Here is a 72,089-nt window from a genome sequence, read left to right on the forward strand (position 1 = left end):
TACTAATCTGATTTCTATCACCATTGTCTAGTTTTGACTATTCCAGAATCTTATGTAAATGGGACCATACTGAATAATCTTTTCATTTTTGTCCTCTTTCAGACAGCATAGTATTTTTGAGATTCATCCACATCGTTGCGTGTCTCAGTAGATAATTCATTTTTTTATTGTAAAAATATATGTAACACATTTGCCAATTTGATGTTTTTCATGGGTATAATTGAGAGACATCAATTATGTTAATCATGTTGGGCAACTATTACTAATATCCATTGCCAAATTTCCCATCACCATGAACAGAAATTCAATGCTTCCTTAAAAATGACTCTCCTTTTCCCCTGTCCCTCCAGCCCCTGGTAATCACTAGTAGGCTTTGGCCTCTGTACATTTGCCTAGTCTAGATATTTCCTCTGAGTGAGATCATATAATATTTGTCCTTTTGTGATTGACCTACTTCACTCAGCATAATTTTTCTAAGTTTCCTCCACGTTGTAGCACGTATCAGGATTTCACTTCTCTTTACGGCTGGGTAGTATTCCATTGTATGCATGTACCGCATTTTGTTCATCTGTTCATCTGTTTCTACCTTTTGGCTATTGTGAATAGTGCTGCAATAAACATTAGTGTGTTAGAATATTCATTTTTGTCTTAATTTTATAAGCAGTATTCCTCGTATGAATATAGTGCAATTTATGTATCTATTCATTAGTAACTGGTATCTTGGTTGTTCCCAGTTTTTTGTTATAATAAATAAAGCTACTATGAACATTCTTGAATGAGACTCTGCGTTTTCACATGCTCTCGTTTCTCCCAGGTAAGTACCTATGAGTAGGATTGCTAGGTCCTGGGGTAGGTGGTGTGTCGGAGCAGGCTGGTACTGGTTACCAAGAGCCAGTAGTGACCATTTCTTTCAGCTCTGCTTTTAGGGACATCATACTGGTGGCTTGAAATCAATCATGGTGGAAATATTTACACCATGGAAATAACCAAACGCTACAAACCAGGGATTTTTTTTTTTTTCCCCAGGTAGGTGGTTGTTAAACATTTACCGGTAAATCGCTGTACAGTTATATGTTTAACTTAAAAAAAAAAACAAAAAACTCTCATATGGTTTCTCAAAGTGGCTGCATCCATTTAACATTCCTTCCAGGGATGTCTGAGAACTGTGATGCCCAGCATCTGGTGTTGTCAGTCTCTAATTTCCTTCATTCTGGTGGGTGTGCGGTGGTACCTCATTGTGGCTTTTATTTGCATTTCTCTGGTGACTGACGATGTTGAGTGCTTTAGCGTGTGTTTCTGTATTGTGGTCATTTGTATTTTTTTTTTTTAATTGTTTAAGACTTTGGCCATTTTTTTAAAAAAAATTGTGTTGTCTTTTTATTATTGAGTGGTAGGAGTTCTTTATGTATTTTGTATATCAATCATGTCAGAAGATGTATTATAAATATTTTCTCCCGGTTTGTGATTTGCCTGTTTATTTTCTTGATGGCGTTTTTTTTGCTCAGCCACCATTTTGAATTTTAATGTCATCCAATCTATCGATTTTTGATTTATGGTTCATGTTTTTGGTGCCCTGTCTAAGAGATCATTGCCTACCCCGTGGTTGCGAGGATACTCTTCTGTGTTTTCTTCTAGTAGCTTTATAGTTTAAGCTTTTATGCGAAGATGCATGATGTATCTCCAGGAGATTTATATGTATGGTGTGTAATAGGGGTCAAAATTATTATTTTTTTCTCAAATAGATATCCAGTACATTTGTTGAGACTTTCCTTTACCCTCTCAAGCCACACTGGCACCTTTGTGAAAAATTATTTGACTGTCTTTGTGTGGGAATATTTGTGGGCTCTCTATTCTGTTCCATTGATCTCTGTTTAGCAAGTGTAGCTTTATAGTATGTCTTGAAGTGTGATGTCTTTTTCAGGTGTGTTCCAGACTCAGCAGAATTAGGAAATGAGTAAACTTTCTAGGAAGAGACAGATAAATTTCTTTAGAAAAGTGTGTGTTTGTGTGGGTATACATATCTATAGCTGCTTGTGAGTGCGTATGTGTGCATGAGTGGGAAATACCCACTCACTGATTAAAAGAAATGGAGAACAAATCTGAATCTGGGATTGGACACCCAGGGCCGCAACATATGGCCAATGCTGCACAACACCAGGGCCACCATCTATGATAGACTACAGTGTGGATGGTGCACAACCTGCTCAACCATACAAGGGATCCTGTGGCCATCATGCTTCCATCCCCGCAATTACTCTGCTAAACAATAATAATAAATAGAAAATAAACCTCATGTCACTACCCTGTCTAAAGTCTTTCAGTGTCTCATTTGCCAGTCAGGTAAAGACTAAACTCCTTAGTTTAGCACCCAGGTCCTTCTAATTATGGCCTCTGATTCCCACTGCAGCCTAATGCGCCTTCAATAATACCCACCCTGTGCTGGAGTACCCTAACATCTCCTGACCGCTCTCCAACAGGCCATGAACTTTCATTCTTTCAGGTCTTACTTCCTCCACGTACGATGGCCTTCCCCATTGCCTCTGGAGAATCACTCATTCTTCAAGGCCCAGCACAAATGCTACCGCATTAGGGAATCCTTCCTGGAATTCCACCAGCAGCATTCTTGCGTCTGTACCCCCACATAGTTCCTACCTGTCTTATGCTCTCATGTAATTATCTCTTTGTGGGTTTTTCTAACCCACCTGACTAGAACCCCCAAGGTGGGGACTGTGGGCTTTCTAGATTGCATACTCCTTTGGGCCTGCACTCTTTCTCCTCCCCTATTCCTAGTGCCCTCTCTCATCTTCATCAGCAACCTGCTAGGTGTCTGGCCTCTAGGAGGTTTACAGGGAATGCTAATGGACTGAGTGAATGAACTTGAATGTAACCAGGACCTCTTGAATCTCCATGGTGACCTCTTTGTCCTTTGTTTATGCTACCATGATTGAGAATATGTTGATTGTGGAGTCAGAGATGGGGATAGTTTATTTCAGGGAACAAAAGCAGGTTTGAAAAATCCTACCAGGTTCTACAAAAATCAGTCATTGACAATGCGAATGTGATTCTGCTTGGAGAAGGTAAAAGTTGGGCAGCTCTGTGTGTGTGTATGTGTGTTTGTGTGTGTGTAATGTAATCTGAACTGTACCTAAACGTTGAGACCTAGTTGACAAAGCGCTGAGCTGGTGGTCAGGAAAACCTGGCACCTTAGGCAAGTGATCTAAACGCTGTTGGCACAGTGGTTAAGAGCTATGCTGCTAACCAAAAGGTTGGCAGTTCGAATCTGCCAGACACTACTTGGAAACTGTATGGGGCAGCTCTACTCTGTTCGTCAGGGTCCTTATGAGTCAGTATTGACTCCGCGGCAACGGATAGCCTCTGTAGCTGTAAACCAGGGGCAATATTACTACCTGCCTCACTGGGCTGTTGAGAGAATTAAAGGCAATGCAACCAACACAAGGCAACTTTGTCCCCTAGGATCTAGGCAGCTCCTGCGCAGGTTGCTTGGTGGGTTCCTTGCTCTGCGAGGTTTTATGTAAGTGAAGAGACTCCCTGCGACCTCCAGCTTCAGTTTGGTCTCTGCCTGGGCCAGTTAAGGCAGTTCTAGGGGTAACACAGAGCTGGAGGTGGAGTGGAAAGTCCACACATAAGCCCCAGGGGAGCAGAATACAGGAGTGCTGATCACTCACTGAAACCCCTGGTGGCAGTGTAGTGGTTAAGAGCTATGACTGCTAACCAAAGGGCCGGCAGTTCGAATCCACCAGGTGCTCCTTGGAAACTCTATGGGGCAGTTCCACTCTGTCCTATAGGGTCGCTATGAGTTGGAATCGATTTGATGGCAATGGGCTTTTTTTTTTTTTTTTTTAAATCATCTCATAACTCTATGGAGCAGTTCTACTCTGTCCTATAGGGTCACTATGAGTTGGAATCGACTCAGAGGCAATGGGTTTTAATCGTCTCATAGGAAGGAATGCCTCCCCACAGCAGAATCTGAGGGTCCGTTTTTTGAGCTCTTTTGTAATTGTCTATTTTTCTGTCAAACGGTTCCTGGGCTGTGATCAAGGCTTCCATCTCTCCCTCAAGAGTTGTGGGAGTGGGTCCTGGCTAGAGGTGAGGGGAGGAGGTGACGGAGAGCGCCCTCCACCACACGCCTCTTTGGCAGTTTCCAACTGAAACTAAAGGCAGGCATGACCTTGCCCCTAGCAAGTCACTTTGCTGCCCTGAGCCCAGTTTTCCCTGTTGTAAGCTGGGGGTGCCAACACGGGTTGCCCCACCCCTCGGGGTCCTTTTCAAGAATGTACAGAGAGAATGGGAGTCAGGCGATTTGGAAACTGAAAATCACTTTACAGGCCAGCTGTGTGTGCACGCCAGGAAGGGCCTCTGTTAGCATTCATTCATTTATTCAACATTTATTCAGCGCCTATGTGAACCACACGCGGGATTCAGAAAACGTCTGCCTAGAAGTTGTGTCTAGACGTCCAAGGGTTAAGCAGGCCGACGCTGCCCGGGAGCAGGCGTCGGTGCTGCGCCCCCGCCCGCGTGGAGGAAGGCGACCGCGGCCGGTGCCAAAGTCGGAACCTGCTCGTCGGCAGCTCCCGGCTCTGCCTTGACTCGCGGCCAGGGCTGGCGCGGCCGCCGGCTGTGGAATGTGTGAGCGCCATGTGTCACCGCCCCAGACTGTGGGAAAACGCTGCTCCGCTCACCTCCCAGCAGCTGCCCCGCGCCCGCCCGGGAGGGAGCCGGGAAACAGGAGCCGCCCGCCGCGCAGGCCGCCCCGGGGGCACTTCCGAGCGCGCGCCGCGCCCTCCCGGCCCGCACCCACTGCGTCCCACCCCGGGGACCCAGGAGCGCCTCCCCCCGCCTGGGAGGGAGCCGCGGGGAAACAGGAGCCGCCCGCCGCGCAGGCGGCCCCGGGGGCACTTCCTAGCGCCCGGCTCGCGCCCTCTTGTCCCCCGCCTGCGCCTGCGCCCGCGCCCTCCCAGCCCCCGCCCGCGCCCTGCTGTCCCCCGCCCGCTCCCGCCCCGCCGGGCCCCGCCTGCGCCCTCCCGGCCCGCCTGCTCCCGCTCCCACCCGCGACCGCACCCTCCCGGCCCGGTCCCCGCCCGCGCCCTCTCGGTCCCAGCCCGCACCCTCCCGGCCAGGTCCCCGCCCGCGCCCTCTCGGTCCCCGCCCGCGCTCTCCTGCTCCAGCTCGCGCTCGCACCCTCTTGGCCCGGTCCCCACTGGCGCTCTCTCGGCCCCCAGCCCGCGCCCTCCCGGCCCGCGCCCACTCCATCCAGCCCCGGGGGCCCAGGAGCGCCTCCCCTCTCCCGGGGCGCGAGCGGCAGCTCGCGGCAGCGTGAGGGTCAGCACAGCGGGGCCCTCTCTCTCGCCCTTCACCGTCCTGCAGAGTATTCCGGTCACCTTTTATTTAATAGACTACATCCGAAGAGATAAGGCCCCACGAACCAGGCAGCCTTCTGAGCTGACCTGACTCAGACAAGGGCCTGGGGAACGAAGGGCTGGGAGGGGCTGTGGTTTGAGAGGCAGTAGAAGAGGCCTTCCCTGTGGGGAGTGCCCCGGGGTTGTCTGGGGTGAGCACCTTCCAGGCACCCAAAGTCCAGCTCTGTGTTCAGAGAGCTCTGAGCAGAAAACCCCACAGTACTGGCTTCCCTCAAACCAGGAACAGCGTCTCCTGGGGTCATGCCTCCACTCTCTGGTGGACCCCTGAGGCCAGCCCAGGACCTGGGGCGAGTGGATATCACTTGGTGCTCAGAAGTCACCACCAGGTCATCGCCTTCGAAGCCCAGCGATGTGCAGGAGACATCGAAGGTCACACTGCTGGTGGCAGCAGAGCTATGCTGGAATCCAAGTCCAGAGCTCCTCTGCCTAACCCTGACTCTGCTCCCCTGGGCATGGTGTCCCCTGTCTGCAGCCTAGTGCCCCTCACTGAGTCCCCTGCCTTCACTGGACAAGTTGGGAGTGGGGCAGATCAGGACTAGGCAAGCCGTGTGCCCTGAAAAGTCAGCGTCCTGCTGCCAGAGGCCCTGCCCCTGGAACCTGAGTTCCAGTCTGCCTTTCTGGGGTTGCACCAACCACAGGCACTCCATATTGGTTGGTGAAACCTCCCCCACCCAGCACCTCTCTATTTCTGCCCCTTGCTCCTGCCTGCCCTTCAATGCCCTGCTCCATCACCTCCTCTGTGGAAGCCTTTCCAGATTTCCTGAATCAGTGTGCAAACACCCCCCTTCGGAGCTCTTGAAGCACTCGACCCCGCTCCTTCTTATGGCACCTGTGGCCACCTACTCCCGATCTATCTGTCCTCTCTGCCCTGTGATGACAGCTTTAAGGACAGGAACTGGGTGGCCATCCTCCTATCTCCGACCAACAATAGTCTGTGGGCTTTGCTTACAGGATCTGCTCTGAGTTCGCTGGCTGAGTGAATCAGGAAATGAATGCTTTTTCAACACATTTGATCACTAGCTCAGAATCTTACAAGATGTCTGAGGATGGGCAAGTTACTTAACCTCAAAGTCTCAGTATCCTTGCTTGCAAAACGAAGATATGTTCAACTGATACTGGGTCTAAAGTGACTTTAATAGTAAATGTGTCAGAGAGGGTGAGCGTGTGCCTCTAGACGCATTCCACAGCCCCATTGGCAAGACTCCTGTCCTTTCAAAACCACTGTTCCCCCTCCATCCGACTGCCAGCCTACTGTGTGCAGTGCTCAGTGCTGAGCCTGTGGGTGAGACAGACCCTATAACTTTATCTGCAAACAGCTTCTCTCCTTACTGGAGAAGCAAAATAGGCACACATAGGGGAAATGACTGAGCCAGTAAGATAGGGTGTCACTCATTTAATGCTATCTCCTGGGGCAGATGACAAGTGATACAGGGTTCAGAGTAGCGGTTGGCGGGAGTGGGGGAGATGGTGTGACTCAGTCCAGGAAGGCTCTGTAGAGAGAGGGCTTGGTTAGCACTGCAGAGGACTTGCCTGCTGAAGGGAGCAGCTTAGGCCCAAGGGCAGAGGCAGGGATGAGAGAGCAGGGAGGAGCCTGGCGTGGCTGGTACCAAAAGCACGTGGGGATGTGAAATGAGTTTGGGAAACTTGGGCTGTGGCCGGATGATGGAGCGCGTGAATGCTGGCTGTTCGGAGGGTTTGGAATGCTGAGTCTGTGCTTGATGGGCCTTGCGAAGAGGAGCTGAGAAGTTTTGAGAGCGGAAAAGGAAACGCTTCTTAAACGACATGGTGACAAAAAGCCTTTTGAAAATGCTTCCCATGGGCACACACACACACAAAAAAAATTCCAGCTTTCAGATGAGGGCACTGAGTCAGGTCAAGTGACCAGCCTAAGGTCACACAGGATCAGGCCTGGGACTTGTCTGGCTCCATAGTGGACACCTGCCATTGCCCGCCTTGGCCCCTGAGTCCAAGGAAGGTCCACGTGCTGGGCTTGTGGCACGTGGCTTGGAGGGAGGTGAGAGCAGAGGAAAAGGCAGTTGGAGCCTGCAGTGGTGAGCCAGGCAGGACACCCCACCCGGCTGGGGCAGGACTAGCCCACTTGAAATGAAACCGTCAGGACTGGATTTGAGTTGAGTCTTGAAGAATGGGGGGGATTTGGAATGGATGGGCAGGGAGAGAGGTGATCATTTTCTTTCTAGTTAGATATTTTAGTTACTGTTGTCATGGCTGTTGAAGATGGCACCCTGAACCATGCATTTAAGTTAATGCTTTAGATAGTAACATACTAGATTTGACCAAAATCTGACAGGTGCTCCAAACAATATCAGAGCCCACGCAGAATAACAGAAGCATCTGGAAAATATTAAGTATCTGTGAGCAATGGGTTTTCTAATAAGTCAAAAGCCGTGGGCCTGACTTACCAGGAAACTAACCGTTTTGTGAACGAAGAAGCTGAGGTTCAGAAAATTAAAAGCTGCCAAAATCCACACAGATAGTAAGGGCAGAGCTGGTTGACCTAAGATCCATCTGGCTCCAATATCTGTACCCTTTCTACTCTAAGATGCTGAGACTGGGTCTGTTTGACACTTGGCTATTGGGTATCCACGTGGTAACTATATTTTTCCAAACTCCAAACAGGGACACATGGTCTGACAAGTGTGAGGGGACTTATGGGGACAAGAAGCTACAATGTTTTAAATTAGGACCATCCCAGCAAATCCAGGACATCTGGTCATCATAGACATCTAGGGGCTGCCTCCAGCCCTGGCACGAGGCTGGCTTTTGCAGTTTAATACTCCCTCGCATCCGGAATGCCCGAGGCCTATTTTTTAGTTGGAGCGCATGCCACGGACAAGTGAGAGACATTTAAAAAGATCAAACAGCTGGAGAGAGATTGCAAGGAACATTCTTTTTTAGGGAAGCTTAAGAAAGGGAGAGGACAGGAGAGGTCAGGGAAGTGGCCGAGGGGCAGAAGTCTAGCCCACAGGTTCTAAATCCTAGGAGGTGTAAGTCACCAAAGGCTGGAGGACTTTCTATCAGCATCAGGAATGTAGCTATCCCTTCTCCTCTGTTCCTCTTTCCTGGTCTATTTTGCCTGCTCCTCCCCTCCTGCCATTATAAACTCCAACCACTCCCCTCCTGCCTCCCACTCAGAGCAGAAGGATCTGCAGCTGTGCCTGGGACCCTCAAGGAGAGACAGCTGGTTTCTGTGGCGAGGCAGCTCACTAGCTGCTACATGAGTACACTGAGCTCAGAACTGCTTCTGTAAAATGGGCCCAACAGTAATAGTGAGGGGATATTGGGAAAATCACACGTGATCACATGGGAACGTACCCTCTAAACTGTGAAGAAATGGATACATATGGTACTGAGTTTTGTATTCAGTGGGAGATGGGGTCAATTCCATGCTCATATTGTTAGGATAAATGCCAGTCTAAGGCGCATTCGTCGCGAGAGGCGTAACAGCAGTAATTAGAGGTTGTGTGTTTGTCATTGTCCATACTTTACAGATGGGATAGGTGCCAGCTAACTCATAAGTACAGGCAAAAGGAAGGAGAAGTGAGGTGGGAGGTGGTAAATGTGTGTGAAAGCAGAGAAAGGGCGTGAGAGAATGAATATTTGACATTCACTAGAAATGATGGAATCATGGTCTTAGGGATGGACAGGGCCTCATAGCACGGAAAACCCATTCTCTTGACTTTACAGATGGGGATCTTGAAGTCCAGACCCGAAAAGTTCATTTTCCAAGGTTACATAGCAATAGCAAGTTGGTGGTCACACGGGCCTGGTCCCAGGTCTTCCAGTCCAAGTCTAAGGCTTCCCCATGACAAGGCCATGCTCAGCCATGTCATAAAAACAGCCCTGTGCTTGGAGCAGAGGGGGAGGCAGAGGGGGACAAGATCTGATCAAGTGTCAGGGACTAAGAACATCGTATCCACAGCGAACAGCCTAGAGTGATACTGGCTGGGGTGTGAGGTAAAGGAGTGCAGACCAGGGGCCTCAAGATATAGGTATAGTAACAGCCACCGAGGCTGAGATGGTTGGGGAAGGCTTGATGGAAGAGCTGAAGGACTCAGCACGGACAGTGGGGATAATAAGCAAGCAATGGAGTGGCATTTCCCCCAAGGATACTTTTTGCTCCAACTCTTGCCTAGAGGTGGGTAGTTAGCCTTTTTATGAGCATCTCTGTGTTGAATTCAAATGTACCGGGACTGTTAAGTTACAAATTCATGACTCTTAAAACATCTGTGCAAACAGTTAAATACCTGTGTCAGAGACAGAGAAGCTCGCAGTCGATATGTGTTCATCCATCAGCCCCACGCGCGGAAGGAAGGCCATTTGCTAAGTGGTTGGCAACACTAATTTGCCATTCCAGTGTCTTTACCTATTGTGTTTTTAAAGGATTGTTCTTCCAAAGCGTTTCAAAAGTCTCTCTATCTGGATGCTATGTGCAACGAAATACCCTTAAAGTTACTCATCTAAATTGTTTTATTTTTTTAATAGGGAAACTTGGTTGGAAACCTCTGGAAGACTAAGATCTTGACTTACTCATCTCTGCATCTTCCAGAGCACCACCCATGAGTCCTTGCCCAGAGCTGGCTCTGAGGAGACTTTTGCTGCATTTGAACTGATGGTCATAGCAGGCTAATTCTCAACATTAGCCATGAAAATTGGCCAGAAATCAAGCAATTGCAATGTCCAAGTTACTCCCTGACCCCCAAGACTCAAGTTGTTAGCAAGTGGATTTATCAGACCAGCTGTGAAACTGTGGTTGTGCTAATAGCTCAGAAGGGTCCTCACTGTAAGCAGTGTTGCCTGATGGCAGGCTTCTTGAGGAAGGGAACTGAGTCTTAATCAAGGTGGTATCTTTATGCTTAGCCCAGTGTCTCGTACATACTAAGTGCTCAATAAATTTTTATTGGATCACATAGCAATGAAATACATTTTCACTAAACTACTTCTGCCCCCAAACTCAGACTGCATATCACCATAGGTAAGAAAGATAAAACAAAAAATCATTTTTCTGCTTTGGAAACCTCGGGGGTCCCTGCGTGGCTTACCATTGACTTCTTTTCTCAAGGGCCTCATTTCTGATCTGATCGGATTTCACACAAGAAGTGACAACTTCCTCGTTTCCTCAAAGTCCCTTTCTCTTACCTAGAATGCTTTTTTTAAAATTATTTTTTTAAAAGCACAAACCTGTCTTTGACCCATGCAGGACAACGCATTTGGGCTGACAAGATGTCTTCCCCAAGCTTCCTGAGTTAAGCATGCTTAATCAGTTAGCTCCTGCCTTGTTTTAGTCCTGAAGTGACTTTTTTTCTTTTGACCCAGAGGTTATCCCAGAAATTCACACTAGAGAACATTTCTCATCTTTCTGGGATTTTTATCTTTAGTTTATTAGGATAAGTTTTCCTTCCATTCTTGGATGGTGACGTTATTTAGGAATGTGATCTTGGGCTGCGTATTCATTTATGTGAATCTTAACTTATCCAGATGAACTTTAAAATCCGTTAAAACCAAACCCATTGCCATCGAGTTGATTCCAACTCATAGCGACCCTCTAGAACTGTCCTATGTGGTTTCCAAGGAGCGCCTGGTGGATTCAAGCTGCTGACCTTTGGTTAGCAGCCATGGCACTTAACCACTACACCACCAGGGTTTCCAGATGAACTTTATTGTAATGTAAATACTGTAGCTGGAAGACAGGATGAAAACCATTCCTTTTACCGAAATATGAATCTCTCTATTGCCTAGGAGAAACACAGCAATTTAACATGTAAGATGATTTCACACATTTTTACATTAAGTAGAACATTGTGTCCATTTGTCTGGTGGAGATTGTTTACAGGTAACAAATGAAGGCCAAAGGTCCGAAGAATCGCCTGTAGTGCCTGTTTGAATGAATGTCAATGCCACCAAAGATGCATGGAGAAAGCACTGTGCTGACCACACTGTCGACTCATAACCAAATGGAGTGTTTCATCCACCTTAACTAGATCATCACAGGTTGAGTGAAGCTACATGCTTCCATTTTAATATTATATATTAAAAGACCTTATATATATAATTTAATTCTTTTACATATGTAAGACCTCAGTGAAGTGTGTGTGTTTATTACAGTGGTAGGTCTCAGAGGTTCATGCAATATGGTGAGAGAGAAGCTTAAGTCTTAATGAACAGTCTGAAAATATGACAGACATATTCTTCTGAAACAAACTCTCTAGGTGGTTCTGTGTAAGAAATTAGTAGTTGCTTCCATAAAGAAAAAAGAAAAATCTTTTTCAATTTATGCAAATGTTTGTACTTTCCCTGAATACTCACGTCATTGGGTCACATTTAGGTGGAGGGCCCAGGGAAGTTTGCCTCCCTTCATAGGTGCCAAAATGAGAGAGTAACAGTACATGAAATAGCCTAGGTTCTTTTGGGATTCAAGTAGCCATGGGCTGACTTATCCAAACTTTCATCCTTGTACCACCTCCAGCTCAGGCAATCTCTTAGGCCACGGCTAAAACGGGCCATTTTCAGAAACTTGGTATTAAGTTTGGGCTAAATAAATATTTTATGTGATTTCTTTCACCCGGCCAATCAATCACTGGGTCAGATTCATCTGGAACCTTCTGATTATTGTAGCACCCTTCTGTCTCTGCCCCTGTAATCATCTATTCACTGACAACAACAACAACACACGCACACATTCTTACAGCAGTTTGAGCTTTGGCGAGAGGCCTCGTTTAAACAAAACACACAATTAAACGAAATGAAAAGCTCACATCTGTTTCCAGACTGACTCAGGTGGCATTAGTGTTATTGAATTATATAAAAAAAGGAATTCCAGTTACAGCAATTGTATCTAGAAAAGCACAACGGGAGTGGATGAAAGTGGAGTCTTTCACACGGTGAGACCCATATGCAACCCTGGCTTCCCATCTACCTGGAGAGTAGTAGGAAAAATGCTGCTGCCCAGGCCACACTTCAGGCCAACAGAATCGGGATGTCCGGGGCCAAGGCCTGAGTATCTGTGTTTTTAAGCCCTCCTCCAGGAGATTGTAATGTGCAGCCACAGAGTTAGACAGATGGAACCAGGGAGCCAGGAACATGGTGATGACTATAACGCCATGTCCAAGGAGTCGGGATCCACTCGACGGCAATGGGTTTTCGGATGTCCGGTAACAGGCTGAAGAGTCTGCAGTCCTAGCTTAGGATGAACCTTCAGATGTCAGAGTTAGGTAAGACCTTGGATAGAAATGTGTCCTTTTAGAGAGGGGAAACTGAGGCTCAGAGGGGCGATCAAGGCTATATGGCAAGATAAAGGCAGGACTATCTCTAGAAATCAGTGTCTGTCATTGTATGCCTGTCGCCCAAAGCAATTTTGAAAATATCTCTATTCTCCTAACCATCCGTTTAGAAACAGTCAAACACTGCAAACCATTTATGATGGTGGAAAGAGCACAGCTTTGAGCTCCCAGTGAGTAGCACAGACATCAAAAGTGGGCCGCTTATGAGCTACTGTTTTTTCTCTTTGAGCCTGTCAACTCCTCTGTAAAATAGAAATTTCAGATAACTACTGCCCATTATCAGCACAGACATGTCATATGGGCCCCAGGATGTGCTGAGTAAATTAAATGATAACTAAAATGAATAAGTGCACTAAAAAAAAAATCTTGGGCTTCATGTAGAAATAGCCGCAGAAGGGATAAAAAGATGTCTTGCTTCTTTGCATGAAACATCTTCTTGAAAAGGTCTTTTTTTCTTTGTTTGTTTCCATTGATCGAAAACAGAAATCAACCCCCAAGTGAAGCACTTCTCGGGAAGGAATGAATGGATTTCCAACCTGTGTTTTCTTGTCGATGACGGAAAATAAGCAATCCAAGGAAGACACAGGCGGTTAAACTGTTCAGTCTCTATTTTTATCATATGCCGAGGGCTGTAAGCATTCAAACCCAAATAATTTACTTAATAGAAAAAGGAAGACTACTTACTTCTCAGGGGTAAATGGCTCCTGGCCGCCTGTTAAGAAAGAACTCCATGTCCAATACAGACTGAATCCCAAAACAGTAACAAAAAGCTCACCATTCGCATTTTTAAAGACACATTTCTTTTCACTTAGGGTCTTTTGTTTTGTTTTGTTTATTTTTCATCCCTTTTGTTTTGCCAAAATGAAATCTTAGTGGGGACAGGCAAGCGCCTCCTTGGGCTGGATGTTTGTGAAATGGAGATGGGAGCCGAGCCCCGGCAGGTCCCCGCAGAAGGGGCCCCACCCGCGCGCCCCTGCCCTCTGCTCCCCCGGCCCGGGCTTGTGCGGACGTGTCTCGGGCGTGACCTCTGAGCAGCTGCGCCATCGGCTCAGCCTCGCGGCGGCAGAAACCCGAGCTCCCAGCAAAACAGTTCCAGGTTTGGCAAGACCTCTGGTATTTAAGGCGCTGCCGGTGGGGAGAGGTGCCGCGTGCCTGAGAGGCTCTGGGAAGTCGCAGGCCTTGGCTTCCCTCGTTGTGCATTTGTGAAGGCTCTGAACATCTGCCGGGGAGCGTCGCCTTGGTGGCAGGGGTGGGAACTGGGGCAAAAACACAGCACACGTTGCATCTTAAGCGAGGCTAGAGGGAGCGCGGTGCGTCAGCGTCCGTTCGTTGTCCATGGGGTTAGCCTCAGTCCTTGAGTTTCCTTTTTTCTTTTCTGCAGATGTTCTATGGTCAACCAGGGCTGAGAATATTTAAGCCTTTACAAGACCAAATCGCCTTCCTAATATTCATCCTCTCTTCCCAGAATTGATGAAAATTGTCTCATTATGAGGCGACTCTACTCGCCGGAAGCACCGGAGTGCAGAGTCGAACTCTCTTTTCTGGGAAGAAGTTCAACGGCTACATAATAGTAAAAAATAAAAAACAACCCTCCCCCCCCAAAAAACCCTAAACCCGTTGCCTTGGAGTGGCTTCCCACAAGTTATTGAGCACTTTCTCCGTGCCAAGCACTGCTCTCAGCACGGTAATGTAATAACTTATTTAACCCTCACAGCAGTCCTATGAGGTAGAGAGTCTCCTTGTTAGCTGCTGTGAAGTAGAGCCGCTCCATAGGGTTTTTAAGACGGCCACCTTTCAGAAGCAGATCACCAGGCCTGTCTTCCTAGGCACCTCTGGGTGAATGCTAATCACCAACCTTGTGGCTAGTAGTCGAGCACCTAATCGTTTGTGCCACAGAGGAACTTCTAGAAATTCTTACTATCCGCGTTTATACAAGTGACAGAACAGGCACAGAGAGGCGTAACAAATTCCTAAGGGTCACACAGCTAGTAAATGGTAGGGCCGGGATTTGAATTCTCCAGGGTGGTACAAACAGTGTTCGGTTGCTAACCAAAGGTTGGAGGTTCGAGTCCACCCAGAGGTGCCTTGGGAGAAAGGCCTGACAGACTGTTTCTAAAAAATCAGCCATTGAAAACCCTGTGGAGCGAAGTGCTACTCTGACAAACATAACGTCGCCATGAGTCAGAGTCGGCTAGATGGCAGATGGTTCTATTTTTCCTCATGCTTCAGACCTGTGCTTGGAGTCACCCTGCTTACCAGCTGAGAGGTGGTTGTGTCTGGAACTCATCTCCTAGAGCAGTGGATCTCAGCAAGGTGAAGAAAGTTTGGGAGTCAGACATGGAAAGTCAGAACCTCCCTAAATGTTTTCATTCAATCAGAAAGAGCTGGGGATCCCCAGGGTCGGTGTGGCTAACACTGGCTATGAATTGTCTCGGTGCTGTCCATTTTGGACATGTCGTCTGTTTGTCAGCTCTCCTCCTGTTGTCCTCAGGAAGGGCTCCCTGGCAACCCAGGGGAGGGGCCTGGTGTCGGCTTTGCTGCCCCAGGAAGTATGTCAGGCTGGTGGAGGGGACCGGCTCTGAAGCCTGAGCCTGATTGTCAAGGAGTCAGGGTTTGTGTCCCCATCTAGGACATCTCCTTCCTGGTACGGAAGCATGAGGGGTGGGATGAGTCATGAAAGGGTGATTTTAGGGAGAGGGCAGTGCGAGTGAAGGTTCTAGAATGGTTTGGGAGCTCATTTCTCTGGGACGTGGAGGAGCCAGATTCATTACCCCCTCCCCATACACAAGGTTAGACCTGGTAAGGGAATGGTTAAGGGTTCAGCTGCTAACGAAAGCTCGGCAGTTCGAACCCACCAGCCGCTCTGTGGGAGAAAAGACCTGTCTATGCACTCTCGTTAAGGATCACAGCCTAGAAACCCCATGGGGCAGTTCTACTCTGTTCTATAGGGTCACTATGAGTCGGAATGGACTCCACGGCACACAACAACAACAACCCCCATACACACCCCACAGCAAGTTCGCTTTTCGTTGGCCTGAGTGTCTCTCTCAGTTCTTACTTTTGGATTCCACTACCTTTGTGCTAACAATCCCTACCAAAAAAAAAAAAAAAAACAGTTGCCGTGGGGCCGATTCTGACTCATGGTAACCCCATGCACGGCAGAGTAGAATTGTGCTCCAGAGGGTTCTCAGTGGTGGCTTTTTTGGTAGTAGATTGCCAGGTCTTTCTTCTGAGGTACTTCTAGGTGGACTCAAACCTCCAACCTCCAACCGTTCAGTTAGCAGCCAAGGGCATTAGCCATGTGTATCACCTGGGGACTAACAACCAGCTGTTTTTTTTACCTGCTTTCACACAGGCAGGAAGAGCCTTTCCCCCACGGTCCCTCCCAGAACCTGCCCACACAGCGAGGGGCCTGGCACACAGCAAGAGTACAGCAGGTGTGTCCCCCCACCTTGCTGCCTTCATAGCAGTGATTAGGCACAGAGCGTCCTGGGGCACTACCTGGTCACCTTGTTCCCAGGCCTTCTCAGTGACATTTTTACAGTCCAACCCTCAGAGGACAGTCTTCCTTCAGATGGGTAAACTGAGAGGCAGCCTGGTGGGATGGGACACGCAGAGCCTTTGTGGCTTCCCGTACCTGCTCTGCTGCTTCCTCACTGTGTCACCTTGGGCAGGTTATCTATCTTTTCTGTACTTCAATTTTGGCATCAGCCAAGTGGTGATTTTACTAATGAATACTCTGCAGGGTGGTAGAGAAAGTTCCAATGAATTAGTAAATGTAAAATGCCTGGAATATGGTAAGTGCTTAATACATTTTAGCTTCTGCGTTTACTACTACTGAACCAAAGCCAAACCAACACTGTTGCTGTTGAGTGGATTCCGGTTTATAGCGACCCTATAGGACAGGGTGGAACTGCCCCATAGAGTTGCCAAGGAGCAGCTGGTGGATTCGAACTGCCGACCTTTTGGCTAGCAGCCGAGTTCTTCACCACTGCACCACCAGGGTTCCTTGACGACTACAACAACTATTATTATACAACTCTAGGCAGGCTCCTTTACCTGGATCTTATTGTCTTCATAGGTAAGATGAGTGTTATACTATCTGTTTTATAGGATTGTTGTAAAAAATAAACTGTGTTAATCACTATTGTAAAGTTGGCAGTAAATGATCGTTCTTTGTGTGTTGCTTTAGCCGAGAGAGCTTGCGCACTTGGCTGAACCTCAGCCAGCATCCCTTTTCCCATCCGTAAAATGGTATGGTAATAACCACCCCTGGGGATCTCAGGGATATTACGAGGGGAAAATATACAATAATATCCAGAGCACCTGGGGCTTCTCTGAAGAGAGACGCACATAAATGGAAGGGGGTGTTATAAGCTGGAGTCATCACTGGTTTCTCTTCCCCCTTTTTATTTAATTAGGCAAAAACTAATCATTAGAAAGCATGGGTTTGTTAAAGCTGCGGCCTGGGAAATAGTCCTCTTGGCACCTGATCAGAACTGTGAGCCAGCAAGTCTCTGTAACATGTGGCAGCTGGGGACCTGCCCCCAGGCTCAGCGACAGGTCTGAAGATTGTGAGGAATTTGTTGTCCAGGGACCAGGGCCTCAGGGTGCTGGAGGGGGAGCTGGCTGGGAGCCTCCTGGGCCTCCTGCTGCTAAGGAGGTCTCCCCCAGGGCTAGAGAGGAGGCCCCTCCCACCATCGGTTGCCTGAATCCCTGGGGCCTCCAAGGCTGGTTTATCTGCAGGTGTGCGGCGACCTCAGCTTGCTGCCGTCTTGGAACCACGGTTTCCCACACCTGGGCCCTCTCGGCCCCACTGATGGGACTGCAGGCCTCTGAAAGCATCTTCCAGCCAGTACCTGGGATAAAGAACTTAGCTACCTGCTCTCCTTAAAATGGGCCTTTGTAGAGTAGATAGATGCTTGGGCCCTACGCTAGCACCATTGGGCCCTGCACCAGTCTCTTGGGCCCTCACTAGCTCCCATGAGCTCTCACTAGCCCCCTTGTCCCTACACCGGCTCTCTTGGGCCCTGCACCAAGCCCCTTGGACCCTTAACAGCTCTCTTGGGCCCTCACTAGCTCCCTCGGGCCCTCACTAGCTCCCATGAGCTCTCACGAGCCCCCTTGTCCCTACACCAGCTCTCTTGGGCCCTGCACCAAGCCCCTTGGACCCTTACCAGCTCTCTTGGGCCCTTACCAGGTCCCTCTAGTCCTCACTAGCCCCCTTACTAGCTCCCTTGAAACCTCACTAGCTCCCTTGGGCCCTCACCAGCCCCCTTGCGCCCTATACCAGCTCCCTTGGGCCCTTACTAGGTCCCTTGAGCCCTCACTAGCCCCTTTGGACCCTACACCAGCTCTTCTGGGCCCTCACTAGTTCCCCTGAGCCCTGCACCAGCTCCCTTGGGCCCTATACTAACTAGCTTCTTTGGGCCCTGCACCAGCTCACTTGAGCCCTGCACCAGCTCCCTTGGGTCTTGTACCAGCCCCTTGGGTCCTACACCAGCTCCCTTGGGCCCTGCACCAGCCCCCTTGGGCCCTCACCAGCTCCCTTGGGCCCTCACTAGCTCCCTTGAGCCCTCACTAGCACCCTTGGGCCCTACATCAGCTCTCTGGGGCCCTCACTAGCTCCCTTGAGCCCTATACCAGCTCCTTTGAGCCCTACACTAGCTCACTTGGGCCCTATACCAGCTCCCTTGGGCCCTACACTAACTAGCTCCTTTGAGCCCTGCACCAGCTCCCTTGGGCCCTGTGCCAGCTCCCTTTGGCCCTCACTAGCTCCCTTGGGCCCTACACCAGCCCCATGGGCCCTTACCAGCTCCCTTGGGCGCTACACCAGCTGCCTTGGGCCCTCATCAGCTCCCTTGGGCCCTCACCAGCTCTCCTGGGCCCTACACCAGCCCCTTTGAGCCCTGCAACAGCCGCTTGGGCCCTCACCAGCCCCTTTGGGCTCTCACCAGCTCCCTTGGGCCCACACTAGCTCCCTTGAGCCCTCACTAGCCCCCTTGGGCCCTTACCAGCTCCCTTGGGCGCTACACCAGCTCCCTTGGGTGCTACACCAGCTGCCTTGAGTGCTACACCAGCTGCCTTGGGCCCTGCGCCAGCTCCCTTGGGCCCTGTACCAGCCCCTTTGAGCCCTGCACCAGCTCCCTTGTGCCCTCACCAGCCCCTTTGGGCCCTCACCAGCTCCCTTGAGCCCACACTAGCTCCCTTGAGCCCTCACTAGCCCCCTTGGGCCCTTACCAGCTCCCTTGGGCGCTACACCAGCTGCCTTGAGTGCTACACCAGCTGCCTTGGGCCCTGCACCAGCTCCCTTGGGCCCTGTACCAGCCCCTTTGAGCCCTGCACCAGCTCCCTTGGGCCCTCACCAACCCCTTTGGGCCCACACTAGCTCCCTTGAGCCCTCACTAGCCCCCTTGGGCCTTCACCAGCTCCCTTGGGCCCTGCACCGACTCCCTGCTGTACCTCTGTTCATGCAGTAGCCTCCCACTGCAAGGACCTTCCCTCCCCTCAGCAAGTCCCAACCTGCCCATTCTCCTGGAGCCTGCTTCAGGCTGCCTTCGCCATGAGGCAGTCTTCCCAGTTCCCATTACTCCCTTCCTTCTCTGGACTCTGTGCTTGCCGTGCTGCGGTTTTTGTGTTCCTTCTTGACTTCTCTCACCTTGGACTCTGAGCTTCTGGCAGGAAGGGAAGTAAAGAAAGTTAGAGGACTGAAGTACTCCCACTGCCCAGCACCCAGCCAGACGTCACAACCAGCATTACTAGCGGAGCTGATTCTGTTGCCATCTCTTCACCACATTGACAAAGCAAGTGGGGGGTCTTCTGAACCCTGAGATAAGTAGTTCTTTTGTAAATTCTGAGATACATAGATATGAAATATACAGAAAATATTATAAGAGACATCCAACACTCAGATTGCCATGTTAATATTTTACCATATTTGCTATAAATATTTCTTATACATTTTTTAAGGAGCCCTGGTGGCACAGTGGTTAAGTGCCAGGCTGCTAACCAAAATGTCGGTGGTTTGAACCCACCAGAGGCTTCTTGGGACGAAGATGTGACAGTCTGCTTCCATAAAGATTACAGCCTTGGAAACCCTATGGGGCAGTTCTACTCTGTCCTATAGGGTCACTCTGAGTCAAAATCGACCCAACAACAACATATATTTTAAAAAAAGGAATGAAAATTATAGATCAGCTAAGGCTCCCCGTCTCCACTCACTCCAGTCCTTCCGCCTACTTCCCTAGTCGTCACCACTTTTCATTTCTTCTTTGATAAAGGGCCCTTTATCTGCATCCCGGGATGGGCTTTAGGGGTTTGGTAAACCAGGTGAACTGTATGGGAAATTATGTGTATATGCCTTACATCTTTCTCTCACACACCACATCCAATCAGGAACTCCTCTTGATTCAACTCTTAAAATTTATCTAGACTTATTTTTCTTGCTCTCCACTCTGGTACCACTCTGGTTGAAGCCACCGTTGGGTCTCACTTGGACTGTTCGCTCCCTACAGCAACCACAAAGTTTGTTTTAAAGTCTCAATCAGACTTCGTCAGCGCTTTGCTCGGAGCCCGCTACTGGTGCCTGCTGTAACACAGAGTGAAAGTCAAAGTCCTTATGCCCAACAAGACCCTATGTGATATCTGTTCTCTTCCCCCATTGCCTTTCTGATTTCATCTTCCACTGCCACAGCCTTCCTCGTCGCTCTCCAGTCTAACCACACTGAGCTTCTCACTTTTCCTCAAACAAGCTGGGCACAGCCCTGTCCTCAGGCTGCTCCCTCTGGCTGGCCCACCAATCCCCACATGGCTATCCTTCTTCCTTTCTTCAATTCTTTGCTCACATTTCACATCTCAATGAGGACGAACTTGTCCACTCTATTTAAAAATGTAATCCTACAGTTCCTCTGGATTTGGTTAGACTTCTAAAACTTTACTTGCTGCTTTCTGGTAAAAATAAATGAATAAATAAATAAAAAAAAATATAACCCTTATCCTCACTGACCTTCTTTAACCCTTCTCTTAAGTTTTTTTTTTTTCTGTAACACTTAATTTCTAGCAAATTGTACATTTTACTTATTTATTACATTTATTATTTATTGCTTGTCTCTTCTTGCTCGAATGTAATTCCATGAGTGAAAGAATTCTTGTCATTTTTGTCCACTGATGTCCTTGGTGCCTGGAAGAATGCCTGGCACATAGGTGTTCTTTAATATTTGTGGAAGGATTAAATAAATTAATGGATGAATGAATATGAGCATTTCTTGCTGGAGAAGGTCCAGAGCTTTCATTAGATTTTCAAAGGTGCCTGTGACTCAGTAAGGGTAGGGACCATTGACCTAGTAAACCATCAGAAAGTTTGCTGGAAATTCTTTTCTTGCCAGGTAGCTGGCTTAATGAAGCAGAAAGTCATGGGAGGTTTTCTGCTTCTTCAGTTTGTTTCTCCATAGCGAGCTAATGCTGATGGTTCCTGAGACGTCTTTCCCCATGACTGGCAGTAAATCTCTCTGGGCCCAGCCCTCGCCTGAGCTAAGATAAGAAGCCAGGGAGGCACTGATGGGGGGATTGTGAGCAGGAGCTGGCTCCAGAGAAGCTGTAATTTTCCTTGCTCCTTCTGTGGAGACTGTCTGGGAGCAGAGACTGATTGTGGCCACAGCTTCCTGACTTCCTTGGGGGAGCTAGGCAAGATGCCTAGGCTAACAGGAGCTACTTCCTGCCTTCCAGGCTCTAAGCCCAGGCCAGGAGCAAGACCAGGAAATCTTGTAGGAACCCTAACCTGGGAGACCAGACACTGGCCTGTGATAAAAAGAGAGATAATAGTTGAGTAGGGGGAACCTGGAAAGCAAAAAGACACCAAAGGCCATCTGGAGGTGTTAGTGGGAGTGAATTGGAGGTGAGTCAGTCAACTCACAGGGCAGTTAAAAAACAAGTCGGTAATTGTGAGTGCAGTTGGCAGGTCACACACAGAAAATGAGGAACAAGTGGTTAATTGGATCCACAAGCCCAGGATCCCGCCTGTAATTAGCAAATTGCAGGGCTTTGATATTTGCTTTGGTAACAACTTGTATAGTAAATTGCAGGGAGGAAGACTGCACCCCCAGCCTGGGAGGTGACCCTATGTCTTTGCTCCTTAAACTATTTTCTCACCAACACTTGTGGGCAGCACGCCTATGAAGCACATGCCCCCAGCAATGGAGAAGAGAGGGACGGAGGGCCATTGGGGCTTGCACCTTTCAGCAGGCTGACAGCAGCCGGTGGGGACTTCTGTGTTCTCTTAACCCGTTGCTTAATTTTTTGCCAACTCAGGGCTGAAACTGAGGCCTGTTTTCCTGGTTCATGCTCACAGTCACTGTCCATACACTGTCTTCTATGCTGCCTTAAGCCACAGGCCCTGAGGACAGAGTTCCTCAGATCAGTGACAAGACCTAAGACTGGCCGTGCTGCAGAATTGTTGAAATTTTGATCATAAGGATGGTCAGTGCTGGTTCCTGGTCAAAGACTGGTCTTCACAGGCCTCAGATCTGTGTCTACCTCTGCAGGCTTCTTACAGATCCTAAAATGCAGACCAGATGTGTAGGAAAATTACACTGAAGTTGTAATGATAAAATTTTATAAATCGTCACAAATACAGAGAGAATGGTGAGCAAAAGTAATGGAAAGAGCACTACATGAAAGAGTCAGAAGACCTACGTTTAAATTTGGACTCCCTACTGACTCTTTATGCGGTCTTGTCAAGTTACTGAAATATTCGTACGTCTTTTACCTCATTTCTGGGTCTGTTTCTATTGACTGATTTTTCTCTTGATTATGGGTCACATTTTCCTTCTCTTTGATGTGATCTAGTAATAATTTTTTAGATGATAGACACAGTAAGCATTATATTGTTAAGTATTTGGATTTCATTGTCTTCTGTTAAAGAGCACTGGATTTGTTTTGGCAGTCTGTTGAGTTACTCATGGATCAATTTGATCCCTTTGAGTTCTGTTTTTACACTTCATTTTTTTATGGTAAGTCTGGGAAACCCTGGTGGTGTAGTGGTTAAGAGCTACGGCTGCTATCCAAAAGGTCAGCGGTTTGAATCTACCAGACACTCCTTGGAAATCCTATGGGGCAGCTCTACTCTGCCCTATAGGGTCACTATGAGTCGGAATCAAATCAGTGGCAGCAGGTTTGGGTTTTGTTTGGTTTTATGCAGGTCTAGAGTAGCCTTTACTCAAAGGATAGTTCAGCCATATTACTATAGTGTGACCTTTCTGTGGTCTCCATTGAATGCCCCAGGGGACCACCAAAGAATCTTCACTTTGGCTATTTCCCCACCTGTGGGAGCCCTGGGTTGTTCAGCTTATAACTCTTGGGTAATTTTTTTGACCTGGTTTTGTGGCCTGGCACTCAGAAAAGAATGAAGTGAATATCTCTACAGATTTCTGGTGCTTTTTTTCTGAGTAGCACCTTCCTTTCTGGAATTGTGATCCTCAACTTTCAGCCATCTCAGCTTCCCCAAATTCAGACCTCTGTCTCTTCAGCTTAGTGAAGCTGCCAAACTATTTTTGTGGTCTGGAAATTGCCTCCAGGCATAAATCCAGGGTTATTTTAGGGCTCACCTCATTGATCCTTTCTCTCAAGGATCACAGTTTTGCACTATCTGTTTTTCATTGTCTGAAAGCAGTTGTTATTCTTTCATGGCTGGAAGTTGAAGTTGTCCTGAGTTAATAAGCTTCCATTGCCCCAAGTGCAAAAACAAACATACCAGAATTTCCCTCAACAGTTAGTTAAGATGATTAAAATACATATGGATCTGAAAGCACCTATAATGATGCTGATCATAACAACAGTTAATAAATATCAGATTCTACCTTTCTTTTCCTTTGATACCAATAGCATAAATGAATTTAGCATTTTTAGGAAATTGTAGAATTTTAGAGCATGGAGGATTCATCTTAGAGAAGATGTTTTGGTTCAAATGCCTCATTTTACAGATGAGCAAACTTAGGCTCAGTGAGGGGAAATGATTTTTCCAAGGTTTTATGCCCAGTTAATTGAAGAATTGGACTGGCACTCAGGTGTTCTGGTTCCTAGCCTATGGGGATCCATTCATTCAGCTCGTATTTGTTGAACATCTGCTAAGTTCACTGCACTGAGATAGCTGCTATATTGCCTCTATACAATGTTCTGGTTTGCAGAAATGTTAAAAAATTGATTTTGGAGCATTAGAGTAAATTCAGTAAATCAACATAATTTTGGGATTCTTTGGAGTGAGTGGGGACTGACTGGCATCAACTGGAAGCCTCCATTGCCCAAATACAGAAATCCAAAATGCTTCCAACATTCAGATCCCATGGGATATTCCATTACTGTGCTTCAGACATAGGAATGTGTCAGGTAATACTGTGGCTCTATGGTTCTGTCAGTCATGGTTATAGGGAAGCTAAGGGCCCACGCTGCAGGCAGCCATTCTAGGGGCTCAATGCAAAAATGGATGAGAGAACTTTAAGGAAAGTGATCAGTATGTTACAAAATATGAAAAGAACACCATACATAGGGCCAGGAGGTTTGGGTTCTAGACCCTGTATGCTACTTCCCGTCTCTGAGCATAGATTTTCCCAGCAGTAAAATGATACAATCGACTGGATGACCTACAATGCCCATTCCAGCTTGGAGAATCTGGAGCTCTGCACAGGCAGAGTGATCCCTAGTGATATGCAGGATGAAGGTGGGGGAGGGGGGCAGTATGGTGGGTAGGGGCTGGTGTGAAGGATGTTGTCTTAGTTATCTAGTGCTGCTTTAACAGAAATACCACAGGTGGATGGCTTTAACAAACAGAAATTTATTCTCTCACAGTCTAGGAGACTGGAAGTCTGAATTCAGGCCACCAGCTCTAGGGAAAGGCTTTCTCTCTCTGTCGGTTCTGGGGGACAGTCCTTGTCATCAGTCTTCCTCCTGGTCTAGAAGCTTCCCAGGACAGGGACCCTGGGTCCAAAGGATGCACTCCACTCCTGGCTCTTCTTGCTTGGTGCTAATGAGGTCCCTCTCTTCTCTACTCACTTCTGTCTTTTATATCTCAGAAGAGATTGACTCAAGATACAATCTAAACCGGTAGATTGTGTCTTGGCTCATTAACATAACTGCCTCTAATCCTGACTCATTAACATCATGGAGGTTAGGATTTACAATACATGGGATCATTATGTAAGATCACAAAATGGAGGGCAACCACACAATACCAGGAATCAGGGCCTAGCCTAGTTGACACATTTTTTGAGAACACAATTCAACCCATGACAGATGTGGAAAGGCATTCTAAACAAAAGAGACAACATAAGTGAAGGTGTTGAAGCAGGAATGAGGCTAAAATGGAATTTGTGATCTGATCCGTATTCCAGTACCAGTGTAGTACAGCTGCAGGATAGAGAAGAACTTGAGGACTCATATGCAAATATCCTTGTACCTGGGTTCTGTGACCCCAGTTTGAGAAACTGCATTAAAAGTTAAAGACCATCACTCCAGTTCATTATTTGACATCAGAGATTACAAACACAAATGTAAATAATACAGAGATTAAAATAGTGAGGCCAGGTTGAGTAGCAGTTGAGTTTTATATGTTGTTGTTGTTAGGTGCCATCTAGTCAATTCTGACTCGTCTGACCCCAAACACAACAGAATGAAACATATACATGGTGGTGCAGTGGTTAAGCTACTAACCAAAATGTTGGCAGTTCGAATCCACCATGCGCTCCTTGGAAGCCCTATGGGGCAGTTTTACTCTCTCCTATAGGGTTGCCATGAGTAGGAATGAACACGATGGCAACGGGTTTGGTTTGTTTTATATATACATATATATATGTACCCAAACCAAAAAACCAAACCCATTGCCTTTGAGCCGATGCCAACTCATAGTGACCCTATAGGACAGGGTAGAACTGCCCCATAGGATTTCCAGGGTGTGGCTGGTAGATTTGAACTGCTGACCTTTTGGTTAGCAGCTGAACTCTTAAGCATTATACCACCTGGGTTTCCATATGTGTGTGTGTGTGTATGTGTGTGTGTGTTGTGTGTATATTACTTTAAGTTTTTCTTTAGATTACCACTGACACAAAGATAGAAAGTTTTTAAATTGTTATATAGAACTCCCCTCCCCTCCGCTCCCCTCCCAGAACAATGGTCAAGGTTTCACATACTCCAGTTTGTGAAACAGTGGTGAAAGGAAATGTAGTAGATGACATGGGAAATGTCGATCAAGAGGAGATTATGGAAAACCTTGAATATCAGGCTCAAGGATTTATAGTTATCCTGTAGTTTGTGGGGGAGTGGCTGAGACATTATGGGAAAAAGACTGATTTGATCAGATCTATGTTGCAGAACTGCCAAAAGCCAGGTGCTCCTTGGAAACTCTATGGGGCAGTTCTACCCTGTCCGGGATCGACTCGATGGCACTGGGACTGGGTATATCGCAGAAAGCTTTCTCTTTTTGTGGTGTGGAGGGTGTATCGGAGGAAGTTAAGACAAAAGGACTGGCCAGGAGGCTGACACAATAGCCCAGGTGACAAAGGACAAAGGCAATGACAGAGGAGCCCGAAATGAAGTGAGTGGTGGAAGAACACTGGAGATAAACAATAAATGGAACCTGTCTGCTGGCTGATACAGAGGTGAGGGAGGCGTCCACGTTGCTCCCAAGGTTTCTAGCCCATGTGATGGGGCAGGTGGTGATTGTAGATCACTTTAGAGGTTGCGTGACAATAAAAAGGGGTTTTGGAGATAGACAAATCTAGGCTTTCACTTCATTTCCTTCTGAGCTTCTTCCATGGTAAAATAAGAATGAATACACCTAATCCTTGGAGTTTTTTTTAATAATTTTTATTGTACTTTAAGTGATAGAGTTTTTGTAAGGACTGATGAATTAATACATATCAAAGTGCCTGGGAAATGTCAGCTGCATCTTAAGTTCCTGATAAAGGTTAATTTCATCCATCCATCTAGTTATTAATTCTATACATGTTTGGAGGGAAATAATGAGTTCAATTAGGACCATATAAAAATTTCAAATTCATTTTGAATAAAGATCTCAGGGCTGAGGGGCTGTTTTTAAGGTCAGACCACTCCCAGCCACTAGGCTAGGCCACAATTCAAGGCCAGAAAGTTATTTCCAGCACCATCAAGTCCTTTCCTCTTCCTTCCTCTCATTGCCAATCCCCCGTCTCAGTCCATTTCTAGGTCTCTTAATATAGCAAGAGATAAAAATAGAGCACACACATTACATGTAAGGGATACTCAATGGAATCGACAGGTTTATTTGCTCAGTTGACCTTTCTTGAGGACATACTGGTGCCAGGCACTGATACATAGATGTGTCAGAGACAGGGCTTCTTCTCTCTTCTCAGTGATCAACGTGGCATCAGGCTAAAGCCCACAGAGCTGCCTTGCCTTGGCGATGCAGACCTCAGTGAGTGCCCAGTGGAGCTGACCTCAGTTATAGATTTTGATGTGTTGAGCAATACCAGGCACTAATTCTCAGGCTCCTGATGCCTGCTGGATTTGTGCATTGCTAGGACGCTCCAATTAGCCAAACCCTTCTACACTGGTCTTCTCCCTTTTTCTCAGTTCCAAGGGACCAGCGGCCCAGAGCTCGTGAAACACTTTACTCAGCTGCTTTCGTCATGTCTGCCAGTGCTGAGCTCAGGGCTGTCGCAAACTAAACAAAGCTGGAAGCAGGGAGCATTGTCAGGAGGGCAGGGAGGCTCTGCATCAGCAGCTCCGGGATCCCTGTGAGCCATTTTCTGTAGGTCTGTTGTGGAGCTGGTTTTTGTTGTCGATGAGAGCCATGACTGGATTTTAGCCAAACCAGATCACTTCCTTCATGGATCCTACTCTGTCCACCCCCTAGGTGAAAACCTCTGACAAAGCAACTACAGCTATAATCTCAAGATTCAGGGAAAACCCTCAGGTTCCAACTTCCATTTTTTGCTTCTAACCCAAACCAGATGTCGCAATTTTACAAACTCCTACCATTGGTCCCTGGGTGGTTCAAATGGTTTACGCTTAACTGCTAACCACAAGGCTGGCATTTCAAATCTACCGAGAGGTGTTGCGGAAGAAAGTCCTGGCAATCATCTTCTGTAAAGATTACAGCCAAGAAAACCCTATGGAGAAGTTCTACTCTGTAACACATGGGGCTGCCATGAGTCGGAGTCATCCCAACGGCGACTGGTTTCTATCACTGAGAGGTTGGATCTAAGCCTCTTCTTCCCCTTGAACCTGGGTGGGCTAGTCTTCACAATCTTGCTTTACTAAGTATTATGGCAGAAATGACCCTATGTGGTTTACAATGCTAAATCATAAAAAGCCGTATAGCTTTTACCTTTTTCACTGGAGACTTGCTCTTGTAATATTAAGCTGCTGTGTAAGATGTCCAACAACTCTGAGGCCACTAGAGAACCTACTTGTAGGTTAGGTTCTCTGGTCAATAGATCCAGCTGAGCCCAGCCTTCCAGCCATTCCCACCAACGTACCTGACATGTGAATGGAGCCATCTCAGACCCTTCAGAACAGCCCGTCCACCAGTTGGATACCTCCCAGTAACCTTAGTTGATGCCGGGTGTAGCAGAGTCACCCAGCCAAGCCCTGCCTGAATTCCTCACCCACAAAATCATGAGATATAATAAACTGGTGTTTGTTTAAGCCCACTAGATCTTGAGGTGGTTTGTGCTGTAGCAATAGATAACTGGAACACTAGACATAAATAGAAGAAACTTTGTCTTAGACTTTCAATAAGGTTAGGCTGATCTCATGTAGTTTACTCCATCCATTTGCTCCTGTCCATAATAATTCTATTTTGCTCAAAACTTGTATCAAGCTACGTCTTCAATGAGCCAAAACTTCACCTGGCTTCATCCACAGCTCCCTGAGCTGCAGCAAAGCCTTCAAGCTTCCCAACCATGATTTCGATTGTCAGTAAAATTCCACATCCAGCCACTCACTCAGACGTATCCCAGCACACCGCCTGCATGCTACCTCAATCCAAATGATTTGCAAAAATTGCCACACGTTGGAACTGTGGCTGAAAGTGCCATTTTCTATGCCTCTGGAGAGACAGTGTACACATTGTCTCAGTAGTTCTGCATGCCAAAAAGGGTATCTTTCTGTTTATTGGCTTGTACCTACCCTCACAGGTGGACTCCAGGATTCCTGTGTGGTTGTGTTGTTTCCCTCCTGTTAACATCATTCCTGTTATTTCACAGGGAAAGGTGGGACTAAGACATTTTAAAACAAATACGAATCAATACGAACGGAGTGAGACCAAGTTATTGGTCTAGTTTTTAGCCTTGATTTGGGGCAAGTTTCCAGTTTCCTGAATGAAGTTGGGGTGGGGGAGGGATGAACAGTGTCCCCATGATCGAGCGACATGCTTATCTGTGTCATTCCATCAGTATGCTAACAGGACAGACATGGACTTCGAGTTGGAGGAATGTGGGTTCAGCCCCAAGCTGTACTACATGCTCACTGTGTGACTTTAGGCAAGTTATTTAACCTCTCTAAGTCTTCGTTTTCTTATTAGTTAGGTGGGTGCAATTTTAATCTATTTCATGGGAAGCATGAGGATATCTTAGTTTGGGTTCTGCTAAGACAAGGATGAGTTCAAGTGGTTTATTTGGGAGGTGGAGGGAACACAGGCGGAGGAGTGAAACCAAGCCGAAACCCGTTGTCGTTGAGTCAATTCTGACTCATAGAGACCCTATAGCACAGAGTAGAACTGCCCAAAAGCATTTCCAAGGAGTGGCTGATGGATTCCAACTGCTGACCTTTTGGGTAAGGTGCCCAGTAAAGAGTTCATTACCCCTGTGGGCAATTGTAGCTTAATCTCATGGGAGAAACTCTTGGAAGGGAGCAAAACACCTACTTCAAAAATTATCCTCCCTCAAGGGTGAAGGAGTTGGGGTATTTAAACACCAATCTTCTCAGTCATTGAAGACTGTTCCCTAAAAAAACCCTAACCTGTTGCCTTCGAGTCGATTCCTACTCATAGAGACCCTAAAGGACAGAGTAGAGCTGCCTCCTAGGGTTTCCAAGGAGTGGCTGGTGGATTTGAACTGCTGACCTTTTTGGTTAACAGTCAAGCTCTTAACCACTGCGCCACCAGGGCTGAGAGGCTGTCAACTTCTCAGTGTTAATATCCTAGCTCATCAGGACTACCCCAGTTCTGGAAAAAGCCCTCAGGTCCAGAGATGCAGAGGCAGGCATTGGGAGTTTTCTGGAGCACATTGAAACATAAGGTTCCAGGGCCATCAGCCGGACTCTGCTGGCGCTGGTTACAGCGAATTGGATCAGTTATGTGTAAAAAACTGGTATAAAGCAGGCGTCCAATACGTGTTAGTCCGTATCTCTTCTTCTTTTTCTTGATTACCTCAGCCCATAGTTTCCTCTGCCTTCTCGTCTCCTTATGGAATAAACCATTGCCATCAGGGCATTTGGCACTTGACATGTACTGTTTTATGCACTGAGAGCTTGTCCCGCCAGATGAGCAATAAGTGTGTCAAGGGTCAGTACCCCCCTTTCTTACACTTCACTGCATCTCCCACAGCACTCAGCTCAGCCAGAAAAATGTGGTAGATGCTCGGTAGTAAATATTAGATAATAAGAAGGAAGAGTGCCACAGATTTTGAAGGTCCTAAGAAGGAAACTTCTAGAGGTATCTTAAAAGCCAAATTTCTGAGACTTAATCTTAGTGAGAAAATTGTAGTGGAAGGAAATTTGACCCAGAAGACCTGGGATCCCATTCATGATCTTTATACCTATGAGAGTTAGGAGATTATTCTAATTTTTTCGAGCCTCAGTTTCCTTATCTGTGAAATGGAGACAATACTCCTTTCTCACTGCAGGGGCTGTGGCTGCCATCAAGTGACCAATGGAATGTTTGTTCCTTTGCAGAGCCTCACCACATTCCTATAAGATGACTAAAAGCTGTAGCGAGCAATCATTATGGACTACAGTAAGGTTCCAGTCATCTTGATGAATAAGTGGGAGGTCAGCCTCATGGGGGAAATACGACATTTTCATACACAACTGTAACACCAAGTAGAAAAGGTCATAGGATCTTGTCAGCCAGTAGACTGACCAAGGGTCATGAGAGGTGTGGGACCCCCTTGCAGTAAACAATTTGGCCTTTTGTCCTGGTTCCGGAGAGCCGGACTTCATCTGAGGCCAATGAGTCAGGGCTGGCCAGACCAAGAGGGACCACCTGGGGGCCGGATGCTGACTAAGTCTCTGAACGCATGATCATGGCCACATGGTGAGGGCAATAAAAGCCTTGGAAGACAGAGGCTCATTGGAGCTTCCTGGGTGGTTAGAGGAAACACCTGCTCTCAGGTGGATAAGCATATCCCTGGGGGCATGGAAGCTCTGAGACGACAATCTTGCCCTATATGTTTGTATCATTTTTTCTTCTAGATTAAAGGTAGCCCTTTCCCTGGAGTGTGTGAGTCACTCCAATAGATTATTGTACCTAAGAAACAGAGAAGGGGCTGGTATGTACTGACTTAGCTCTAGGTGAATGAGAATGAGAGAGAGAAGGAGCTGGTAACTGCTGACCCAGCCAGCCCCAGGTGCATGGGGATGAAAGAGAGAAGGACTGTGCTGGCAGCTGGCATCTGAACTGACCAGGGAAGGGAAGCTGAGATTTCCACAGGGTGCATTTGTTATGTGGAGTGGAATTTATTACCTACCACACATTTGGTGTCAGAAGTGGATGATCTCAACCTCCCTGGACTGATTCGATAGAATTGGCGACACTGGTGGGATTTGTTTAAGCAGTCTTGACTTTGAGGTCAACTAACACCTGAGAATGCATCGGTTCCTTCCAGCGTCTTCAAGGTTGGAGATTTGTCCCCAGAAACTGTAGAGATAGCTAGCCATGGATAAGAATGAAATATCTAAGTCATTAGGATGACTCTTTTATTGCCAAAAATATGTAATGATCTGCTTGTCTCCTACTTCTGTCTCCCTCTAACATTGGCTCCTGTGACCTGGGTCCGCTGCCCGGAAATCTAGACTCCGATGTCACCTGCAGCCCACTTCCCTTCCTCAGGGCGTAGTCTCCCTGTTTATTACTTCAGTATCATGTACCAGCTGTACTTCCTGTGCCCACCTCTGCTGTGGTCTAGACTCAGGTCTAGAGGGTTCGCCTACAGGGCTGCTTCTAGCCTCTCCCATCTGCCTTGTCCAGAATCAGCTGTGGGTATGGGGCCTTGGAAGCTTCAACAGATTTCTATGTACCCAAGCCTCTTCTTTTGGAGGGCTCAGGGATTGTCTGCTAAAGGATATAAAGACAGAAGGTTGATGTGTCTCTTCTGTAGCACTTTATAGGGCTTCTAGATTAGTGGCCCTCAAACTTTTGTGTACAGAAGAGTCCCCTAGAAACCTTGTTACATTGTGATTTCCTGAGCCCTACCCACCACTGTTTTCTGATTGAGTCACGAGAATCTGGATTTTTTTTTTTTTTTTTTAACAGCTTCCTGAGTTGTTTCTGATACATGTTTTCTCTGAGTCATACTTTATGGATCTATTGTTGGGGCTGGGTCACTTTCACTGAAGCCATATTCAGGATAAGCTAGATACATGTATCAAAAATTTTTTAAAGCATGAGAAAGTGATATTTTAAAAATGATTTCATCTTGGATGCTTTGCCTGAGGGTATCATAATCGACTCAATTGCAACGGGTTGGGTTTTTTTTTTTTTTTCTTTTAAAATCATTGTTAAAGACTAAAGCAAGTTTTGGGGAGTTTTTCATTTTCTGATTGATTAGATGTTGATGAAATGGAAAATAGACTCAAGATCTTGGGCAATTTTTCAAATATCTTTTCAGTCTTCCCAAATTCAGGGAAGCGAACCAGAGATTATTATACCCATTTTATAGGTGGGAAGCTTGGCCAAGTTCCTTGGCTTAGATAAATCAACAATGCTGCATTATTGTACTGTTTATAAAGCATTTTCATATGTATTTCCTCATAGGAAATCTATTGGCACATGACCATCACAGAAAATTGTGCTGCAGGTAAAATTATAGATATGGAAGCTTGGGTTCAGAGAAGTTATGGGGACTATACAAGGTCACAGAGCGAATACATGCCGATACCAGGGCTGAACCGGCTGCTCTGGCTCCTGACGTCACACGCACTTCAATACGTCTAGCTGCTTCTCCAGAGAAGAAGCAACATAACTGAGACTGGAACCAGGAGTCCCTGAATGCTGGTTTTTACCGCCCGTGGACACTTCTGCTCCTAAGATTTAAGATCTATCACGACAGTTTGCTAGATACGTCCATTATATCAGCTCCCCTTTCTCTTTGTCTAGTGAAGTGGGGAAAAATTAAAAGAGGCCAGCTCTCCATGGGTCCTTTAGGATGTCTGGGATAAAACAAGGACAGAGAGCAAGTTAATTTAAAACAAATGGAGGAAAAAATAAGAGATAAAGGTGACAAATAGACACGTGTTCCTATGGACGCGACCTCCTGGATGCTTCTTGGGTTCTGTCACACTTTTTCGGTGTCTGACACCTTTGTCTCACACCCTCTGGGGCACCCGGGGAGCTGAGGTGATAAGCACAGACAGTCATTGGGATTTATGGGCTGTTGCAGCCCCTCTTCCCGTCCCTGTGGTATGAAGGGGAAGCATGACCCATTTCTTCCTTGGTAAATATTTTCCCAGGAAGCAGTTACCAGCTGTCAGATGGCAGTGGAGGGATCCTGAATGAGTCAGGTTAGGATCTGTTTTGCTCTTACTCCCCCAGGCCAAGGCTGTGGGTCTTCTTACAACATTCACGTCCTCTCTGTCTTGTGTCCCATCTTCTTTCAACCAGTTGAGCCAAGGGAGAGGAGGACATATCTTAAATGGGTTGGTTTAGGACACCCCAGATCCATTCCACTCTTTTTTTTTTTTTAATAAACAAGGCTTCTGGCAAGCATGGTCCCTGTAATATGACTGGTTGTGCAGCTCCTTCTGGAAGCAATGCTGGAAAAGTCTTGAATAAACTCAGTTACTCTTCATGTACTGCACTCTGATAGTCTTGGGCTCTATAATCGTCCCTTGTCTTCTGAGGGACGGTGGTCCTGGCTCGTACTTGACTCTTTTCATACTGGGGAGGGCTGGCCAAGCAGGACTACCCATTCAGGGGCCCTTCCTGGCCTTTCAGACTTCAGCCCCCTAGCAACTCAGACAGGGACCTTTCCTCAACAAGCCTGCTTTCCCCTTCACAGTGCCCACAACCTGTCATCTTTTCTTTTATGAGCTAGCATATGAAGTAGTAAGGAGCCCTGGTGGCGCAATGGTTAAGCCCTCGGCTGCTGACCAAAAGGTTGGTGGTTCAAACCTACCCAGGGCGTCAATGGGAGAAAGACCTGATGACCTGGTCCTGTAAAGATTATAGCCTAGAAAACCCTATGGTGCTGTGCTACTCTGTCACATGGGGTCCCTATGAATTGGAATTGACTCAATGGCACCCAACAACAAGACGAAATACTAATAAGCCAAAGGGATTTGAATCTTGATTCTGCCAGCAACTACGTAACTGCAAGTTTCTTCATTTGTAATTCCTTTTTTGAGTTTACTGAGTGCCACGGCTGTGCCAGGCATTGTGCTAGGTGCTGGATAGCCACGTCGCTTCCTTGTAGAGTTGTTGTGAGTAGTAAGTAAAACACTTAACAGCTTGCCGTACAGTAAGTGCTCAGTAAAAAAAAAAAAAAAAAAAGTGCTCAGTAACTCTTAGCAAATGCAGTTATTCTTACTGTTATGATTTCTCTGTGTGCCTTTGGAGAAGAGTAGAATTTGAAAGGCTGTTTGAAACTTTTCATGCCTCCGACGCTCTCATGCCGTGGCAGAGAACTTCTCTTGCCCTTTTTACTGGATAAGTTCTGTTGCCTTCTCAGACTTCTCTGTGGAACTACAGCCCATTCACTCTGTATTTCAACCATTCACCAAACATCAACTGAGTGTATCCTTTGTGCTGGCTTATACATTAAACATAATGGAGGCTCCAAAGAGGAATAAGAAAAGCACCACCCCTCAGGCAGCACATGGGGAGTGAATACATAAACAACTACAGCTAAAGCAAAGATAGACAGAAGTGAGAGTCAGAAGAGCTGGAAAGTAGCACTCCTTTGGTAGTGTAAACGGTTAATGCTCGGGTTAAAATCCACCTCAAGGTATCTTGGAAGAGAGGCCTGGTGATCTATTTCTGAAAAATCAGCCACTGAAAGCCCTACAGGACATGGTTCTACTTTGACACACATGAGGTCACCATGAGTCAAAATTGATTCAATGACAAATGACTTTTTTGGGGGGAGGAAGAGTTTATCTCTATCCTGGGGGCTTAAAGAAAGGCTTCGTGGAGGAGGTAGCGTTTGGACTGTGCTTTAAAGAATCAAGAGGATTTGGTGGGTCCTGTGGAGGTGGGAGGAAGGGACAGGCGTGGAGTGTGACGTCTGTTGCCAAGGCAAAGGAAACCACTTGAATTCAAGAAAATAAAGCCCTTGGTCTCCATGGGCTACCAGTTAATTCTGAAGACATTTTAAGCCTTCGTTCTACTGTCAATACTTGTGGGCCGTTTGTTACATACATTGTTTTTTGAATTTCTCAAAAATCAAGTGAGTCCAGCAGAGCTAGAACTATTAAGTCCACTTTACAGATGAGGAAATTGTGCCTCAGAGAGGTGGAGGGATTTAACTAAGCTCACAAAGGTGGCCAATGGCAATGTGGTCACTGAACTCAGGTCTCTTGGCACTTTTTGTGGCATAAAGCTACTACACCCCCACCCCTCACCTTCCCAGGCTGGTAAAGCAGGTCTCTGAAGCTAAAAGAGCTTCATGCTGGCCCCCCAGTCTCAGTTGATGCCCCATTTTTACTTGCCAGGACTCTGCAGTCATATCCTTGGAAGTCCCTGGCTTCTGTCTGATGGCTGCGAGTCCATTTTCTACAGAGAGTAGCCATCCTAAAGCTTAGAGCTGATCATAACATGCTCTTGCATAGCTACCCTGCCTCTTATAGCTCAAACCCAAACTCCTTTGCCTGCTCTTTAGAATCCATCCTGCCCTTCTTGGCCTCTTCAGCCTTCTTCTCCGCTGGCCTCCTTGCTACTTCCTGAGCGTGAGTCACTGAATTCCTAGTGGTTTCCCACATGCTCCAAGCTGTCGCCTCTTAATTTTGTGCCCATGTGGGCTCTGGAGCCAGACTAAGCCCCCCAAAACCAAACTCATTGCCGTTGAGTCGATTCCAACTCAAAAGCGACACTACAGGACAGAGTAGAACTGTCCCCATGGGGTTTCCAGGGAGCGGCTGGTGGATTTGAACTGCCAACGTTTTGGTTAGAAGCTCTAGCTCTTAACAACTGCTCCCACCAGTTAAATAGCTGTGAGACTGGGAGCAAAGCTACTTAACTTTTCTGTGATTCATCTTCCTTATCTATAAAAAAAAAAAAAAAAAATAGGGATAATAATAAAAACAAACAAGCCCACAGTCTATGAGTTGGTGTTGACTTATAGCGACCCTATAGGACAGAGTAGAACGGCCCCATAGAGTTTCCAAGGCTGTAAATCTTTACAAAAGCAGACTGCCACGTCTTTCTCCCACAGACAGGCTGGTGAATTCTAACAGCTGAACTTCTAGTTAACAGCCAAGCGCTTTAAGCACTGTGCCACCAGGACCCCATAGGGTAATAATAGACCCCACTTTATGGGCTTCACTGGGTTGGTTTGGGTTATGGGCTTACTGTGCAGAAAATTGATTTACTATATGTAACGCTTAGGTTAAGGCCTGGTAGGTACCACGCCCCCCACCCTCAAAAAAAAAGCCAGTTGCCTTCAAGTCGATTCCAACTCCTAGTGACCCTATAGGACAGAGTGGAACTGCTTTGCGGGATTTCCAAAGAGCAGCTGGTAGATTCAAACTGCTGACCTTTTGGTTAGCAGCCAAGCTTTTAAGCACGGTGCCATCAGGGCTCCAAGGCACCCAGTAGGTGCTTAATAAGTCTTGTCTCTGTGGCTGTTCCCTCAGCAGGAACAACTTTCCGTATCTTGTGACGTCAGGCAGGTTCTTTCAAGGCTCACTTCTCCTGTTGCCGCCTCTGGTAAGCCTGCCTTAACTGCCTGAGGCAAGTTCTTCCCTTCCTCCCACAGGCCCCATGTACACCTTGTTCCTACACCCTGTGAACAGTAATTACCTGCTTACCTGTGGGCCTCCTCATCAGAGTTGGAGCTCCTCGAGGGCAGAGATCTTTTTTATTTTTAGAGCCAGGACCATGCCTGAGTCACTGTGGTATTTGCCACGCCTAGCCCAGCTCTTGCTGGAGTCCCTGGGTGGCACAAATGTTTAAGCCCTTGACTGTTAACCGAAAGGCTGCTGGTTCAAACCTACCCAGAGGTACCTTGGAAGTAAGCCTGATGATCTACTCCTGAAAGGTCACAGCCCTGAAAACCCTACAGGTGCTGTCAAGTCGGTTCCGACTCATAGCCACGCTATGTACAACAGAACAAAATAATGCCCTGTCCTGTGCCATCCTCATATAAGTTGCTGTTTGAGCCCATTGTTGCAGCCACTGTGTCAGTCCTTCTCTCTAGGGTTTTACTTCGTTCGCTGCCCCTCTTCTTTACCAAACATGATGTCCTTCTCCAGGGACCAGTCCCTCCTGAAAACATGTCCAAAGTACGTGAGACAAAGTCTTACCATCCTCGCTTCCAAGGAGCACTCTGGCTGTATCTCTTTCAAGGCAGACTTGTTTGTGCTTTTAGCAGTCCAGAGAATATTCGATGTTCTTCACCGACACCATAATTCAAAGGCATCAATTCTTCTTTGGTCTTCCCTGTGCGTTGTCCAGCTTTCACATGCATGTGACACGATTGAAAATACTATGGCTTGAGTCAGGCGCACCATAGTCTTCAACGTGACATCTTTGCTTTTCAACACTTTAAAAAGGTCTTTTGCAGCAGATTTACCCAATGCAATGTGTCATTTGATTCCTTGATTACTACTTCCATGGGCATTGATTGTGGATCCAAGTAAAATGAAACCCTTGACAACGTCAATCTTTTCTCCATTTGTTGTGATTTGGTTATTGGTCCAGGTGTGAGGATTTCTGTTTTCTTTATGTTGAGGTGTAATCCATACTGAAGGCTGTGGTCTTTGACCTTCATCAGTAAGTACTTCAAGTCCTCTTCACTTCCAGCAAGGAAGGTTGTCATCTGCATAGTGCAGGCTGTTAATGAGTCTTCCTCCAAACCTGATGCTGCGTTCTGCTATGGAGCAGCTCTCTGCATACTTGGAGTCTCCATGAGTTGGAATCAACTTGATGGGACCTGATTACAACAGCAAAGCACCGCCCTTGGCACGTAGTAGGTGCTAATGGGGCGGGCATATGGGCCTTGTGTTGGGTGAGCCACTGTGTTTCCTTGGCAGTAAAATGGACAGCTGGGCTCCCCAGGTGCACAGGCCGTCTCAAAGATCACAGAACTTGTTGCAGGACAACACAACGTACAACACTGAGAGGTTCAACAAGATCTGGAAACGAAACCCTTAGAAAACATCTTATCACAAATGTTAACGTGTTGCAGAAGTGGATTTACTGTGAGATGTGTTGTTCTGTGCTATCAAGTCTATTCTGACTCATAGTGACCCTATAGGACAGGATAGAACTGCCCCATAGGGTTTCTGCAGCTGTAATGTTTACTGAAACAGATTGCCAGGCCTTTTCTCCTATGGAGCAGCGGGTAGGTTGAAACTGCATACATACCTTTCGGTTAGCAGCCAAGCACCACCAGGGCTCCTTACTGTGAAGTTGATGTGACTTAACAGCAGGGCCCCTCACCTGCGTGGGCTCCTTCCACGGTCCTGGACCTCGTGTTGTGTTGGTCATTTTGTACTCTTTTTCTTAAAGATGGCCCTCCAAATTGCATAAGCTTTGTTGTCATTGTTGTTGTTAGCTGCCATTAAGTTGGCCCCTGACTCATGGTGGCCCCATGCACAATGAAAGGAAGTGCTGGCTGGTCCTACACCATCTCTACGATCAGTTGCAGATTGGACTGTTGTGATCCTTAGTGTTTTCATTGGCTGGTTTTCTGGAATAGATTGCCAGGCCTTTCTTCCTAGTCTGTCTTTAGTCTGGAAGCTCTGCTGAAGCCTGTTCAGCATCATAGCAACACGCAAGCCTCCACTGACAGACAGGTGGTGGCTGAGCATGTGGTGTGTTGTCTAGGAATCAAACCCAGGTTTCCCGTGGAAGGTAAGAATTCTACCACTGAACCATCAATGCCCCCTGTATAAACTTCAGGCCCCCTACAATCCAGGTATGCCCCTGGAGTTGATCCTCCTCCCCGTGATTTTATTCATCCTCTGTCCCCCAGCCCTTTGCTCTCTCAGCACCTCCTCCAGATCTCTGAGTCAGGGAGGAGGATGGGCCCTGTCGGTGAGTACCAGGATCCAGGAAGAGTGGGTGTGGGAGGTGGCTGGCGTGGCCGAAATTATTCCTCCCACAGGGCTTTCTTTGTTCCTCAAAACCTCCCTCTTGGTTTTGGCTCTGAACCATGCCTCATCCCTCCCCCTACGTTATCCCCTCCTCCCCCCATTTTAGTCCTTTCCTCGGGGTGACCTCCTACTTGGACTTTGGGCATCGGCCTCCTGCCCCCTCTAGGACGTAGCCACCAGCTCTATGAACTATAGCCATGGGGAAGAGCCCCTGGCCCAGACCTAAAAGCCAGAACTGTCCCTTGACCAGTGTCCATATCACTGGGTGGGGTGGGGTGGGGTGGGGTGAAGGGGCGGTGATGAGGGCGGGGAGTGGGAGGGTGGTGGGTGTTAGACACATTCAAACCATTTCCTTAGAGAGGAAATGCCGTTTTCATAAATACACTATTGGGGGGCTGCCTGCTCACACTCTCTCAGTGCAACTCTAAACCCTGGCTACACTTTGGACTCACTCAAGGAGCTTTAAAAATATATGATGCTTGGGCCCCACCCTGGCGAGTTTATTTTAATTGGGGTGGGGTGCAGCCCAGGTGTTTGGAGCTTTTAAAGCTGCCCAGGTGATTGTAATGTTCAACTGAGATTGAGAACCATGGCTTCAGGGAACACAGTCTGAGACCATGCAGGCAGATGAAAGGTGAGGGCTTGGGCCAAGCTGAGTTTTAGAGTAAGTAACCTAACAGTGCTTGACTCTTTCCTGTCTCTCTCTCTGCTTTGACTTGACAAGCTGCACCTTGGCCTTCTGTCTTCCTGGTGATCAGATGGGAAACAGGCCCCAAGCTCTGTGGGCTGCGGGAGGATGACATTGGCTGACACCCACCCCACTCCCACCCCCAGAGGGTAAGAGTTTTAGGCAGAAATGTTGACTTTTAGGGAGCAGGGTAAGCCTTCCTCATTCTGGCGTGCCCTAGGCCTGAGCCCTTGGTCCAATGGTCTTGGTACACGAAGGTTCAGTGTTCATATTCCAGGGACCCCTCCTTCCTACTGCATCCCCCCACTCCCTGCTCCTCTTCCTGCTTCCTCTGCTCCATGAATTGAACTACCACCAGCCTGGTTATTTAGTCTCCAATGCAAACTCACCCTGGACTGTGCCTCTACACCACCGGTTGTCACTGAGTTGACTCAAACTCATGGCAACCCCACGTGCGTCAGAGTAGACTGTGCTCTGTAGGGTTTTCAATGGCTGGTTTTTCTCCAGGCCTACCTTCCGAGGGGCCTCTGGACAGATTTGCACCTCCATTCTTTTGGTTAGCAGCAAAGTACTTTAACCATTTGTACCATCCAGGGACTTTGCTCTGCCTCCACCTCCCTCCAAATCCAGTCATCACTGAGATCTGGGTACTCAATTTCTGATTGCTGTCTGACCTTCCCCAGTCCAACTGCTCAAGCTCTCCTTCAGGCCCTCATTTGCCACTTCTAGTCCAAGCCACTGAGTTAGCTTCCAGCCTGCTCGGCACTGCCCCTTCTCTCCCTCCATCTTACTAAAACTCCCATGTGGTGGGGAGATTCTTAAAGTAATTCTTGAAATGTCTTCAGAGGACCGGCAGTACTAGCAGCACAGAAATGCAAATTCTCAGGCCCTACCGGAGACAGTCAGAATCAGAACCTCTGAGGTGGGGATCAGCTGTCTGCGTTTTAGCAAACCCTTGAGTGACTCTGATGTGCGTTTAAGCTTCAAGAACCACTGGCCTAGAGAATTCAGTTCGTACTCGTGTGCGTGGCATCAAGGCTTCTGTCAGTTGACCTAGTTCAGATGACCTGTTTGGTCCATTTCCCAACTGTGACATCTCCCCTCTCCCATGTCCCTTCCTCTGGGACTCTTCTCATGCTGGTCCCTCTCATGGACAGCCTCTTCCATGTCCTTGTATCTAAATCCCATGACTCCTTCCAAATCCAGCTCAAGCACCATTTATTTTAAGATCCCAAGATTCCTCCTACTGCAAAAATTTCCCCTTCCCTGACCTCCATAAGCATTCTTTTCCTCCTTTCTGTCTCTCTTGCTCTTTCTGAAGTGATTTGGCCTTACAAGCATAGCTTCTCAATCATGGCTGCCTTTTAGAATCATTTGGGGAACTTTAAAAAATACTTAAGCCATCAGAATTTTGGGGGTGAGGCCTGGCGTCATATATTTTAAAAGTTCACCAAATAATTCTAATGTGTGCCGAGACGATAGTCTCCTAAAGCAACCAAAAAGGGAAAACAGAACAGGAAGAGGGGCGAATTTAAAGTTAGGAGACCCAGGTTCTTGTCATGGCGCTGTCCCAACTAATGAGATAACTTTAGGCAAATCACTTCCCCTCTCTGGGTCTCTGTTTCCCAAACTGCAAAATGGGGGCGTTGTTTTAGATCAGTGGTTCTCACACTTGGCTGATGTTTGGTCCCACCCCCAGAGATTTGGATTTAATTGGTCTGTGGAGGGCCTGGGTACTGCGGATTTTCAAAGCTACTCTAGGGGATTCTAATGTGCAACTAGGCTTGAGAAGCCTAGCTAGCTGAGGTGTTATCAAAGGGCCCATCCAATCGTGTTCAATGGTTGACTTTCTGAAGCAAGGATTCTGGTTTCTTCCAATACTTGGACTCCTCCATCATGGCTGCTATTAGTCTTTCCTCCCCCTAAGAATGAGATGCCCTAAGACTGGTGTCAGTGGTGGGGTGCGTGAGCTCCCTTGTCTGAGGCAAGAAAGCCAGGGACGATTGCAACCTACTGCAAGCAGCCACATCCGGTGTGCTTGGCTAGGGCGGCTGGCGGTGGATTAAGGGTCAGGTGAAAATCCTCACCAGAGCCTGGTAGAGGGTCACTGAAAGGGCCCATTCTTCGCCCAGCCTCGAGGCCTCACCTCACGCTTCTGAGCTCCAGAGGCCCTGTCACAGCTGGCACAGACGGTGACACAAGGTTTTTCCTGCACAGTTTTTTCAGAATTTATATAAAAGGCAGGTTTGAAAAGAGAATTCATAAGTAGCAGAAGACGGACACACTGAGGGAAGGTGAGGTCTGAAACTAGATGAGAAGTCAGCCTCCAGCCTGAGGGAAGCGAAATGCCCAGCTGTGAGGGGCGGTGGCAGAGGAAACTGCCTGCTTATTTAAGGGGTGGGGTGGGGGAAGGGAAGCAAATGCTTACATAAACGCCTCTCTGATGAAGGTGTTACCGCCTCTGCCTATCCCCAGAGACACCCCCCAGCCAGCCACAATGGGCCTGTTTATCTGAGCATCAGGCCACTCCCTTACAAAGGGAAATGGCTTAGGTACCGTCCGGGGTCCATCGCCCAGACCCTACACCTCAGGGCCAAACTCATTGCCCACTGCCACAACTCATAGCGACCCTATAGGACAGAGTAGAGCTGGCCCATAGGGTTTCCAAGGCTGTAATACTTACGGAAGCAGACCGACACATCTTTCTTCTATGGAGTTGCTGGTGCATTTGAAACTTCCAACCTTTTGGTTAGCAGCCGAGCACTTTAAGCACAGTGCCACCAGGGCTCCTCCACCTTAGGGCCAGGACAATGGAAAGGCAAAGAGGTGAGAGACACTCCCTCAAATTTTCATTTCCCCTCAGGTCCCACGGCCCTCAAAGCATACAATTACCCCTTTTCTTACTTTCTTCTGGGTCCTTCTTCTCCCTGCTCCCAAAGATTTCCTCTCCTGAAGGTAGGCTAGCTCCTAAGTTGGCAGCTGCCAGACGAGGGAGGAGCAGTGTTTTTGCAGTGAGAGGCCATGCTGCTTAGAGAGGCCAGGGTTGTTTTGCAGGTGGGAAAACAGTCCGGGGGTGCGGTGTCTGGCCCAGGCCAGACCAGGGCGCCAGGACAGAGGTCAGGCGGCTGTCTGGAGCTTGGAGCACTAGACCATGCTTCCTGACGACTTTACAGTCTCAGCCATTGAGGAAGAAAAGCACACGGAGAAGGAGCTTTGTTTTGACTTTTTGACACCAGCTGGGACAGGCTCTCCCTGCTGGGAGGATGAGAATGTCACAGGGCAGTGGGTGTGACACGTTTTCACCCACACCCCTCTCCCTGTGAAGTGCCAACAGCAGGCTGAGAGGAGATAGTGTCCCTAGGCTTCCTGAGACTGCTCCAGGCAATGTGCCCAAATGTTGGCCAGACAAAGGTTTCTGGCCCCAAGGAGGGAGAGAAGGCCTTAAAATTTACCCACAGGGAAGATTGATCATGGCGTTGGAGGCATCAGACCCCCTTTACACAGCCATGTTCGGTTGTCTTGGAGGAAGAGCAGGCGAGAGGTGCAGGAGAACCAGGCCCTGTGTTTGAGGTTTGGTTTGGTGTGCCTCTCAGTTCCAGGCAAACGGGAAGACGTATGAGGGAGCATTTTCAGGCCCCTTAAAAAAAAAAAAAAATTTTTTTTTTTTTTTTTTAAATAAAGTATTCAGAGACTCATAAAGTTGGAGGGGACCTTAGATCAATTCAATTTAGTACCTCCCTGCCTGAGATAATCAGACCCACTGGTTTTACAGATGAGGAAACCGAGGGCCTGGGACATGATCTTGCTTCTCCAGGGAGTTAGTCAGTCATGGAGTTAGCTAGCTGAGTCAAGCCTGGACAGAGCTCACCAATGCTCGGCCCCAGACACTTTCTTTGGCTCCCTGCACGCTCTCTGCACCCTTTGTCCTGCTCTTAATGTCCCTGAACTCTGGGAATGCAATCCCCAGCTCTGCAATTTTTGGCAAATCTCTTAACCACACTGTCTTTCAGTCCAGCTCAGCTGGGAAGCCAGGCACGACCCAGGACTCCTGGGAAACCAGCTGTGGCACCCAACTGCCCTTTTTCTGCCAAACCCTCTCCGCAGCCTTGGAAAGAAGAACTGGTTGGGGAGAAAGGTTGGGGAGAGTTTGAGATGGCTTGGCAACACCCCGATAAAGGCTTGACCCATGCATCCACCCCGACCTACCCACTCCTTCCATCTTCCCTCCCCGCAAAGCTAGAAAGAATGTAAAGAAGAAACATTCTAAACAACAAGCCTTCATGAGGAGTCTTCATTGGTGCCTTCCCACGCTATTCCACAGGATTTGTTTTAAGAAAAAAACAAAAAGGAGGAGAAGGATTGAAATGAGGCCAGACCTGGTGACTGCCTCCGGAGAGAACGGGCCAAGAAACAACTGCCAACTGCATCAATTAAGGCTGCCCACAGAAATACACTGAGGGACCCAGAGTTTAAAATATTTTCTTTTGGTTTTTTTTTTTTTGCCCCCCAGAGAATTTTAGAACTGGCAGACCCATAAGGATTATGATCCTGATGAAAGGGGAAATGGTAGGGTCAGAGACAGGAGGGCCATTGTCCAAGGTCCAATAGCAGGGATACACTGGCAGGGTCAAGACAAAGCCCCAGCTCTTTCCTGCCTGCTCGGGGCTCAACACTGTCACATGTTAGTGAAAATCAGACTCCAGCTTCTCTCAATTCCTAGAGTAAAAGTTGTATCAGACAGACATCGATGCTATGGTTGTAGTCTTAGGGTTTTCTACATGCACCCCACCCCCCCAGCAAACTCTAACTCGGCCCAATAGTCTATTCACTAGAATGTTCCTGGTCTACCCCCCTCCCCCCTGAAGCTTTCTAAGGTTTGTATCTGTGTGCACAATCGCTGTTATGGCATGCAAAGTCCTTGACCATTTCTGCAGGTCTAGATTCTGCCCTTTGAAATGCCTTGTCCTTCTGGAACCTTCCAGCTGGAAGGAGCCTCCCTTTTTCCTAAACATCCACAGCGCTTGACTCGGGCTGCTTCTCGGATGATCTGATCTTTTTCTGCCTTATATTCTGGTCATTTTGGTACATGTCGTGGCTCCAACCAGGTTAGAGTGGACCGTTCCCACTGGGGGAGATAAAGGCGGCATATTCGTGTTGCTCAAGCAGCCACTGACAGCAGCCTGCCAGTGAAAGAAAGCCTGATGCCAGGCACTCTGTGACTAATGGATCATGCTGCCTTTTTAAGCTCCTGTTGGGAGGTGAGGGGAAGCCACATGTCTTGAGATGTGAGTACAATCCCATGCCTCCTCAAGAGCCACCTGGAGTAAAGTGTCCAAGGAAGAGAGAGCATTCTCACGGTCAGCCCTGCCACTCACTCTCTTCTCCCACCAGCCCAGCCGAGCAGATGAAGGCTGGAGGTGAGCAGCCCATGGGTAGGCTTGGGCAGAATCCTTCCGACCTGACAGACATGTGGGATGGGATTCATGCCTGGGAGAGGCCCCCAAAGCCCCTTGAACACTCTTGAGCAGAGTCCAGAGCATGTGTAGAGGTGGTGGGACCGGGTTGTCAACTGGTGGAAGATTCTATCAAGGGAGATGGCCCCAGCTGTGGGGAGAAGGGCTGTATTGGCAAGTAGGCAGATAGGACTCCCCAGCCCCCATCTAGCAAGTGACCAACCTTCTCAGAGCTACAGAGCTTAGAGGTTAAGAACACAGTCTTCACTGTCAAGCTCCTGTGAACTTGGTCATTCCTTTGAGTCTTAGTTTCCTCCATTAGGAGAACGGGGATTAGAATACCTACCTCACAGGTGGTTGTGAGAATTCAATAAAACAGCAAGTCAAGTGTTTATCACAGTGCTTGACATTCAATATCAGGTTGTTATTATTATTTCATGAAGCTGCTGATGTATGGAACAGGAATCTTTCTTTTGAGATTCAAGAGAGATAGGACAGGGGGAGGCAGAGTCTATAGCTCCTTTTCGTGGGACACCGCCTGTCTGAGTCCCTTTGTACTTCAGGTAGAGTGTGTGTGGGAAGGTCCCTGGGTGATGCAAGTGGTTTGTGATGAGCTACTAACCTAAAGGTTGGTGGTTCAGGCCTGGCGATCTCCTTCCATAAAGATTACGGCCAAAGAAAACCCTATGGAGAAGTTCAACTCCGTAACACATGGGGTTGCCACGAGTCAGAGTCAGCTTGATGGTGTTGGGTTTGGTTTTTATTTTTTTAGAGTGTGCAGAGGCAACAAGGTGAAAAGGCCTCCTGGATGCCCCCGACTCCCCACCCAGCACTCCTTGCTCTTGCTCGGGCCAATCTTAAACTCATTTCCCTGTCACACTGTGGTGGTCCTTTCAGGTTCTCATAGTTGGCCTTGCAGCACGGGAAGGGGCTCAGACAGCTAAAGCCAGATGTGGCTCAAGGCCTTGCCTGGCCAGACGCTACCTCACCATTGGCCTGCAGGAGCTTCCAGGGTCCCGCTACTCCCTGCCCAGGGCAAGTTATCCTCCGTGGCCCATCTTTTCTCTATGGGCTTGGGCTTGCTGGGGCCTGTTTGGTTCTTCCAGAGATTTCTGAATCCAGGGGAGCCTCCCCATAAGGGCCTGAAGACTCTCCTTCAGTCTTTGGGATGTGCTGCACCCAAGGGTTCTTACTCACAAGAAGACCAAGGAAAATGCTACACTTCCAGGCAGCCCTAGAGGGGGCTGGAAACCTTCGTCAGCTCTGGAGGCAGCTCAGGAGCCAGAATTTCTACAGGTCAAGGCGCAGTTCTCTCCCTCGTTTCCCCGAACCAGCTCTCAGCCTCTCCTCAAAATAAACTTTGGAGAAATATTTTAAAAAATTGAAGGGAGGGAGCAAATTATCTTTCTAGGGAAGATGCACGTCTTGGTCTGAGCCTGGCTCTAAATGGGTCCTTATCACAAACTGGGAGAGATTGTTGGGGGTGCAAGGAAATGTTTTATCCTTCCTGTTCATACAGCCGGACTACATTTCCCATACCTGCTGCAGTTAAGCATGGTCATGTGACTAAGTTCTAGCCAGTGGAATGTGAGCAAGAGTGATGAGTTCCCATCCAGTCCTGGCCCATCAAAGCATCTCAGGTGTGCTTCTAGGTACTCTTTCCCCTTTTGGCTGAATGAAGATAATGCCCAGAGTCTTTGAAAGCTATGATTTGTAATGGCAGAGTGTCTATCTAGCCCGGATCCCTACATAACTGAGTGGAGGAGGGCCACGTGGCTAACTCGTTAAACCTGCACATGGCAAAGCCTGCTCAAAACTGAAAAGTGAACAAGAAACAAATATCCATTGTACTTGAATGCGATGCATTTTGAGGCCTATTTGCTTGAGCAATCCACTTATACTAACTAATATAGGAAGAAACCCTTGCTTGGAGAGAGGCCAGACCTTGCAGAGCTTTGCAGGTCATGTTAAGATTTGAGAGATTAAGCGTGGATCATGCCTCCCCAGCTGTGGGAAGAGGAAGATGGAAAAAAGAGAGCCAGGCACAACACCAGTGGAGAAACTTCAACCTTAGCATCTTGTTATAGGAATGGTGCTCACCTGTTAAAAGCCTTTTCTACTAACAGCTTAAAACAAATAGAGTGGCTGTCCAAATGTGCCTCCTGATCAATTGGACAGAAATTTGCTTCTTTAAGAGAAACAAATAATCAAAAAAACCAAACCAGGTGCGTCAAGTCCAACTCATGGTGACCCCATGGGTATCAGAGAAGAACTGTGCTCCATAGGGTTTTCAATGGTGTGATCTCTTGGAGGTAGATCACCAAGCTTGTCTTCAAGTTGCCTCTGGGTCAACCACCAACCTTTTGGTTAGTAGCCGAGCACATAACCATTTGTATCACCCAGAGATTCCTCTTCATAGGAAGTGCTTGTTTAAGAACATGCTCCTCAAATTAGAGTACATGGTCCCCTTTTGGGGTGGTGACTCCTAGAGGTACACTAAGCCACCAGATAAACTTGGTTTATGGGTTATAAGTTTACTTACCCACTCCACTGCTGTTGAGTCTATTCCGACTCACAGTGACCCTATAGGACAGAGTAGAACTGCCCCATAGAGTTTCCAAGGAGCGCCACCAGGGTTTCCAAAGTTTATTTAGTGGTAAGTAATTTCAAATATTCTTATAATAAAGCAAAGCTATATTATGGAGTACCCCTCTCCCCCCCCAAAAAAAACCCATTGCCATCAAGTTGATTCCAACTCATAGCGACCCTATAGGACAGAATAGAACTTCGCCATAGAGTTTCCACCACCTTTTGGTTAGCCACCGTAGCACTTAATCACTACACCACCAGGGTTTCCATATTATGGTGTAGCGGAATGCAAAATCTGCATAAATTTTTAACTGGACCACAGGCTTTAAGGAAAGTGTAGGCTTGACAGTAGGTGGGAGGGAGGAAGGGAGTGAGTGTATAGAATACCCAGGGTCCTTGCTGCCAGACCTCCAGGGGTATGGTTTTATTTTTCTTTGTTATTTGAGGTAATTTAAGGGGGAAATAAGAAACATTGGCTTAGAATGGCAGAGCCACTAATACCTCTGCTCCAGGGCTTGGGGCTACCAGCACTGTTTTATGACACCATGATACCACAGCACCGGGTTAGGAGGGGTGGTCCCTTCTCTCCTTACCACATTATAACAAGATCCTTCGGGGACTTTTGGCAGGTAATACTCTTGGATTTATCCAAGACCAGAAAATATGTGTTAGCATGAATTCTGTGGTAGGACCATTTATCTTCAAGTGCTGTAGATACTACAGCATTACATCTCATGGCTGCTGACTCTCATTGTTGTGGTTGTTTGCTGCCATCGAGTCAGCCCCCTACTCATGGCAACCCCACGCACAACAGAACAAAACCCTGCTGGGCCCTGTGCCATCCACACGATCATTTGTGGATCGGACCATTGTGTTCTATATGGTTTTCATTGGTTGATTTTTTGAAACTATTGCCAGGCCTTTCCTCTTCGTCTGCCTTAGCCTGGAAGCTCCACCGGATCTGTTCATTATCGTATCAACACGTAAGCCTCCACCGACAGATGGTTGGTGGCTGCGTGTGAGGTGCATTGGCTGGGAATCGAACCAGGTTCTCTCTCGTGGAGGGCAAGAATTCTACCCCGAACCACCAGTGCCCCCACGGACTCTAATACCTGGTGCCATTTGAAGCTCTGGCTACGACCCGAGGAAAGAGCAATGGTGGGGATGAGGGGCTGGGCAACTCATAAACATCCTCCTACCCACTTCAGTCTCAGTTCAGTGAGGGTTAAGTTGGTTTGAAGTCAATGCCTTTTTCTTCTTCTCCTTCTTTTTTAAAATTTCGGTTCTTGGCATCTTGTTTCCCCTCATCCAGCACACTCACTCCTCTCTGCATTTCTTCTGGACAATGGTCCTAAGCTTTTAATCTTTGTGATTTTTCTCCGAGTGCCCACTCAGTTCAGAAAGGACTCGCTTTTTTGGCTACTCAATTCGTTTTTGTCCCTGAGGGCTACAAGGAGGTGAAAGGATTTGAACTTCTTTCTTTCTTTTTTTATGAAGAACTTTCTCTGTTCTTCCATGGGTAGCCCTTGAATGATCAGGTCCTGGGGCGATTAACCTCTTGATATCTGCAGTGTTTGAAATTTCCTGTATGCCTCCACAACAGCCTGCAGTGTGTTCTTGGCGACCTGCAGGGTGGCCTCCCTCCCACAAAGTGGGACCTGTTGGAAAGGGGCCCAAGAGAGGAAGGAAATGTCAGACAGGTGGAGTTACGAGAATTACGTAGAGGAAACAGTCAAAATGTCACTCTATAACTAATTCAAGTGCAGTAGAAATTTAATAATGTACAGTGACCCATTTTGCTGTTACATACCATCTTTCATCTGACCATGGAAAATATTAATCTTTTCAGTCCCATGGTCTGGTTTATGCGAGGAGTCCTGTCTGTTTTTTTTTTTTTCCCCTCCTCCCAGAGGCAAAGAAAGAGTAACTGGATTATTTAAGTGTGTACAATAGCCCCTCAGATTTGAAAGTAGCTGGTGTTGGTGTTATTTTCAGGCCCTGGGGACAAGAGGGGAGGTTGGAAAACAAAGATTGCTTTTCTCGGACCAAATGGTCACCCAGTGAAATACCTTTCTGATGGCCTGGCTCTTTCAGGTGAGCACACCGATTCTGTTAAAAAAAAAAAAAATATGAAAACAAAACGAAAAGCACACACCAGCGTGACGTGGGCTGTTCATGAATTTCTGGGGTGAGGAGAGGCGTTTTGTGTCTCTTGGGTCTCTGACTGGAGACTCAGGAATTTTGATCTGGTTTACTTCATGAGTGCTGCCCAACACTTGGCAGGACATGTATCAGGGGTCTCAGGCAGGTCTTTGAAGGTAATGGTGTCAGAGTTTGTGATAACACGAAAATATTAGCAACATCCAGGAAGACAGGGTGGGGTGGGTTTTATTTGGATCCATGTTCTTCCCAATCCTGATTAAGCTTATATCCAGGGAATAAATCAAACACTTCTAGCCCTGGTGGTGCAGTGGCTAAGAGCTCGGCTGCTAACCAAAAGGTCAGCAGTTCGAGTCCATCAGCCGTTCCTTGGGAACCCGTTGGGCAGTTCTACTCTGTCTTATAGGGTCACTGTGAGCTGGAATCAACTCAGTGATGATGGGTTTGGTTTTTATTTCCACAAGAGTTTTTTTTTTTTTTATGATTAATGAACTTTATTATTTTGTCATTTCAGATTAGACTATAATAAGACTACATAAATGGTCTTCTGAATTTAAATACAGGTTTCTGTTCATTATACTGATGGTAATAGAACTAACATTTGCATAACATTTTACAGTTTCCCATGTACTTTATCTCCTTGTGATTCTGTTCTCACAACAACTTGTGAAGCAGTCAGAGCTAATACTACTGTCACAATTTTATAGTTGAGGAAATTGAGAGACAATGAAGGAATGTGCTCAAATCTAATGATTCAAAACAGCAGAACCGTTTTGAATGCACAGGTTATTCGTGCATTGATGGGATCGCCCTTTCAACAAATAATTTTGCATAACCGTTGTGTATCCCACATTCTTTATTATCTTAGGGGGTATCCAATCTATTACTCGTTTTATGGGTTTAAGCCTCATGTTGCAGTTGTTAGGTGCCTTTGAGTTGATTTCAAAACATAATGATTCCATGTGTGCAGAGTAGAGTTGCTCCATATGGTGGTTTTTGTTTTGTTTTTTAACATTTTTTCTTTTTATTTTACTTTAGGTGAAGGTTTACAGAACAGACTAGCTTCTCATTAAACAGATAGCGCACATACTGTTTTATGGCGTTGGTCAACAGCCCCACGGCATGTCAACACTCTCCCTTCTCGACTTTGGGTTCCGTATTACTAGCTTTCCTGTCCCTTCCTCCCTTCTACTCCTTGCCCCTGGGCTGGTGTGCCCCTTCAGTTTTGTTTTGCTTTATGGGCCTGTCTAATCTTTGGCTGAAGGGTGAACCTCAGAAGTGACTTCTTTCCTGAGCTAAAAAGGTGTCCAGGGCCGTACTCTCAGGGTTTCTCTAGTCTCTCTCAGGATAGTAAGTTTGGTCTTTTTTTGTGAGTTAGAATTTTGTTCTACATTTTTTTCCAGCTTTGTTCGGGACCCTCTGTTGTGACCCCTGTCAGAGCTGTCCGTCAGTGGTGGTAGCCGGGCACCATCTAGTTGTACTGGACTCAGTCTGGTGGAGGGGGTGGTAGATGTCGTTCATTAGTCCTTTGAGCTAACCTTTCCCTTGTATCTTTAGTTTTCTTCTTTCTCCCTTGCTCCCAAAGGGGTGAGACCAGTGGAGTGTTTTAGATGACCACTCACAGGCTTTTAAGACCCCAGATGCTACTCATCCATACAGTTTTTTTTAAATATATATTTTATTTTTTAATGGCAATATACACAACCAAACGTATACTCATTACAGTTTCTACATGAGCAGTTCAATGACATTCGTTACATCACCCTTAATTTAAGCTCTCTGCCCCTTAAAGTTCTCATCTGTGCTTTAGATTATCTGTTGTCAGCTTAAACTCATATAGGTAACTCCTCGTAAGCATTCTTTATTAATTAGGTAGTTTCATTTATTTAGTTTATTTCTCAGTTGATCTCTCTCTCTGTCTCGATGTGTCTATTTTTAATTTACATCTTCCTTATTTCCACAAGAGATTAGGTGTTTTATTATAAATACTTGAAATGAAAATCAAAGATCAAAAACAATGGCAAAGAGGAGGGGAAAAATGTGCTTCAAAGTGTATACTAATACAACTGCTATGAATGGGTATGAATGGGTAGTAGCTTTCACTGAACCAAAAGGTGTATATGGATAGAAGGAAAACACAGCAAGTTATAGGATGCATTTTGTCTGGTGGAAAGAAATAGACAGCTATTGAGGTGCAAGGACTTTTATCTAGCTCTGTCCTGAATTCTGAAATAAATCTGTATCAAAGATCTGTATACAAGGCACATTGCCAGACATGATGACTCTATTTTTAGCAGCATGTTTCCAATCAATACAGCTGTGTGTGTGTGTTGGCATGTGCCATTGTGGCATTTCATCAAACTCTCCCAGGAATTCCCTTCTATCCTCTCTCTCCCTTGGAAGATAGGGGAATTTAGGGTGGGATAGGTACACGCAGATGTTTCCATTACAGGTTTTGGTTGAAGGCAATAAAAACCACTTCTGGCCACTCAAGCCAAAGAGAAGCCATTTCCAAGGACAGAGTGGTAGACCCAATCTTGGTTAACTCATGGCGTCCAGGCAGCCAGTTATTCTGGACAGTCCCTTTAGGGCCCGGCAGCCAGGATGGGTGACCTGCAGCTCTTCTGGCATCACTGTGATTGGGGCCAAATCCCAGAAGACTCCAAGTGGCGTAGCTTGGGCCCTGTGGCAGCTCCTTGGCTGCTTGTCAGCCTACCGAAACTGCACACAGTAGGGGTAAGGATGTTCCCCTAAAGGAACTTGGAATCGAAAGAAGGACTTGCTTCCACCTTGACACTCTAACTCCATCCCAAGCTGGTTTTTACTTGAGGAGATTCCCTGATTTAAAAGCAAAGCTGTTCCAGAGCAAAGAAGAATGAAGAAAACCAAAGACACAAGGGAAATATTAGTCCAAAGGACCAATGGACCACAAGTACCACAACCTCCACCAACCTGAGCGCAGAACAAGATGGTGCCCGGCTACCACCACCAACAGCTCTGATAGGTATCACAGTAGAGGGTCCTGGACACAGCGGGAGAAAAATGTAGAACAAATTCAAATTCACAAAAAAATTAAATAAATAAAAGAGCAGACTTACTGGCCTGACAGAGACTGGAAGAATCTTTGAGACTATGGCCTCAAGATACCCTTTTAACTCACAATCGAAGCCAGTCCCGAATTCACCCTCCAGCCAAAGACTAGACAGGTCTATAAAACAAACCATAACGTATGTGAGGAACGTGCTTCTTAGTTCAGTCACGTATACGAGATCAAAAGCTCAAGGCTTGCCCAAAAGCGCAAAGCTTGCCCAAAAGCAGCGACCAGGCGGCAGGAAGGGACAGGAAAAATGGACGATGGAAGGGGGAAATTGGAGTGTGAAAGTAGAGAGTGTTGATGCATCAAGAGGATTGCAACCAATATCACAAAACAATTTGTGTATAAATTGTTGAATAAGAAACTAATTTGCTCTGAAAGTTCAGCCTAAAGCACGCACACACACCAAAAGTACAGCTGCTTTTTCTGATTGTCTGTTGCCTGAGCTTCACCAAGCAGTGTTTTCATGCCTTACTGACCCAATGATTGTCCGATGGTCAGTCTTGAGAGCCAGCAGAATATGAATTTTCCACTGACAAGAAAGGGACCCGTTGAGCAGAGAATGAAGTTTGCTCCTATGGTGATGGAAAAGGGCAATTTTAGATGCAAAAACAAATCTGGAATTCATTGAGAGGGAAGTTTCCTCCAGTGAGATTTAGCAGGGACTATTTTTTTTCTTCTCTTGACTCTAAATACCTTTCGAAAGTGCTTGGATTTTATAATTGGAAAAAAAAAAATGTATTATAAGGTTTTTGGACTAGACCACACTATGCCAAGACTTAGCTTTTTGGGAGTCTGACACTGAGTCGATTTGCCATGTTTTTCTTTTAATGAGTTAATGGGTTTGGAGCGGGGGTGTTTGAGACCATAAATGTTCCCGTCTATCTCAGCCAAGGTGTTGTCCTCGTAGCTTGAGGCCTACTTTTGTCTCTGTTCCGCCCCTCCTCACCTTCCTTCCCCAAATATAGAACTGACAGTACCCTGAGTTATTTTAAGAGAAGAAATAGGAGGGGTCTGGTCTCTAAGGGCGATTCAGGAAGAGAACAGGAACTCAGAGACATGAGGTGATTGGTCTCCTTCTTCTTTACGCTCACTCTAGGCTAAGTCACAGAGATGCTTTCCCATGGTGACTGCAGACAGGGCCATAGCGACTTTGCTGAGTATCAATTTAGCTATTTTTTTCTAATCTCGTCTAATACAACAGTGGTATGGAGAAATACAATTGCGCTTGACTTTAACGTGATCTTTTATCTCTGACACACACGTCTGGCAGGCTGGATTATGGGGGCAGGGTTTGAGAAGTAAGGCTGTGGTGGTAGACAGGGCCAGATGACCAGGGTTACTGAAGGCCAAGCTGTAAGTGGACTTTATCCTGCAGGTTTCTGTTGCTCAAAGAGTGATCCCAGACCACCTACACCTGAATCCCTTGTGGGGACGTGTTAGAAATGTAGATACGTGAGATCCACCCTAGACTTTCTAAACCAGAATCTAGGGAGTGGCTCACAAGTTTGCATTTTTTTACAACTACCCCAGGGGATTCTTGTGCAAATGAACCTACAAGAACTTCTGCTATGGATCCTGGGGAGCCCAACAGGGGGTGAGCAGATTTGTATTTTAGTCAGAGTGTTTTGATATTGGAGGATGAGAATAAGAAGGCTGTTCAGTAATCTAATATTTTATCAAGCCATTACATATCGTGCTTGCTACGCACCATGCACTGTTTTAGTCGCTGTAGTAACAGCGACTCATTTAATTCTCATAACGACTCAAGGAATAATTTCTGTAACTATCTCCACTTTCTGGATGGGGAAACTGAAGCACAGAAATGTTAAGTAACTTGCCCAAGTCATATGATAGTGTCATTTCAGAGCACAAGTTCTCGACTACTGTCCCCTGCTGAAGGGATCCCTGTGTGGCTCAAACGGTTAAGTGCTCAACTATTAGCCAAAAGTTTAGTGGTTTGAACACACCCAGGGATGTCTTGGAAGACAGGCCTGGGGAACTGCTTCTAAAAGCTCACAGACTTAGAAACCCTGTGGAGCAGTTCTCTGTATACATCAGGTCGCCCTGAGGCAGACTCCACAGACTGGCAAATGACAACATACTCTGCTGAGGTGCAAGGGCGTGATGACCTATTGGAGGAGAGACTTGAGGAAAGAGAAGTAAAGTTTGACCTAGAGGATGCTGGAACAATAAACCTTAACGTCAGTGTGGAAGACGTGGTGGCATTTATGTATCTATGTTACCGAAGGAGCCCTGGTGGCGCAGTGGTTAAGAGTTCGGCTGCTAACCGAAAGGTCAGCGGATGGAATCCTCCAGCTGCTCCTTGGATGGCGGTGAGTCAGGTTTATGTTACCAGTATCTCTCCTATTAGATGTAAGCCCCTTAAAAGTAAGGGTGTTGAAAATCACTCCAGCTTCCAATAGCAAATGTTAGATTGTAGGGGGCACCAGACTCAAAAATTGGGGGCCAAAGTCCTAGAATCAGCTCTACCAATAACTTGCCCTATGGCAAGTTACCCAACCTCTGTTTCTCCATTATAAAATGAGGGTGTTGGATACATGACGTTCCACTGCAAAGTGGGCGAGGCTGCAGAGTTGCACAATTCCAGGGGTTGCCTTCACTGGGTGTTTCCAAAGATATTGTGAAAAATGATTGTACAAAATGGGGTTACCGAAGAGGGAAGCAACCTGTTGGGGCATTAAATGAGTTAATACTCGTCAAATGTTTAAATCGTGCCTGGTACATCTAAGTGTTATTCTTGTTATTACCAGTTTCCATCGAGTTGACTCCAACAAATAACGACCCCACGTGTGTATGTGTGTCAGAGTAGAACTGTGCTCCACAGGGTTTTCGATGGCTGAATTTTCAAAAGTAGATTTCCAGGACTTTCTTCTGAGGTGCCTCTGGGTGGACTCAAACTTCCAGCCTTTCCTGTTAGCAACTGAGTGTGTTAACTGTTCGCTCTACCCGGGGTCTCCTGTTCTTGTTATTATAACCTCTGATTTTTTTTTCTAGCTTGAACATGGGTATCTGAGATCCTCTGAGCGATTTTTTTTTTCTCGTCCAGAATTAGGAAAAGTGGATTTGAACTTGAAGGATAAAAATCGTCTATGTTGTTGTTGTTGTTAGGTGCTGCCAAGTTTCTCCCAACTCATGGCAACAACTCTGTACAACAGAACGAAATACTGCCTGGTCCTGCGCCATCCTCACAATCTTTGCTGTGTTTGAGCCCATTGTTGCAGCCACTGTGTCAACCCATCTCCTTGAGGGTCTTCCTCTTTTTCTCTGACTCTCTACTAAGCATGATGTCCTTCTCCAGGGACTGGCCCCTCCTGATAACATATCCAAAACAGTCTATAGGCAGACAATACTTTCTTTAGTTTGTTCTGGGTACCCAGTAATCTCTATTTAATTCCTTTAGGCCTTTTTTTTTTTTTTTTTCAGCATCTTCTTTTTTGGAGACCCCCGTCTCCAAGTAGGTAAGGAAGGCACAGCGTTGGCAGAGGCTGACATGATGGGCACCCTCTCCTCTTGAGTGGCTCTGTCCCTACAGTTGCTCAGAGTCAAAAGTGCACAAAGCATTTCTCAGTGGATGGTGTTTTGCTCCCGGAATGTCTGTACATGGGTGCCAGAAGCCTGGAGAGGTAGAGATCTTTGTTCTCAAACCACCTCCCTACAGTGATTTTATAAAGAAATCTAGACTAAAAAAGCAACGTTTTCCACTGTTCATAAATAATGTTAATCGGATAAAGACCTTTTGATTTATTTTCTGAGGATTTGCCATCTCATGCTGTAATTTGGAAATGGTGCATTCTGAGGAATTTCAAGGAAATTCAGTTTCTTATTTTTCATTCATTCTTTCATTCAACTGGCTATTCTTAAGTGTTTACTACCCATTAAACATACAGTGCACAATCGTGCCAATGACCCTGTGAATTGTCAATTTTTTGTAGATTGGGGGTCAGAAGACTGGACTTAAAATCTTCTATAACCCATTAGCTTTGCTAATTTTGTGAGCCTTAGTTTCCTCTCTTACCTCACGGGGATGTTGTTGGGTTCAAATGACTTAATATGAATGATAAATGCCATATGTAAGCAGGAGTTGTTCAGATGGTTAGGAATGTGTGGTTCGCGCAGGCCTTGACTTTGTAGATAACCATGGAATTCTTTTTAATTAACAACACATTTAGGTGACTTATCCCAGTGCAGTTGTTATAGTGGGAAGGAGAGGGATGCTAAAATCTTTGTACACCACTTGCTGTATCTCTAGACTTGGATTAAATCTTTCAATCCCTTGGGGAGTTGGAGATACCCCAATGTAATCCTTTAAGTCCACTTGATTGCCAGAGTTTTAAATTAACCATTTGTTGCTTCCGCATTATGTTTCTGTCTCCACAGACACTGCCTTACATCACACATGTTGGTCTGCAGGAAACATTCTCTTTCCCACCCTCGCAGTGATGGGCTCCTGGAAAGGTCAACCTGAAAGAAAAGAGAGACAAAGAGAGGTAACGTAACATTTCTTATCAGGCTTATTTGATTCCTTTTGGGCATGGGCTTAAATGATTTGACCAAAATTCCAGTCAGTCAGTGGCAGAATGGGAGGTTGAGGTGAGAGCTCTTTCCCATCCTGTTTACCAAGTGTGAGCTGAATCCTGTGAGGAAGGCCACTGTCCTGCTTAGGCTATTTTACTCCTGAGGCATGCCCTTGATGAACCCATAGGGTCTTGAGTTTGGAAGGGCACCTGTTTGACAGGGACCCATTCATAAGTCTCTAGGCAGCTCTAGGAGTTCCATGACAGTCCCAGAAGGCACTGCTCTTGAGGACCTCATGAAAATCTCTTTAATTTCAGGCCCATCCTACTCATTCTTAAGCCCTCAGATTCTATTTGGAGCATAACGCTAGTTGCCTCGGTCAGTATGAACCTGACCACTTTCTAGACCTGTACCTTCCAATACTTGGCCACCAGTCATGTATGGTTTTTGAGCCCTAGAAATGTGACTAGTCCAAGTGGAGATGTATTACATGTGTAAAATAGTCATGAGAACTTGTGACTTAGTATAAATGTAAAACAACAACAACAACAACAAAAATACCCAAACCTGTTGCTGTTGAATTGATTCTGACTCATAGCGACCCTATAGGACAGAGTAGAACAGCCCCATAGGGTTTCCAGGGAGCACCTGGTGGATTCAAACTGCTGACCCTTTGGTTAGCAGCCATAGCTCTTAACCACTACGCCACCATAAATGTAAAATACCTCATTAATTTTTAAATATTGATCACATGTTGCAATAATAATCTTTTGGCTGTATTGTGCTAAATAAGGCATATTTTAAAAATTAATGACACTTGTTTCTTTTTATATTTTTTAATGTGGCTACTAGAAAATGTAAAAGCATCTAAGTGGCTCGTCTCTTGTATGTGGAGTCTTAGAACCCAGATCAAGAACTTGGGCCTGAATGGACTTCAACTGGGCCACCCCTTCAAGTGTAACTGTCTTGGGACCCCTTCCAGCCTGGAACACAATGAACTCAAACACACATTTTAGTTGGCTTGTTTAAAAAAAAAAAAAAAAACAACTCTGAAATCCTACTAATTGTTTGGATTTCTGGAGAAAGGCTGGTGACAAGAGAAAAAATTTCTCCTTGGCCAGATGTCTGGCTTCTTGCATCAAACTCTTGCGACCTCAAACAGTGTCGTGGATGTTTTCTTTCACGCTAGCCACCTGTGGCCCAGATCAGCATCTATTTTGCAGGTCCCCATGTTTTTTTTGGGTTATGTCCATATTGAATGCTCCTCGGTCTTGTCTTCACCGACCGTCCTCTTTGTTCTCTGACATATGATGAAGATCTAAGAAGCAGTAGTGTCAGAGAAGTGGCATTTTGAAGATTTGAGAGGAAGGGCTGACCTCAAAATTTTATATCTAGGTGTATGGAAACACAGGAAATTCTTTTATCCCTGTGCAGAATTCTTTCATTAAACTCATTCAGATGGACAAAAGTTATATGCAGTAAAATACCTGTTCGATTCTGAACGTGTTTATTGGTGGAAAGAATTTTGCTTTCTAGAAAACTTATGTCTTCTATACGGTGGGAGTAACAAACAGGTCGAAAGAGAGGGTCCTGGGCCAAGTGACCTCTAGAATTTTCTTCTAGCTGTAAGGTCAATAAGTCTATAAGTACCTCTTCTGGGGTTTTACCCACTCTTGATGGGAATGTCAGGGTTAGAGGAAGGGCATCAGACCAGGTGCATCCCTGGAGGGGCCACCTTCTGTGGCAGATTCTTCTCTATAGACATTTGCTCTTTAGAAACAGAGTTAAGGTCAACCCATTTCCCAGCAAGTCAATAAACTGCCTTCTCATCTAGGCCAGTAGAATAGCCATAAATGAACTCAAGTATCATCAAGTCTCTTTGGAGAGATTTTTGAACTTTTGGAACATGCATCTGTGAACTGGCTGGGGCCCAGAATTCACTGAAGGGAGAACAAATATGAAAGAATATGATGGACCCATGGATTACCTTCTTGGCATTCCCTAGAACAGCTGTCTGGCAAATGTTATACCACGTCTGAGATTATTTTAGGAACTTTGTTTTGAAGAAGAACACATAGGGAGAAGACCAGACAGATTTGCCCTCATTTTCCGTCATAAAGTAAGAATTTCAAGGACATTTTTGTTTTCAATGAGATCACACTGGCTGTGGTCTTATCATCTTTGAAACTTAAATCATGTCAGATCTCATAAATGTACAGGTAAGTGCAGTTGTAGAAATGAGAAAATATTTGAGGTCCTCTTCTTCCTCTTCTTCATTATTATGATAAATGGAATATTCTGAAGATGTCTTAAACAATAGAATTCCTCCAAGTATCACTAGGAGCCTATTCTAAATGAAATACACATGGAATGGTAAAATGACAAATGACATGTGCTTTCCTAAATTCCCGTTCTGGCCTCTTCTTCTGTCCAAATGTCATATTTTCCGGGTTCAGTGAAACAGCAAGTGTCTTAGTTATTTAGCGCTGCTATAACAGAAATACCACAAGCGAATGACTTTAATAAACAGGAATTTATTCTCTCACAGTTTAGGAGGCTAGAAGTCCAAATTCAGGGTGCCAGCTCCCAGGGAAGTCTTTCTCTGTCGGTCCTAGGGGAAGGTCCTTTTCATCGATTTTCCCCTAGTCTAGGAGCTTCTCAACACAGGGACCCCTGGTCTAAAGGATGCACTCTACTCCTGGCTTTTCTTTCTTGGTAATATGAGGTGTCTCTCCTCTCTGCCCGTTTCTCTGTTTTATATCTCAAAAGAGATTGAGTCAAGATACAACGTAATCCTATAGATTGTGTCCTGCCTCATTAACATAACTGTCTCTAATCCTGCCTCATTAACATCATAGAGGTTAGGATTTACAACACATGGGATAATCACATCCGATGACAAAATGGTGGACCACCACACGATACTGTGAGTCATGACCTGACCAAGTTGACACATATTTTTGGGGGTCACAATTCAATCCCTAACAGCAAGGCAAGATAAAGCTCAGTGTAGGCTTGGGATCTATAACTGTGGGAGTGAGAGTGTGGCCTGGCGTGAGTCCCCATCATGTCCTTGTTCACATCAGAATTGCAAGCAAAGGTATCGTTTGTCAATATGTGCCACCTACCTACAGGTAGGCTCTGAACTATGAACACCTGACTCCCTGTTACCTAAAAATGACACCTTAGGAGTTCTGAAAATGAAGTTGTGTGTGTGTGTGTGTGCACATGACTGCATGAGTTCATGCAAGGTTGTATGAGCATGTGTGTGGTTAAGAAATCGTGTATCCAGGGGATGGGATTCCCTTATCAATTGGTACTCTGGCCTGAGAAGCTGAGAAGGGGTATTCCATACTTGGCAGGGCTGAGGTTGCAGCGGGAGGCAGGGTTAGATGTGATGGGAAAAGGGACTGTGAAATGGTAAAGGAATGTGTTCAGAGGTCTGAGTTCCAAATCAGATTCAATTTTTCTCTACTTTTGTTTTCATTGTGTACCCGTGTGTGTGTGTATTGGTTACATTACACTCCAATTAAGGTTTTTTTTGTGTGTGTGTGACTAATCTGGAAATCAAACTATAATTTGTAACATTGTTTGTTGTTGTTAGTTGCCAATTTTGTTCTGACTCATGATGACCTTATGTATAACAGAATGAAATGTTGCCCAGTCCAGCACCATCTCCATGATCGTTGGTATATTTACTCTAAATATAATTTAAAAAACAAAACAAAAACTTTTGGAACACAGCAGGATTTCGAGTTGGAGACAGCCTACTTCACTGGGCGAGGATTGGAGGGTTGATTCAGCTTCCTGTTGAACATTGTGGAAATACCCGAGGCATTCCCCAGGCACGACACGTCTTTGAGAAATGAGAGTTGAAATAGAGAGCTGAGTTAGCCCCAGCACACCTAGGGAACTGTTGATGTTTGTGGATTTTACGCACCTCTTCATGAAGGAAATGAGTGTATGCTAACTGAATGTCTCCTCTTATCCCCACCCTTCATTTTCTTTCACTTAAGCCTTCCACAAGTTATAAACCAAAAAATCAAACCCATTGCTGTCTAGTTGATTCCGACTCATAGCGACCCTATAGGACAGAGGAGAACGGCCCTATAGGGTTTCCAAGGAGCAGCTGGTGGATTTGAACCACTGACCTTTCGGTTAGCAGCTGAGCTCTTAACCACTGCGCCACCAAGGGCTTCTCCCCAGGTTATGGTAAGTTTAATTTGGAGGCTCACTAGGTGTTGAAAGAGAGGAGAAGAAGGAAGGGCCAATCATTGACTGACATGAAGAGACATAATATTTCACTGGGGATTCATCATTTAGCAAGAAGGCAGTAGAGAGCGTAGGAGACTCCAACAAGTGTATGTTGTTCTGGGTGATGGTGAGCTGGTGTTGGTTTTGCTCGTCCTACACTCTGGATGAAGGCACACTCGTTCCTGGGGGTTCTCCTTTGTAAGAAAACCGGTATGCACATTACAAAATTAGATGTCATTTTTAGAAAACATTTATTAAAGTGTCTCTTAGATGGGAGCTATTTCTGTACCCTTAACCATTTTGTTTTTTCAGGACATTTTTTCATGAATGGGTAAGGGTCTGGAAAATTTCATGGTAAAATGGACCAGCTGCTGCTAACTAAGCTAAGGGTTGACTGTAAATTGCGACCAGGCGTCCTAGGCTTAAACTAGCAACTAGTGAGATGATAGGACTGGCAGGTATGAGGCTTCGTAGCAGTGCGTGAGTGTATCCACCATGCTGCCCTGACTGACAGGTTGCCACCCTGTCCTGGAAGGAGGTAGCTTATTTCCTGGAAGAAATGACAAAGATAGGTTTAATGCTCACTCCTTTGACTTGTTTGTATATGAGTTCCTTTTAAAATATTTTCAATTTTGAAGTAATGTCATGCTTACAGAATAGTGACAAAAATAGTACAAAGAACGTTATCCCTGAACTTGAATACTTTAGTGTGTAATTCCTACAAAGACATTCACCTACGTAATCACGATACAATCATCAAAATAAGGAAATGAACATTGCTACCATCTAACCCTCCGATGCCATTCAAATTTGACAACAAAATAATGTTTGTTATTGCAAAAGGATCCAATTCACGATCAACTGTTGCATTTTTTTTGTCATGTCTCTTGAGTTTCCTTCACTCAAAACAGTTCCTTGGTGTTTTCCTTGATTCCATCACTTTGACATTTTTGAATATTACAGGCTGATTATTTCGCAGAACGTTCCTCAGTTTGGGTTTGTCTAACGTCTCTTTTTGATTGGCTTCAGGCTATGCATTTTTGGCAGGATACCACAGGAATGATTCCCTGTTCTCCTCCTTGCATCCAATCAGGTAATACAAAATTTCAGTTTGACCCTCATCGGTGACGTTCACTTCGATCACCCGGTTGAGGTGGCATCTGTCAGGAGTTTCCATTGTAAAATCACTCTTTTCCCCTTTGTAATGAATAAGCCTTTTGTGCGGAGATATTCTGAAACTGTGTACACTTCTCATTCCTATCCAAACCTTCACCCACTAGTTTTAACATCTATCGATGTTTCTTAGATGAATTAGTTATTACTTTGATGGTTGCTGGAGCTCTGGTTGCACAGTGGTTAAGTGCCACGTCTGCTAATCAAAAGGTCAGCAGTTCGAATCCACCAGCCACTCCTTGGAAACCCTATGGGGGCAGTTCTATTCTGTCCTTTATGGTTGCTGTGAGTTGGAATTGACTCAACAGCAACAGGTTTCTTTTGGGTTTTTTTTTTGTGATGGTTGTTTATGGTGCTTTTTTAAATCCCCTCATTTCTTTATTTATTAGTTGGCATTTTACTGTAAGGAAAAGCTTCTTCTTCTCTCCATTTATTTATTTATATCAACAGGGACTTACAGATCCCTATTATTCAGTGGTTACAATCATTTATTTTGATAAATTCTCTCAAATTTGACCAGCGAGAGTCCTTGCAAGCTGGTATCTGTGTCTTTCTGACATGTCCTCATCATTCTTTGAGAGGCTGTGAGCCTTCTGAGCGGTAGCTTCCCCCAGGTAGCAGGGCTCGATGAAAGGGGGGCTCTTCTTAGAGTTTGAAGATACGGGTTACAGTCTTCTTGACTTCTTCCATTCTTAGCTGGGTATCCTTGGGTGAGGGCTACAGTCTTCTTGACTTCTTCCATTCTTAGCTGGGTATCCTTGGGTGAGGGCTACAGTCTTCTTGACTTCTTCCATTCTTAGCTGGGTATCCTTGGGTGAGGGCTACAGTCTTCTTGACTTCTTCCATTCTTAGCTGGGTATCCTTGGGTGAGGGCTACAGTCTTCTTGACTTCTTCCATTCTTAGCTGGGTATCCTTGGGTGAGGGCTACAGTCTTCTTGACTTCTTCCATTCTTAGCTGGGTATCCTTGGGTGAGGGTTACAGTCTTCTTGACTTCTTCCATTCTTAGCTGGGTATCCTTGGATGAGGGCTACAGTCTTCTTGACTTCTTCCAGTCTTAGCTGGGTATCCTTGGGTGAGGGTTACAGTCTTCTTGACTTCTTCCATTCTTAGCTGGGTATCCTTGGGTGAGGGTTACAGTCTTCTTGACTTCTTCCATTCTTAGCTGGGTATCCTTGGGTGAGAGGCCCTTCTGCTGTAAAGCTTAAAATGGGGATAGTTAGTCTCTCCTACCATCTGGGGCAGTTACTATGAAATTGAACCTAAAGGGGGAGATTACAACACAGGTATTCCCTGACTTACGACGTATTCGAGTTACGATGAATCATACTTAAGACCGTCAGTGTATCTGGAACATTGTACCTTCCTGGGAGGAAGTTACAGGAAAAAATGCATGCAGGGGATATGGCAAAAAAAAAAAAATTGCTGAGTTATGTGAATATGCTGTAGGCATTTGAGCACTTGATCGGGATAATGTGATGAAAGAGATTGGCGGAAAATCATCCATATGGCAAAAACAGTGAATTAGAACTTCATATTGGCAATGTGGAACAGCTCATAGATCATGAAGATGGGAAACTGGCAGATCAGGATGTAATGGATTTCGAAGAGGAAAAAAAATGCTGAAGAAAAAAGATATAATGATAAAGAGGAAGGAGGAAGGGATTAGCTGGCGTTTTTTCTAAACTAAGTCTGGGGCTTCAGTTGCTTGAAAACATGGACCTAAATGCTGATCGCTTTGCTAAAATTGATAGCAGATTTAGGGGGTAGTGAGGTGTTATCGTGAAATACATGAAGAAAAAAGGAAAAGGACCATGATTTTCTGACTAGAAACACCATCCCATTCCCAGATGATCCAGAACCTTCCACCAGTAGAGTTATTACTGCAACTGACAAAATGCCAAGGTTGTCCAACTCTTCTTCAACATTGGAGTAAATTTTTATGATTTCTGTGTTTTTTATGTATGCATGTATTAAAATATATCTGTAAATTTATATGTCTTGTTCCAACTCCCAAAGACAGATAAAGATAGGTTTATAAAGGTACTGATAATAAAAGGCAATAATAATGAGAACGAAAAAAAAATGAGGTATTCGACTTATGTTGAAACTGATTTATGATGGAGTCGGTGGAATGGAACTCCGTCATAAGTCAGGGACTATTATAGGCTGACTTCCGTTCCTCGAGACTTTACAGAATCATTTTGCGTATTGATATTTCATGGTGGCCTAATCAGTGGGTGAAGTACTATTTGAAAAATCTGTCTGCCTGTCTTAAGTTGTACGTCCAATCAAATAAATAGATGCTTGAAATGGTTCTCCCTTCTCCCAGGTATTTGATGCAGGGCAGACTGGAATCCTCACCACAAGGCTGCCTGGCCTGGGCGGTTATAAGGTCAGTCAGTGCAGCAGGGTCATTTCCTGGGGGAACGAACCCCACCCACTCTGGCCCTGGAATGATGCCTGCCTTATCTTCCATCCCCAGCAAGCCTCCATCTTGGCTGGCTCTGGGCCATACAATCAGATGGAAATGGATGTCAGCAAGCACAAGACACCCAACCATGCCAAGCGAGCTGTTTAAAGGCAAGGATCCAGAACCAGGAATGCCCCCCATGACTGCCCAGGGTGCGGGGGGGGGGGGTGTTAAGAATGGCATGCAAAATCATTTGTAACCTAGCCCCAGGTTGCCTCAGGCTTGACCTGTGGGTTTTCAAGTCTTAAAGAGGACCATGGCTATGGCAGTGCCTGGCTCAGTGCCTGACCTAGGGTAGACACTTAAAAACCAGCCTCCTGCCTCTTCTTTTACCTACACTCAGCCCCAGACTTGCATGCCATTTGCTGGGCATTTCATATTCTGCCACCCCCATGCTGCCAACCTTTCCTGCTATGCCTGTCAACCTCCTTTTTGCGAAGGCTTGCCTGAATACTTCTAACTATGCAAATAAAAAAGGCAAAGTTGAAAGTAATGAAATTTCAACGAAATCTGTACAAAAGGAAGCATGATGCTAACCTCATTAATCATTCAATTTTGTATTCGTACAAAATTCATTGCGTTTTAAAACAATATATGGTTAGATTTTCCTGGGCTTCGGTGATGATTGCTGAGAATGTTGTAGAAAATCTAAAATCAAACAAGTTACTTAGAGGTGATTGCCTTTGCCAGCAAAAAAATTATAGAACTAAGACATTTTTAAAAATAAAAATTACATTTGATGTGGGATAAGCATGCTTTTGAATATATTTAAAAGAGGATAGAATGAGGTCCCCAACTAGAAGAGCCGAGGGCTTACAAAGAACCCACGCCAGCCAAAGCTGTTAGGTAGTGAGCCTCTTGTCCTTGGTGGTAAGACCACAGAGGCTGGACAACCAGAGTTTTGTGGAGACGTAAGAGCCTTCCCATGTTAGATGGTGGAGTGAGACTCAGTCCCTGAATAGTTTTGACCCTGGACGGCATGATTCCCCCCTTGGCCTCAGGCCCTTCTATAAAACAAACAAAAAATATGCAAAGCTCCTTTAAGCTCTTTTATACCTTTAAAACTTTGAATTAGTTGGACTACATGATCTCTCTCTGTCCCTGAGAGTTAAATTCTATGCATTGTCCCCCGAGCTTTGATTCCAGGCGCTGTTTATTTTGAGCATCAGTGTCTGCACAGCCCATAATCAAGGGCTCCAACTCGCTTACTGCTGATGTCGCTTCTGGAGAGGAAGTTGGCCAGCCAGGTTCTGTGAGCTGGCGTTCTCACCCCTCTAAATATAATTGAGGCTGTGCCCTGGGGGCTGGATATAGAGAAAGGTAGGCTTTCTTTCCATTGCATTTAGTACACTAGTTTGAAGCTTTTGCCTTTAAGAATTGTATCAAGCGAAGGAACTCATGAAGAAAAAGATGTTTGCTAAGGGGCCATGTCTGATGGGTACTGGCAGTCAGCTGAGCTCTGAGGCACTTGGGTCACAGTGGTTGGGGTACACCATTGACAGCATCAAGGAGAGGAAGAATGGAAAGAGTGAGGAGTGTTACATGGCACCTGGTGACGTTGCCTGGCGTGTAATCGGAAGCTCTGCCAGTTAGTGAGGACTGTTCTGGGCACGGACCTCTCCTCGTTTCTGAAGGATGAGGCTGTATCAGTCAGTTCGGCTTCACTCTGCTGCAATAACAAGCAACTCCAAAATTTCAATGGCTTACAGCACCAGAGGCTTGTCTCTTGCACTCACTTCTGGACTATGATGGGTTAACTGTGGCATTGCTCCAGGTCATCTCCACTCAGGGACCGGGCTGATGGAGCAGTGCATTTGGAATATTGCCAGCCTTGTGGCAGAGGGAAGGCCCTTGGGAGGTGCAAACAGTTTGTGCTTGACTACTAACCTGAAGGTTGGTGGTTCAAACCCACCCAGTGGCACTGTGGGAGAAAGACCTGGAGATCTGCTTCTGTAAAGATTACTGCCAAGAAAACCTTATGGAGCAGTTCTACTCTGTAACACATGGGGTCGCTATGAGTTACTGTGTAAGGCATGGGGTTGCAGTGGGTTTTGTGGCAGAAGGAGAAAAGCAGAGGTAAGCCTTGAGCTGGCTTTTAATCTTCTGCCCAGAAGTGACGTGTGTCACTTCCGCACGCTTCACTTGTCAATCATGTGGCCAAGCATGAGGAAAGGAAATGCCATCTTCTCCAAATAGGGCAGCAGATCTTTATGAACAACAATACGGTCTGCCACAGGGACTGTCGAAGGAGCCCCTCTGTCTGTTGAGCAACTGCACAGACTCCTCTGTCTCTTCCCAGACAGGGAAGATTGCTGCCCACCTTGTTGTTGTTGTTGTTAGGTGCCATTGAGTTGGCTCTAACTCATAGTGACCCTATGCACAACAGAGCGAAGCACTGACTGGGCCTGTGCCATCCACACAATCGTTGCTATGCTTCAAACCATTGTTGCAGCCACTGTGTCAGTCCATCTCACTGAGGGTCTTCCTCTTTTTCGCTGACCCTCTACTTGACCAAGCATGATGTCCTTCTCCAGGGACCGATTCCTCCTGATAACATGTCCAAAGTATGTGAGACATAGTCTTGCCATCTTTGGTTCTAAGGAGCATTCTGGTTGTACTTCTTCTAAGACAGGTTTGTTTGTTCTTCTGGCTGTCCATGGTATATTCAACATTCTTCGCCAACACCACAATTCAAAGGTGTCAACTCTTCTTCCATCTTCCTCATTCATTGTCCAGCTTTCGCATGTGTATGAGGCGATTGAAAACACCATGGCTTGGGTCAGGCGCACCTTAGTCCTCAAGGTGACATCTTTGCTTTTAACACTTTAAAGAGATCTCTTGCAGCTGATTTGCCCAATGCAATGCATCTTTTGATTTCTTGACTGCTGCTTCCATGGCTGTTGATTGTGGATCCAAGTAAAATGAAATCCTTGACAACCTCAATCTTTTCTCCGTTTATCATGATAATTGCTTATTGGTCCAGTGGTGAGGATTTTTGTTTTCTTTATGTTGAGGAGCAATCCATACTGAAGGCTGTGGTCTTTGATCTTCATCAGTAAGTGCTTCAAATCCTCTTCACTTTCAGCAAGCAAGGTTGTGTCATCTGCATAACACAGGTTGTTAGTAAGTCTTCCTTCAATCTGACGCCCCATTCTTCTTCGTATAGTCCAGCTTCTTGGGTCGTTTGCTTTCCCGAAACCCTTAGCACTCACTTCTCCAATGACTGTGCTGTCTGCAGGCTCTGACCAAATGCCGTTCTTTATCCTGCTCTATCCAGGGCTTCTATCCTTCCTTACTCCCCGTGCCCCCCAGGCTATAACTTGAGAAAATGATGGAGTTATAGTGTATTGCCATTGTCCTGAAGACCTGCTGTTTGGGTTGTGCTTTCCAAACATAACCTAAATTGCATGTTTAAATCATGATTATTTTCACAGCCACTGTAGGAAGATCACTCTGCTCCTTGCAGTTTGCAGAGGCTCTGAGAAATGGTCAAGGGCTTGACCCTGGAGACACAGATTCATCTGGAGATCCCAGAAGTCTTCCACAACTATGGCAGAAGAACCTTAGAGAGTGGGGCTGCTAGGATTCTGAATGGTCCTTGAAATCCTACGTAAAATTGTATGCGGGGCTGAGAGGACAAGAGAGCGTGTGTTCAGCGCTTGTGCATTTTCTGGGGCCAGGAACCATAGCTCACATGCTGATTCTCAAAGACCAGTGGACCCAGAAAAATGAAGGACCACAGCATCTAATCCAATCCTGCCATTTTCCTGGAGATAGGGAAATTGAGGCTTGGTTCCTTGCACCAAATGAACTGACTCTATTTAATAAATTGACCGATAGCTTTGAAACCTTAGTTTTGTTTCAACGACTTAATTTCTCCAATATTACAACCTACTCTGGGAAAAAGGCAGGCCCTTTGGAAAGTTGCATTGACTTTGAAAGCCACAAGGGAATCGTTTGATACATTCCTGCCCGGGCAATTATTACCTCCGAGAGCCTGCAGAGCTACCTCCAGTCTTCCTGTTGGTCTCCGAGGGGACTCATTATGTTTCTAACAGGCCAGTATGAAAACTTACAACGCTGGCTTACCAGAAGGGTTTGCTTTGGGAATTTCATAGACAGGGCTGCTTCTGTCTTGTAAAGAAATTTGGATCCCACAAGCAGAGTAGGAGAGGACGATGGCAGATGATAATAGCATTGCATACCTACCAGGCAGAGAACCAATGGCCCAGATCTATTCAGGCCCCCAGCCCTTCTCCATGAAGCTGGCTGGGGGTGAGTGGTATTTTCTCTTTAGAGATTAGGAAACAGAGGCTCCACCTTTTATTAGTCTCTGGTGCAGGGATTCTTAACAGGGTCCTTAGGTGCGAATCCTAGGGTCTATGAACCCCTGAAAAGATCTGCAAAGATACGTATGTATTTTTATATGTATTTGGAGAAGGGGGGTGCGTATGAGTTCCATCAGATTCTATAAAGCTCTGTGACCATAAAAGGTTCAGAACTGTGACAATGGGGTTTCTATTTTTGTAAATAATTAGCAGGTTAGCCAATCTTGAAGTTCAGCTGTGTCTGTTTTGATACATTCTCTCCTTTTTCTCTTGGGGGCTGACTTCCTCAAGAAGAGGCAAGCCGGAAGTGAGAACCATTTTTAAGGCGTTTCCTGGGTGGTACAAATGGTTTGCTCTTGACTACTAACCTCAAGGTTGGTGGTTTAAAGCCACCCAGTAGTGCCGCAGAAGAAAGGCCTGGTGGTTTGCTTTCCTAAAGATAACAGCCAGGAAAACTGGATGGAGCACAGTCCTACCCTGTAATACGTGGGGTTGCCATGAGTCGGGATCAACTCCATGGCAACGGGTTTGGTCTCCTTCCTTTTCCTTTAGGTAACTTTCCCTTACCTATCCCTGTTCTTGAAAGTTTAAAATCTTACTTCTACCCATGGTAGTCCTATGGTAGGATGACAGAGCAGAAAGAAACCTTAAAAATCGTCAGGATTTACAGACGGAAAAACCAAGGCGGAGAGAGAATTGAGTGGATCCCATTCACACAGTAAATAAGTGATTGAGTTAGGGTTTGTTGCTTTTCAAGACATCAACTCCTGTCTCGACTGGAAATCTCTTGCCAATGTTTCTTAACAAATCACAATTCTGAGTGACTCATTTTTCTTGGCATTATGCAAATGAAGGAGACAAGGCCTTCTGAGGGCAGGAAATGAAGCTCCCTTGGGACCTGTTGTAGTGATAGAAATGGGTTCTAGAAGAGCCAAGGCTTTGTTCATTTCGGTTCATCATCTTGGCCATGGCTGGAGGGCTTAGCTCCCAGCCCACATTCCCTGAGAGTGCTAAACCCAAGAGGCTTATCAGGCCCCCCGTTGTTACTGGGTGCAGCTGAATTGATTTTCGACTCATAGTGACCCCACGTGACAGAGTAGAACTGCCCCATAGGGTTTTCTAGGTTGTAATCTTTACGGGAGCAGATTGCCAGGTCTTTCTCCTTTGGAGCCTCTGGGTGGGTTCAAACCACTAACCTTTCGGTTAGCAGCTGAGCGCTTCACTATTGAGCCACCAGGGCTCCCTCAGAACTTCTAGGCTATCTCTAGAGCTGCTTTCAGAAGCTCTTGCCCTCCCTCCCTAGCCCAGCTTCCCACTGAAGGAAATATTAACTTTTGTGTTAGATGTTTTGAACCAACCAGTCGCAACCAGGTGAAACAAAGCCACAGATTACTGTAGGGGCCTGGAGAAGTACCTGAGCTCACGCTGTTAGACTTCATGGGGATTTTTATTTTTAAATCTTTTTTTTTTTTTTCCTCACAAGCTGACTTCGTTCTGGCTGGAGGGCCCCTGAATCTTGTAACCTCCATGAGGGGTAAAGTTGAGTGTTAATCTCACTAATAAGGGGTCAGTTACCGAACCTACATGTGCCTGGGTGTCTTCAAATGGACATAGTGTTTCTTCAGAGGGCCTGTGACGAAGTACCTCAGAAATGTAGCCATTTATAAGAAACTCATTGCTGTCAAGTCGATTCTGACTCATTGCAACCCTATAGGGCAGAGTAGAACTGCCCCACAGCGTCTCCAAGGAGCAGCTGGTGGATTCGAACTGCTGGCCTTTTGGTTAGCAGCCAAGCTCTTAACCACTGCACCACCAGGGCTCTAGTATTCATAAGAAAGAAGAGTGTTATTTGCCACACAGTGGAGGAACTGGAGGAGTTTTTAGAGATCATTCACTTATTAGACAGATGGAGAAACTGAGGCCCTAAGGGGGGCGGTGGCTGGCCAAGGGCACAGAGCCAGGTGGTAGCAGAGCTGGCCTAGAGACTAGGATCTCCTGACTGAGTTGGTAAGCTTTGGGTTGCTCTACACAACCCCGCCTCCCTTTATCCTTCAAACCCATGAGCCGTCCTCAAACTTTAGTCTCCAAATTGTACCCAGTCGAAATT

At 46.2% G+C, this 72,089-nt stretch overlaps 1 long non-coding RNA gene across 1 annotated transcript; it reads right to left on the bottom strand.

Annotated features, from left to right (window-relative positions):
* Positions 1-19,275: 19,275 nt before the first annotated feature.
* Positions 19,276-43,143, bottom strand: LOC126073470 (uncharacterized). The gene is made up of 3 exons (XR_007516767.1): positions 42,825-43,143; positions 42,604-42,715; positions 19,276-19,410 (listed from the first exon to the last, which is right to left on the bottom strand). It is a non-coding gene; the product is annotated as an uncharacterized LOC126073470 (long non-coding RNA).
* Positions 43,144-72,089: the final 28,946 nt, after the last annotated feature.

The sequence above is a fragment of the Elephas maximus genome, chromosome 1 (genome assembly GCF_024166365.1).
Source record: "Elephas maximus indicus isolate mEleMax1 chromosome 1, mEleMax1 primary haplotype, whole genome shotgun sequence".
Classification (NCBI taxonomy): Eukaryota; Metazoa; Chordata; class Mammalia; order Proboscidea; family Elephantidae; genus Elephas; species Elephas maximus.